The sequence below is a fragment of the Nelumbo nucifera genome, chromosome 4 (assembly GCF_055504915.1).
Source record: "Nelumbo nucifera cultivar China Antique chromosome 4, China Antique-T2T, whole genome shotgun sequence".
Lineage (NCBI taxonomy): Eukaryota > Viridiplantae > Streptophyta > Magnoliopsida > Proteales > Nelumbonaceae > Nelumbo > Nelumbo nucifera.
The window spans coordinates 68,460,764-68,532,852 of record NC_142652.1 but is presented as its reverse complement, the minus strand read 5'-3'; the positions used below and the strand labels follow the sequence as shown (position 1 = coordinate 68,532,852).

The 72,089-nt window shown below is 37.4% G+C and overlaps 1 protein-coding gene and 1 long non-coding RNA gene across 8 annotated transcripts; one reads left to right on the top strand and one right to left on the bottom strand.

Annotated features, from left to right (window-relative positions):
* Window positions 1-27,444: 27,444 nt before the first annotated feature.
* On the top strand, window positions 27,445-42,158 carry LOC104586067 (ABC transporter B family member 4-like). 5 transcript variants are annotated; one of them, XM_088904420.1, is made up of 14 exons: window positions 27,445-27,585; window positions 27,859-27,916; window positions 28,725-29,141; window positions 29,459-29,513; window positions 29,602-29,777; window positions 30,009-30,230; window positions 30,366-30,604; window positions 30,789-31,314; window positions 32,484-32,757; window positions 32,947-33,833; window positions 34,329-34,595; window positions 34,748-35,011; window positions 35,158-35,451; window positions 41,601-42,158. In XM_088904420.1, exons 3-14 carry the CDS (start codon window positions 28,797-28,799, stop codon window positions 41,952-41,954), a joined length of 3,903 nt encoding a protein of 1,300 aa, XP_088760546.1. In that variant the 5' UTR covers window positions 27,445-27,585; window positions 27,859-27,916; window positions 28,725-28,796; the 3' UTR covers window positions 41,955-42,158. The 5 variants fall into 5 exon arrangements, with proteins under 5 accessions (XP_088760546.1, XP_088760548.1, XP_088760547.1 ...); XM_088904422.1 differs by lacking the exon at window positions 29,459-29,513 and adding an exon at window positions 29,397-29,458; XM_088904421.1 differs by lacking the exon at window positions 27,445-27,585 and having other exon boundaries at window positions 27,617-27,916.
* Window positions 42,159-60,489: 18,331 nt separating this feature from the next.
* LOC104586052 (uncharacterized) lies at window positions 60,490-65,598 on the bottom strand. Of its 3 annotated transcripts, none has more exons than XR_016085363.1 (4): window positions 65,464-65,598; window positions 65,005-65,285; window positions 60,840-61,049; window positions 60,490-60,654 (listed from the first exon to the last, which is right to left on the bottom strand). It is a non-coding gene; the product is annotated as an uncharacterized LOC104586052 (long non-coding RNA). The 3 variants fall into 3 exon arrangements; XR_016085364.1 differs by having other exon boundaries at window positions 60,840-61,045; XR_733397.2 differs by lacking the exon at window positions 60,840-61,049.
* Window positions 65,599-72,089: the final 6,491 nt, after the last annotated feature.

Genomic DNA, 72,089 nt, shown 5'->3' with positions numbered 1-72,089 from the left:
AATGTAATGAAATACACGTGCTGGTTACGTGTCCTAACAATCAGGGGACCACATACATCAGTATGTATAAGGTCAAGCGTGCCTGTACATCTTTCAGGCTTACCGTTAAATGGTCGTTTTGTCATCTTGCCCTAAAGGCAAGGCTCACAAGTGGGAAGATCTTCTACAGTTAGAAGATCCAAAGGACCATCCTTTACCAACCTTGTGATATGATCAATACTGATATGGCCAAGTTGGTAATGCCATAGGCACGTGGGATTAACTGTATCACGGGTTTTTTTCTTGGGGATATCAGCCGATGTAGTTTCGGTTATGTTAGTTTCTAGAGAAGGATGCAGAACATAGAGACCGTTCTCCAGTTCCCCATATGCAATGAATTTGTTGTTTCTTTTGATAGTAATCGTATTACTAAAGAAGACATAATATCCATCCGCACACAGTTTTGAGACAGAAATCAAATTTTTTCTCAAATTCTGTACATAAAGACAATCTTTAAGTACAATTATTCCTTCTCTAAAAATTAACTCTACAGTTCCTATGGCCGCAGCTACAACACTTGCAGAAGTCCCCAAGTAAAACGTTACTTCTCCATCACTCAGCCTTCTGCTTACCTTGAACCCCTGCAGTGAGTTGCACGCATGAGTTGAAGCCCTAGAGTCAATACACCAGGACATAGAAGCTACCAACAAATTGGTTTTATGACACAAGATTCGAAATTACCTTTCTTGGATTCCAGGTATTGAGGACAATTCCTCTTCCAATGGCCGGTCTGCTTGCAGAAGTGACAGGCATCCGATGCCTTATCTTTCCTCTACTTCTTGGGTTTGGTGGCCTTCTTCTGGGGCTTCCTCTTTGCCCGACTTGCCAACTTCAACAAGCATGGCTTGGGGGTCATCCTTCTTTATCAGTTTTTCGGCCCTCTGCAACATATTGCTGAGTTCCTAAATGCTGACATTTAGCTTATTCATTATAAACGAATTGAAGGACGGAGACAAAGAGTTGAGAATGGCGTCTATCTGGGTCGTATGATCCAGCCCGGATCCAAGAGCCTCAAGCTCATTTATGTAGCCTATCATCCGAAGACAATGGTCATGATCTGCTTCAAGACCTTTTGTTGAGTAGAGCGATTTTGCTCTTCGTACATTGTCTTAAGACTGTCCAATATGTCCTTGGCAAGTTTGATCTGATTGAACTACCTCTGTATCGGATTGTCTAGAGAGGCAATGATATAACACTGGGCGAGGGAGTTTTTCTCCTCCCATTCCTAATAGTCCCTTCTCTGTGCCTCACAAGCTCTATCTCCCGGACGTTCCGGGGTAAGATTCTTAGCCACCTTATCCAGTTTCTTAGATGTCAAGACTAGCATTAGGTTACGGTACCAGTTGCCATAGTTTGGGCCCTTAAGCTTATTGTCGTCAAGAAGCTTTGCAAATTGTCCGTTTGCCATTTTCTAATAAAAGAGCAAACATCAGTCCACAACCTAATTTGATTCATGTTATCTATATAGATATGACTTTTAATCTATGTTCTATTCCCATTTGTTCATCCTTGAGATTTCCCTCCTATATCAATGACGGAGACAACGACTTGTCTCTAAAAATGTGGGAAACCACATAGGGTGCATGGAGCCAACTATTTCAGCTGCAAAACCCCACCACTTTTCTGTGAAGGATCATATCCACTCATCATATGAGCTTTCCCTTTGGCATCTGCCAGACAAGGTTCATAGCCATTTTAGGTTAAACCTTTCTGTTCAGTGAGTGCTTACCCATCATATTCGTGAACACCAAGGTACCGTGAGAGAGTTCCCATTTTCTAGTGAACCCCCTCCCACATCGGTCTATGACGCCCCTATCATCTTATGAAACACTCAGACAAATCCAACAACAAATGGATAGCCCATTTTCTGGTGCATTTCCTCATTACTGAAGGACCCATCTTCATGCTAATGATGGAAGGCCTTTAGAGAGTTCATCATATGAATATCCCTTTCACATGCACTCATATTGCTGGAGGGAACAAGAATTATGCCCTAGTTCAGCTTAGGTTAAACCTGAGTGGCTTCCACTGACTTTCATAAAGCCAGATTTCGGTGGGCCCCCTAATCGACTATGGTTCCGCACGTATCCTCTTCAGGAGGTGTGGGGCCCACCACTGAGGGAGATCATCCAATGATCTTTAGGAACACCATGGCAATGATGTGCATTCAACCATGGTGTGCGCAAGAGCCACTATCGTATCTGCATGGGCCAAGTATTTATGGCCCATGAACGTTGCACATCACACATCCATACATCACATGCAGGGATAAATTGATCCAATCAATTAAATATCTGTAAAGCCCATAATTAAAGTCCATTTTAATCAATAACATTAACAATTAATATTATCTAGGTATATGGGCCGAATTAGGGTAAAGCAGTTCGGCCCATATAGCTTGTCTGCAAGTGTGGGCTTTTAGCAGTTTTAACAATTTAAATCTGGGCCTTACAGGTTGGCTGAATTAAAATTATCAATCCTTAGGCCAATCAGTGGGAAAATAGGGCTGACAAACCCTAGATTCGGTCCAACCAGTTTGGACCAATCTAGTTTGAATGGGTCTAGGGTTTGATCTTTAATTAAAGATTTAATCCAAGAAAAGGATCTGAAATTAAATTCTGATTAAAGAAAAGCAAGAATCAATCAAAGAGGGTTGTTCGCACATTCCATCCTGCAAAACAGAGGTTAGATCACAGTATGCAATTTCATAAACTGCAAATCGCAGATAGCAATTTTCCCATCTGCGAAATCTCCATCTTGTGTCGCCATCTTCGATCCAAGAATAATAAAATAGAAACCCTAAAATTTCTATTAATATTACATCAGATTGAATCCTATACATTCAGTCTAAAAAATAAAAAAAAAATTATTTTACAGACCAAATGTAATAAATAAATCAAGAAACTGCAAATTGCAGATTATCACGAGCCAGAAAAAGATTTCAATCTCCACTTGTATGAACAACCCATAAATCAAGAAAATTATAAAGAACAGTTCCAAATAAAATTCAGATTTATAAAAAATTAATTTCAGATTATTCGCCCTTTATCTGGGAAACAATTTCCTAGAAAAACCCTAATTTGTGCAAATCGGGTAGAACTCTTTTTGCCCATTTGTGCAGGTTCAGATATGGTTTAATTCGGTTCAAGACTTGAACCTGGCTCTGATACCACTGAAGGGATGAGAGATCCATCATATGGATGGCCGAACCCTACAGGAAGGTTGGGCGGAATTTCAAAAATTTCCTCTCCCATCATCTGGGAATCACATTCCCTGTTCTATAAAGTCTGCTTTTTCAAGGATCAATCTTGAACCCTAAATCGAACCAGATCTGAAACCAAAAGCAGGAGAGGGATATACCTGATACAGAGAAACAGTATCTCCCAACGAAGGTGTTCACGCCCAAACAAAGACTCCAATGACCGCTCCTACTGAAGATGACACAGTGAATGTTGGAGCAGAATCAACAGTGTTCGTCCAACGAACCGAACCCTTTGCAAGAATTCGCTGGAGGCTGTGTGCGCAACTTCAAATCAGACTTTCCCAAAGGCTGATATCAAGATCTGATCTTGATCACTCCTACTTGAAGAGGAGATCGAACCGGCAGTTATGGCGGCGGCGGGAAGGAGGCGGCAAGGAGAAAATACTGCAGTCTCACTGGATGGTATGCTATCTCTTTTGTAACTCTTGCTCTGAGATTGAGGTGTATTTTTTGAGGCTGCTGCCCCCTCCTCCTGTTATAATCTTAAAGGGATAAGCTCCTAATCCCATTAGGAGTTGCTGATCCAAATCATATTTGGATCTGAATTCCCTTTAAATGATAAGGGTAGACTCTTATCTTATCTGTAGATTAGATCAACACTCTCCTAATCTTATTAGGAGGTTTTCAGATCTAAATCTTATTTAGATCTAGACTCTCTGAGTGGATAGAGTTAAGACCCTATCCTATCTGCTAATCTAATCTCAGATCCGCCCCTTAATTTAACTGATCAAATCAGCCCAGTTCGAAATGGGCTTTAGGCCCATGAAGTCTTAGTGCTCAGTATGCTTCCAAACAGCTGCCCAGTTGGGCTTCTTTGTATGGCATGGGACCCAAACATTGATCTACACATCAACCACATGGGTTCAACCTAGCCTTTGTTACAAGGGCTGGCCGAATACACTGTTATGGATAGTGCACCCCTTGAACCCATCACATGGGCTCCTAATGGGCCCGACACTTACACTAAGTGGTCCCTGGGCCAAGCCACCTTATAAAAACTCAGGGACTGTGGGCAGATGCAAGATTAGCCCATCAGGTATTACCCTAAATGGTCTTACACTTAACCTCTCAGCCCATAATTATCATACACTACCCAACAAGAGAGGGCCTCTCCCTCGGCTGCAAGGAACACACTCTCTACTTACATGGATCCCGGGAATTAAAACATTTTTGCAAACATTTTGAAACCATAACATATATGTATATCCGTATAAGAAATATATTTTGCAAAACAAATTTCAACGATTGAAATCGGCTGCCAGCAGTCTTGGTTTCCATCAGAGAGAGTGCATCCCCGATCATTACCTTTGTCCGACAAAGAGGTTGATCCTGTCATTATGATCACCCACTCAGATGAATTCTTAGACTGCCCCAACATACCCAGGTTTTGACCCGCTCTAAGGATCTCATTGATTGGCATATCAATGACAACCCAATCCGACACCTAGTGCAGTATCATAATCGAGTCTAGGGGTCAGGTGTAACTTTCTAGTTTTGCCCATCAACCTCCAAGGTCCAGGGCAATATTGGAAGTCTGGTCCTAGTTCAGGGTTTCAAGTAAACCTACACTGCATGTGCCTCGGGTCTCACCCTGGCGGCTGAGACAGGCCACCCCAACATTTGGCAGTACACCAGTGTCAGCCTTGGCAGGATAAATCTCCCCAGACTTATACAACGGCTGTGAACATTATAAACTAACACGGGTCTCATAAGTGTCCAGTTTAAGGGTATTACACAGAAATACACCAATATAACATAAATCAAATATGTACTTTATTCATTTACAATAAATGTCATAATGTACATCAATCTGATTGGAACAAAGGGCATACAACTGTCTAACAGCTCCCATTTGCACTTAGGTCCAATTTGGTATAAGCCGGAGTCCCATATTTTCCACGTATTTCTCAAACACTTTCTATGTCAATGGCTTAGTCAATGGGTCTGCTACATTCTCCCCTGACACTACCCTCTGAATCAGGACGTCCCATCTACCAACAATCTCCCGCAGTACATGGTACTTCCTCTCGATGTGCTTTGATTTCAAGTGGGCTCGTGGCTCCTTAGCCCGAGCAATCGCTCCATTGTTGTCACACAACAACGGGATGGGTGGTGCGCTGGATGGAACTACTCCCAATTCGTGAACGAACTTTTTCATCCACATGGCTTCCTTGGCAGCTTCACTTGCGGCAATGTATTCGGCTTCGGTTGTTGAGTCTGCCGTGGACCCCTATTTGCTGCTTTTCCAGCAAACAACACACAATCCTATCATGAAAACATACCCAGATGTAGACTTTCTATCATCTGGATCCGATTGGAAATCGACATCAATATACCCCTAGATCTGTAGTGACCTACCATCGAATACCAAACAAAACTCTTTTGTCCTTCGAAGGTATTTAAGTATATTTTTCATAGTAGTCCAGTGCTCTTGTCCTGGGTTGGCCTGGAATCTGGTTACCACACTGACTGCCTGAGCAATGTCAGGACGAGTGCACAACATGGCATACATGATGCTCCCTATGGCTGAGGCATAGGGAACGTCCTTCATGCCCTCAATCTCCTCAGAGGTCTTTGAAGACATCATCTTTGAGAGAGTGATTCCATGCCTGTAAGGAACATTTCCCTTCTTGGAGTTCTCCATGCTGTAATTCTTAACAATTTTGTCAATGTAAGCAGATTGGGATAATCCTATTATCCGCTTCAATCTATCTCTATAGAGTCAAAGACCCAGTATATAGGAGGCTTCTCCAAGCTCTTTCATAGAGAATTGCTGTGAAAATCATACTTTCACCGTAGTCAACATTCCTACATCATTCCCAATGAGTAGAATGTTGTCTACATACAGAACCAGGAACGTAACCTTATCCCCACTGGACTTCCGGTAAACAAAGGGCTCATCCAGATTCTGCTCAATGTCAAACTTTTTGACAGTAGAGTCATATCGGATGTTCCAACTCCTAGAAGTTTGCTTAAGTCTTCATATGGATCTATTTAACTTACATACCATGTGTTCCTGACCCGTAACTATGAAACATTGCGGTTGCTGCATATAGATATCTTTAGTAAAATCTTCATTCAGGAACGCAGTTTCGACATCCATTTGCCAAATCTCATAGTCATGGTATGCTGCTATAGCTAGCAGGATCCTAAAGGATTTAAGCATGGCCACGGCAAAAAGGTTTCCTCATAATCGATGCCCTCTTTCTGAGTATACCCTTTCGCCACCAGACGAGCTTTGTTGGTCTCAACCTTACCATCGGGGCCCTTCTTCCTCTTATAGATCCATTTGCAACTAATTGATTTTACCCCGGGGGCGGATCTACTAGAGTCCAGACTCCATTGGTCTCCATTGAGTCCATCTCAGCTCTCATGGCATCTATCCACTTCAAAGAATCTATGTCTAACATAGCTTCCACATAAGTCACGGGATCCTCCTCACTAGTCAAGGCTTCCACCAGGTAACTATCCTGGTCATAACCAAAACGGACTGGTAGCCTGGATACCCGGGTAGATCTTCTAGGTTGGTCAATACCTGAAACCTGTGGGACACCTCCCACTGCTTCTGAGCTCTCCTCATCAAGAACTATTTCCTGACGATGGGTGTCTAGGATATATTCATTCTCCAAGAACGGTGCATTTCGGCTGCAGAACACCTTCTGCTCACTTGGGTCATAGAATAGGTAACCCACAGAGCCTTTTGGGTAGCCTATGAATAGGCAACGACTGGTCTTGGATTCCAACTTGTCCGCACTTGTTCTTTTAACGTGCGCAGGACAACCCCAAATCTTCAAGTGTCTGACATATATGGTAAAATTTATATGCATATATAGCCCTAGTAGATATTGCCAAAGCTAAGCAACCACTAATAAGATCAACTTGGAAGTTATATGCATATATGGTAAAATTTATTATATAATATTTAGATAACAAATTTTATATTATTATATAAAGAAATGTTATATGTTTTTTATACTAGACTAGAATTAAATAAAAATTTTAATTACCATAGTTTTATAATTAACACAGGCAAGCATGTTGGCTTAGACAAATATTATTACACCTAAGACGTGGCTTAGGTGTTGGAAGGGTTAGGATCCATCATATGGACGGCCGAACCTTGCTAGATGGTTGGGCAAATTTTCAAAAATTTCATAATTCTTATGGGAATCGAATTCCCTATGTTTTGAAAAACTACATTTTTCAATATCGGTCTTGCACTGAACCGAACCAGATTTGAAATCAAAGAGGGAGATTTATACCTGATACATATATCATAAACACAGATCCCATGGTGGAAGTTCAAGCCCAAATCAGTCCTAAAACTTGCCTTCATTGAAGATGGCGCAGTGTATAACTGAAGTTGATTCAGCAACACAGTTTTCAACAAAACTACAACCCAACTACTTGGGTCGAACTGGGGAAGTTGAGCCTAAAATTCCTCTGAATTTTCGTGATAGGGTTTCTTGGAAAAACAAAAGAGAAGAAAAGTGAATAAGAGAATGGTCTTCTAGTCTGGTTCGCCCTCTTCTTCTTTTATCTCCTTATGAAACACTCTCCTAATCAAATTAGGAGATTATCCAAATCTAATTTGGATCTAGATGTTATTAAGAGATAAGCCTTATCCTCTTAAGAGAATGGGTGCTTCATACCCATTTCCAAACCCAGATTTGACCTATAGCACATGATGACAGATTACTTAATCTTATTAATTATTCCTTCAAAGGCCCATGACCCAAGATGTCGCATGGCCAACTTAGGCCTGATTTGTATGACGTGGGACCCCACAATAACCTCACATAAATCCACATGGGTTCATCCCAGCCTCTATGAAAAGGCTTAACTGAATTTACTACTAAACACAGTGAAACCCTAAGCACATCACTATGTGCTAAACATGGACCCAACATTTACACTTAAATGATCATTGAATTTAGCAATCCTATGAAGATCCAAGGATAATGGACTTAAGTAAGATAAAACCCATCAAGTAATTAATCCTATAATGGTCTCTTATACTTAACATTTTGGTCCATAATGATCAAACACTACCCGACAGGGAATGACCTATCCCCTAGTTGCAAGGTGCAGTGTCACACTCTCTGCTCGGATGGATCCCAAGAATTAAAACCTTTTGCAAACATTTTTAGATCCTCAGACTGTCTCAACATACCAAGGTTTGGACCCTTGATAGATTTCACTGATTGGCATATCAAAGGCACCCAAATCCAACACTTAGTGTAGTACCATAATCAAGTCTAAGGGTTATGTGTAACCTTCCAATTTTACCCATCAATCTCCAAGGTTTAAGGCATAACTGGAAAATGATTTGGGTTTAGTATTTCATCCAAACACACACTGCATGTGCTTTGGGTCTAACTCTAGCAGTTGAGACAAGCTGCCCCAATTTCTTTGGCAACACGTCAGTGTCAACCTTAGTGGGATAAACTCCCCAAGTCTATCCAACTGCTAGAACATTCTAAACTAACACGAATATAATAAATGTCTAATTTAAAGGGTAATTTCACTGAAACATACCAATATAAACATGAAACAATAATGTTTTCTTAAAGGATAATTTCATAGAAGCATACCAATATCATCATAAAACAATAATGTACCACTACAAGAAAATTCACTTTTAACGACGGTCAAAACTGCCGCTAAAAATATTTAGAATTTCCAATAAAACCTTTACCGACAACTGCCAAACAACCGCTAAAACATGTCACTAGAAGTTCTAGCGGCAATTTTTGCGACTACCGATATAACTCTCAAAACTATCTCTAGAATGAGAGTTTTAGCGGTAGTCGACGATTGACGATAAATAGACAAACGGCTGCCACTATAAGTTCAGTGACTATTTTGGCATGTCTTGTTTTTAGCGACAGTCGATATCACCTTTAGCAGCAGTTCTGACTGCCGCTAAAGGTCTCCAATATAGCATCGAAAATACATATAGCGACAGTAAAAAAAATTTAGCAGTAGTCATGAATGCTGCTAAAGATCCTAATTTAATTTTTCCCACCTGCCAAAATAATCTAGAATTTTGTCCAAAATCCAAATAACATGTATTTGTTTTAAATTATTAAATAAAGTAGCAATTTGTTTTAAATAAGCTATTATATCTTCATTTGAAGTTAAATGCATAAAATCAAAACAACAATTACAAATAAAAGCTAAACATCCATTCTCCATTCAAAACATTTAAGTCACAAATACATAAAATACAAATTTTATCATCCACTCTGAAAAACATATAGTTTCATTTATAACACTTGGTATACAGAAAACTTCTGATTCTCCAAAATTCCAGCAAAGATGAATTCCTATACAAAAGATGAAAACAATTGTAAATAAATCTGAATCAAAACCATAAATAAGAAAATATCAATTATGCAAACAAATTAGAAAAGTATTAACCACAATGATCAAAAACTTATGAAAATTAATTTCTACTAACCAAGGCTTGTAGACAAAAACTTCTTCTCAGTCTTAACTTTTGTGAGATTACCTCTTGGTTTTTGCAGGTGGAGCCCTCTCCAGCTACTGGTACCTTCTCCAAGCTTCAAAGCACCTTAGTTATAGGTGCTTCATGTACTAATTGAGGAAATTAATGAAAAATGGTGAATGCAAATTTGTTTATTTTATTTTCTTTACTGGGTTGACAAAGAATGCTTTTCTACAACATTGTTGAAATTATTTAAGAATGGATGGATGAAATCTGTCTTCTACAGTGATAGTATTATGTCCTTAATTTTCTTGACCTTCATCTTCTACCTTGCATTTCATGTAGAAGGAAATTGTGGACTCCTTTTTTGTAAAATTTCAGCTCTGATTCTTCTGTGAATTCAAATTAATGACACATTCTGAAGACAAGAAGACAAAGGTTCTACCTACTATATCATATCTTATCACCTTAACTTGGTTTATCTCAAAGAATGATAAGATATCAAAACTTGCTATTGACAAAATAAGCAGAACACCCTATCTTACCACCAATAAATTAGATCTGGATGAGGATTTAAAATAGAAGTATTTTCCAATTATCTTGTAGCGCCACATGAACAGCTTTAATATACCATAGGTGGGGGCACACCTTTAATATACAGCCTTACAGGAACTAAAGTAGTTTATCTTTTTGAAAGTCTTATTTCGACATTGCTGGTCTCCGCTTGCATCTATATGCCATTTATATGTTCATGTAAATAACAATGCATAGACTATATGTAAAAACTAAATATATGAGATGCAGGGTATATTACAAAAAGGAATTAACCATAGCTATGAGTTGCTTAATCAAAGAAAAATGTCATGGAGGAGAGAGATAAAAATTGAGATCTAGATGAATACGTTGAAAACAATAATTTTATCTTATTTCTAAATTTTAGGAATGAATATGCAAGGAGTTCCATTATATTCCTAATGCAAGGAAGGAAATTTATTTTAACTAAATCGAAAGACTATGATATATAACATACTTGTAGTATCATGAACCTATCATATTCTACATAAAGGTCTTTTCCTTGTTGCTAAACAAAGGAAAAAAATTTTTAGTGTCTAAATCAATGTTTTTGAACCATCATTGACCCGAACGGTTAGACTGTTTGGCCAAAAAACCGTCCAAGCATCTGATTCCATATCTGCTTCCCATTGGTGCAACCCCTATTTTGCATGCAAGATACGCTGACAATAAATTAGCAATGCCATCCCCCTTGATGGGGGACACTGTCAAATACACAAACACCTGGAAGGAAATGGGTTGCTCCTAAAGATGTGATCGAGAAAACTGTTGAGAGGATGCAAAAGAGAATTATCAAGAACAGGGATTTTGCAGCCCAGTCATGAGCTAGGAAGTAGGCATACACCAATGAGCTTGAAAACAAGGTTTTATGTCTAGAAGAGGAGAATGAAAGGCTTAAAAAAAGAAGGAACTAGAAAAGATATTGCCATGTGCACCACCTCCTGAGCCAAAGTATTAGTTTCGAAGAACAAGCTCAACACCTTTCTGATGTGTTTATATGGACGTTTGATTGAGTTGCATGGGTGGTTTTCATCAATTAAGATGCTAGATTGATACATATGGTACACTACAAAAAGTATTTCAGTTATCTTGATTAAATAACACATGGAGAGTGTTGTGAGTACATTACACTTTTTGCCTAATAGCTATTGTTTTTCTATTTTATATTCATAATGTATATGTGAGCTTAATGTATATGTACGCGTACATGTTAGTAAGGGGCAAGCACTAAGATACCAAAATATGACATGCCTTGTTTAGCATGACTTGACCATACTAAAATTAAATATGACTTTATGCATTTACTACTTAACCATGACCTAACTATAAATTTAAAATTTGTCATTTGTGCACTATATAGTAAAGCAAAAGAAAAGGAAAAATTGATACCGTATCATGAAGTTTCTAATATCTGAACCATTCTTGGAACAATGGGTTTTTTGAGGACAGGAAAAATCCCATTATCCTCTCAATGCATATATGAATGGTAACTAGAAGAGCTAATACTTTTTATTTACCATAATGCACAAGCCAAAAATCATTAACAAACATAAATTGCATTTAAACATACACTGTATATAGCTTATTTTCAATTATTTCTTTTCTAATATTTCTTGTATTCTTTGATGAATCTTTTGTAGCTGCACATGGAAGATTTATGCAAACAAAGTGTTGAACATGGGATCCATCTACAGCTTTTGGAGACAGTTGAACAAAAAACAAAAGCAAGCCAAACAAAGATACCTTCAAGCGTTCTACAATCTCCAATTTAGAAGCTTGGTGAATCGGTTTACTTTAGGTATTAATTAATAATTGACTAAAGAAATAAAGAAGTTTCAATAATTGCTTGTTCTCATTGATATTGACATCATTGTAAGCAAATAATGTACCAATACCAAGTGATGAAGCCCAACAACAGCCAGCTCCTAAGCCAAAATCCCAAGCAACACAAGGCATGTTATCTCCATCATAAAGTAACTAAAGGACACTAGTAGGGATGGCAATTTCATGGGAATTTTCGGGTATCCAATCCGTCCCGACCCTAATAGGATCCGTTTATCAAAACCCTTTAGGGTTTGGGACGGGTTTGGAATTTTAGATAAAAACCCTGTAGGGTTTGGGTTTTGACTTTAGGGTATCCAATACCCGATACCTGGGATGCATAAGCATGAACCTATTATATTATATATCATGCACAAATTTATAAACTTTTGGGATTAAAATCATCATTTGATGTAAATTTGGATTTGATAGATTGCTTATTTCATTTAGTTATAAAATGCTAATTTTAAATATTATTTCTTTTAATTTTTAGTTGGAATTGTTAATCATATACATGTATTGATTGTTTTTATGAACATAAAAGTTAATAAACTCTATTTTATTTCATTAAATAACACAAAAGGCAAGATGACTTAGTGGCTTAAAGTAGTGTTAAGAGATTTGGTGTTATTATTAATTTTTCTGAGTTCAAGTCACACTATAAGCATTAAGAAACTTTTTTCTAGTAGAAAACGTTTGGCCAAGGGGTTTAATGGGTGGGACGGGTTTAATGGATTTGGGAAATTGAAAGGAAAAGTTAGACGGATTTGGAATCAGAGATACATTGATGGGTACAGGAATGGGTAGGACTAGTTGTACGGGCACCCTACCCGTTGCCATTCCTTGACACCAGCCTTGTGTGTATAAAACCACAGTTAATTATTTGTTTCATCTTTTATTTAAATTAGTCTGAAAATATAAAGAACAATGACCCCAATGGAGTTTCAATATTGAACTTCTTATGTTGTTTTTTTTTTTTATAAAATTTTGTACTCACTATTTTACATGGTTGTTTCTTGCTTTGTCTATACAAAATGCTCATCTTCTCAATGATATACCCCAATCAACCCTAGCAATGGTTTTTGGATTTTACCCTGCTTCAACTCAAAAGAGCATTCTTCGTAGGAATGACCATGTCGTAAGAACTAACAACATTTAATTATCAAAACATTTTGGCTAGTTATCAGGACCCAGAAGTTGGGCCATCATGTGAAATGAAATCAAGACCCAGAAGAGCATTCTTCTTGACCTGTCCCATAAGAAAATTGAATTCTCTTTTCTAACAATAATGGACTGGTCTCATTCTCTATTACTTCCTCTATTTCTCTCTCCACCATTGTTTGGCCTTCACAGGCTCCAAGATATTTCAAAACCCAAAAATTTTGTATAAATGGCAATACCTTTAATTACAAGAACTATGAGGTCACTATCACTAAAACTACTACTCTAAACTTCCCATCTCAACTGATCCTTGATCCCTCATTCAACCACAATTCGAATTCCCAAAACAAGAACAGTTCAAGTCCGCATTCCTTTAGATCATCCATCAAAATCAAGGAAATATAGAAAGGAAGATGGAAGAATAAAATTTAAAATAAAATTGAAAACAAAGAAGATGTTGAATATTATAAAAGAAGTATAATACCTGTTTACGGTATGGCCCAATAATGACATAATTTGAGACGTTTCAATTAGTTTCCAAGCTCAATTCTGGTTTTTCTCGGAACCCATAAAGTACAACCCTTTCTTTACATCATCTCTAATCTAAATCTCATCAACAAAGATAGAACTTGCCTTTAACGACCACGACCAATTTGGTCCCAATGTCAGATGACAGTTCCCATAATATCCATACCACACACTCAACGAAACTGCAAGAAACCCTAGCAATGGGTTTTAGGCTTGGTTAATCATTTATTGAAACCCAAGCAATGGAGAGAGAAGAAAACAACATCAGACGTAGTTGCATAATCATCTAAGGTGTAGAACGATGAATAAGAATGAATGGAAGGATTTGAGTGGGAAAGGAAGATTTCAGAGATTAAGAGAGAGAGAGAGAGAGAGCAAAAGAGACAAAGAATGAAAGAAAGAGAAAGAGAGGAGATTACCTATTTGACACTGGCATCGTCGTTGGGTGCCAACCAGTTGTCACAGTGGTGAGAGGTTGACTCTAAGAGAGAGAGAGAGAGAATGATAAGAGCACAGTGTGGATAAAATTAGAAAAGGGATAAACAAGGGGGAAATTCCAATTCGTGCTTTACACAATTGCCCCTATAAACTATTATTTTTTAGCGGCAACCCAACTTCTGCAAAAACCAAATTTGTTGTAGTGTACTTTTATTTATTTACAATAAATATATTTGTACATTAGTCTAATTGGAGTCGCTATCCATTTTTTAGAGTTGGAGTCGCTATCCATTTTTTAGAGGAAATTGTCTCTCATTTTTTGTTTTGACAATATTGATTTAAGTCTTTGATAGTAATTCCGCTTTCCATGGAAAAGGCACACAACCAAGAGATTTCGGGTTCTAAGGATTGGGAGAGGGAAAACAAAGATGGAGAAGAAGAACTCGTGGAAGGGTTTTAGGAGAAGAGAGTGGTTGGTTGTGTTAAAATAGCCACCAAACCCTTTGAATTTATATACATAGTTTCCTAATTGTGAAAGAACTTTAATACTTACATGGCAAGATAAGATAATTAAAACTAATCCTAGATAAGATAGAATAAGATTAAAACTAATCCTAATAGGAAAGCTGATACTAATCAAAGACTTAATTAAATCTAAGTACAACTCAAACTGTCACACGAGTACACCAATGTGGGGTCCACAGTTTCCTACTCTCCCCCTCAAGTTGGGAGTAGATGTTTGTCATTCCCAACTTGCACAGGTCTTCTTCTAACTTCTTTATTGAAATAGCCTTGGTGAGAAGGTCTGCAAGCTACATGTCGGAGGTAATGTAGGGGAGGCATACTTCTTGAGATGTAACCCTTTTTCTAATAAAATGTTGGTCCACTTCAATATGCTTAGTTCTGTTATAAATAATACCCAATTCCTCAAATAATGATCTTAATCATAGAATCTCAACCACACCGTTTGCCATGGATCTATATTCAGCTTCAGTACTAGAACGAGAGACAACATTTTGTTTCTTACTCTTCCAGGAGACTAGAGGGGACTCGGACTGGCCTGCATTGTTAATGTCCGAAATCAACCTATCTCTATCGTCTGTGATAGACTCTCACATCCCAGCACCTTTAACAACCTTCTCCATTACACCATTCTTCACTTAATTGGATTGGTAAAGGAACTTTTGATGAGTTGCTCCCATCCTTACTATTCTCCCCCCGAGGAGAAACCCTTGGATAATAGGGTTTATCCTCAAAGAAGGTGACATCCATTGAAGTGGGTTCATAACAACAATATCCCTTTTAGGTTGGGGCATAATCAAGGAAAATACATTTGGAGGCCTTAGGATCAAATTTAGAATGATGAGGGCTAAAGATTTGAACGAAACAAGTGCACCCAAAGGTTTTGAGTGGAATGGTAAACAATTCTTTATCAGGGTATAAAAGGGTAAATGGAAGTTTCATGTCAAGAATCCATGAGGGAATCCGGTTGATGAGATAAATTACAATAAGAACAGCATCCCCCAAAAAATGTATATATAGGCACATTTGAGATAAACATAATGCCTCTGGCTACCTCTAATATGTGTTTATTTTTTCTTTCAGCAACCCCATTCTACTGTGGTGTATGTGGGTAGGTACTCTGATGGATAATCCCATGTTCAAGCATGTAGGAGGCTAATGGGTTTGCAAAATATTCTTTTGCATTATCAGATCTAAAAATTTTAATTTTAACCCCAAATTGAGTTAAAATCATTTGATGAAAGATCTGGGTTAATGTAGAAACCTCATCTTTAGAATGCATAAGATAAATCCAAGAAAACCGAGTATAATCATCAACAGATAATAGAAAATATTTGTACCCTCCCATGGCTGAGGTATGATAGGGTCCCCAAACATCAGTATGCACAATTTCAAAAGGAATATTGCTTCTCTTATTACTTAATGAATAAGTTGTCCTGCAATGTTTTGCAAATTCACAACTTTCACACTTCAAACTAGACATTTAAATAGATACAAATAAATTAGGAAACAAACTCTTCAAAGCCTGAAAGGATAAATGACCCAGTCTATTATGCCAAAGCATCACCTGATCAATAGACTGAGAAACAAAGGATTTCTTAGTTTCACTATCTTCCTAATGAGCACTTCCTCTAAGTAGGTAGATTCCATTTGTCTCACAACCAGCCCCGATCACCTTTCTTGTCTCTAGATCCTAAAAAACACATCGATCTGAAAAAAAAGATTACTGAAAAATTCTCTGTTTTTGTAATGCTACTAACTGAGAGCAAGTTAGTACTAAGCTTAGGAACATGGAAGACGGAGGATAGGGAAATGACATTAGACAACTTGATGTCTCCTTTGCCAGAAATAGGAACAAGGGATCCATCAACAATGGACACTTTGTCTTTACTAGAAGATAAATGATTGGTAGAGAAAAGTGATGACAAGCCAGTCATATGGTCAGATGCTCTTGAATCTATTATCCAAGAATGTTCTGTATTACCTGGAGCTGAAGCATGATAAGCTGAGGCCCGATTACCTGATTGAGCAAAGGCTGAGGTTGAAGGAGCTGATGGTGAATGAGGAGATGAAACTAAGTTACAAACTTCACTTTCCAATTGTGTCAAAGCAGCTTGGACAACAACTAGGGTGTCTAGAGGAGTTCCTCTTGAGGTTGTTGAGGCTGTACTATCAGTGTTAACAACCATATTGGCATTCCCCTTTTTTTGTTTCTGAGTTTTGCTAAAACCAAATGTGGATATAATTTCCAACAAGTGTCTTTAGTGTGTTTAGGTTTCTTGCAATGTTCACACACTAGGTTTTTTCTTAGCCTCTTTCTTCATATCCTTTTCCTTATCTCCCCCAGACTTGGGTTTAACTGTTGCCAAGGTAGATTCGAAAGGCTGTTGCTGCAACATAACATTTCTCTTACTCTCCTCACTGTGCACTAGGGAATAGCCTTGAGACGGAGTCGCACCCTCTATTGTCAACAACTGTTGTCTTATAATATCATACTCAGAATTTAGACTAGCTAGGAACTCAAATACTCTGTTAGTTTCAATTTGGCTTCTGTAAGTTTGTGCATCTCTTTGATTTTCCCATTCTATTGTCTCAAGATGGTCAATTTCATGCCACAGAGATTTTAGGGTTGAAAAATAAACAGAGACCTGTTTCTCTCCTTGTCTAAGATTTCTAACTTCCAATTTCAGCTCATAATCCCTAGCAACATTAAGGGGCTGTGAGTAGGTTTCCTTCACAACATCACATATTTCTTTAGCTATTTTTGCCCATAAGTAATTTCAGCTGATGTGTGGTTGCATGGAATTGCACAGCCATGTCATTACCAAATAATTTTCCTGAATCCACCTAGCATACGTGGGATCCTCCTTAGTTGGTTCATTCACATCCCCCAACAAGTAGTTCAGCTTTTCTCTTCCCCTAATGGCCATCATGGCTGATTGAGACCACTCTAAGTAGTTTGAACCATCAAACTTTACAATTGTAATTTGGAAGGTGTTTTCAGACATGCTAAATGAACCAATCCAAAAAAAAACCCTCCCCTTGGCTTTTAAACACCATTAATAATTAGTAAAAAGACTTCCTAATTATTGTACCAGTCGGACACTGGGTCTGCAGCAGGTAATAGTAGTAAAAAAATGTGACAGTTAGCCTATTGAGACTGATAGCAAAAAATAACAGTTATGTTGTAACTATCCTATTGAAACAACTCTTCCAGAGAGCAAAGAAGTCAAGGGAGACAAGTCCTGAATCAATAACAGCCCTGAAACTTGAGGGTTTTCTCTTAAACCCTGAAAGGAACTACAGAAATCTTTTAGATTTTTTTCGTACCTCTTATCTAGGTATTCTTACTACTGATCTTGAGAAAGGTTGAAAAACTTACCAGAAAATTCTGAAAAGCTCTGATCTTGAACTAGAAATCTTCTGAAATTCTGATTGCAACCTTTAGTACTGATCGAACAGGAATCCTTTGAAATTCTGATTGCCAACTCTAGTACTGATCAAGGGTTGATCTTGATCCTTTTCTCTTCTTATGATTCTTCCTGGTTATCAAGGATACAATCCAATCATTGGACTAATGTTGTAGATTGCCTCCAAGAATCAGCCAAAGCGAGCTTTCTCTACTCTTCCAGCCCTAGTCAGCTCTCATGTGGTCAGCTAGATCAAACTCTTCTAGACTCCTTGAACAAAGCTCTGATACCAAGTAGTCGTACAAGACTATAGATTTGAACAGAAAATAAAAGAAAAATAAGAAGAGAAGAGAGATGGAGAACTTGTGGAAGGGTTTTAGGAGAAGATAGTGGTTGGTTGTGTTAAATGAAGGGATGAAAGATCCATCATATAGATGGCCGAACCCTACAGGTAGATTGGGCGAAATTTCAAAAATTTCTCTCTCCCCATCTGGGAATCACATTCCCTGTTTTAGAAAATCTGCATTTTCAATGATCAATCTTGAACCAAGAACCGAACCAAATCTGAAACCAAAAGGTAGGAGAGAGATATACCTGATACAGAGTAGCAGTAACTCCCAATGAAGGTGTTCACGCCCAAAGAAATCTCCAAAGACTACTCCCACTGAAGATGACACAGTGTAGGGTAGTAGAATCAGCAGTGTTCTTCCCTATAACTGAATCCTTGAGCAAGAATTCGATGGAGGCTGTGAGCACGACTTCAGATCCGCCTTTCTCCAAAGACTGATATCAAGAACCTTTCTTGATCGCACCTACGGTGGAGATCAAACTGGCAATGGCGACGGCAGGAGGAGGGCGCAGTCTCACTCTATTTGTCTTCTCTCTTTCAGTGATCTGAGATCTGTTGTGTTGATGTGTTGTCTAGAGGTTCGCCCCCTCTTCATTTTATAGTTTTAAAGAGAGCTCCTAATCTCATTGGGAGTTTCCTAATCCAAATCCTTATTTCAATCTGGACTCTCTTTAAGAGATAAGGATAAACCCTTATCTTATTTGCATATTAGATCAGCCCTCCTAATCTCATTAGGAGCTTTCCAGATCCAAATCTCTATTTGGATCTAGACTCTCTGAATGGATAGGGATAACTCCCTATCCTATCTACTGATCCAAATCTAGATCCGCCCCTTTCTTTAACTAATCAAATTAGACCAGTTCGAATTGGGCTTTAGGCCTATTAAGTCTATGTTCTCACTAACCTTCCAAACTGCTGTCCAGTTGGGTTTCCTTGTATGGCGTGGGATCCAAACATTGATCTACACATCAGCCACATGGGTTCAGCCTACCCTCCAATACAAGGTCTGGCCGAATTCACTGTTATGGGCAGTGAACCCCTGAGTCCATCACCATGGGCTCTTAATGGGCCCAATACTTACATTAAGTGGGCATTGGGCCAAGCCACCTTATAAAAACCCAGGGACTGTGGGCAGATGCAAGATTAGCCCATCAGGTATTACCCTCAATGGTCCTACACTTAACCTCTCAGCCCATAATGATCAAACATTGCCTGACAAGAGATGACCTCTCTCTTGGCTGCAAGGAACAATGTTGCACTCTCTACTCACATGGATCCCGGGAATTAAAACCTTTTGCGAACATTTTGAAACCATAATATATATGTAGATCTTTATATAAACATATTTTGCAAAAACAAATTTCAACGATTGAAATCAGTTGCCGGCAGCTTTGGTTTCCATAAGAGAGAGTGCATCCCCGATCATTACCTTTGTCCAACAAAGGATTTGATCCTGTCACTATGATCACCCACTTAGATGAATTCTCAGACTGTCCCAACATACTCAGGTTTTGACCCCCTCTAAGGATCTCACTTATTGGCATATCAAAGACAGCCCAATCCGACACCTAGTGCAGTATTATAATCGAGTCTAGGGGTCAGGTGTAACTTTCCAGTTTTGCCCATCAATCTCCAAGGTCCAGGGCAATACTGGAAATCTAGTCCGGTTCAGGGTTTCAAGTAAACCTACACTACATGTACCTCGGGTCTCACCCTGGCAGCTGAGACAGGCTACCCCAACCAACTTGGCGGCACATCAGTGTTAGCCTTGGCAGGATAAATCTCCTAGACTTATCCAACGACTGTGAACATTCTAAACTAACTCGAGTCTCATATGTGTCCAGTTTAAGGGTATTACACAGAAACACACCATAATAACATGAATCAAATATGTACTTTATTCATTTACAATAAATGTCATAAAGTACATCATTTTGATTGGAGCTAAGGGCATACACTGTTTAACATTAAAACAGCCACCCCACCCTTTGAATTTATATACATAGTTTCCTAATTGTGAAAGAACTTTAATTCTTACATGGGAAGATAAGATAATTAAAACTAATCCTAGATAAGATAGAATAGGATTAAAACTAATCCTACTAGGAAAGCCGATCCTAATCAAAGACTTAATTAAATCTAAGTACAACTCAGGCTGTCACACGAGTACACTAATGTGGGGTCCACACACTAATGTGAGATCCACAATTTCTTACAGTAAGAAAGTAGGGAATGAAAAAAAAAACATATTGAAAGATAAATTGTTGAAATAAGGACCAATTCAATATGAGATTAATCCTGAAGTGACAAGGAAAGAGCCAATCTAAAAGTATAGATGTTAACTATAATTCTTGGGAAACAAATATGATTAGTGACTGGATCCTAGGAGAAAATAGTAGAGTAATTTAAGGCAAATTTGATACTAGGGGTTGAAACGGTCTGATTTAATTTCCTACAAGCTATTAATTTCTGGAACTCCTATTCAACCTTCTGTATATGTAATTTATTAATAGAATTTCTGTCCATATATGTTCAACTTAGCCCTTAAAGGTATTCACTTGGAATATGGATTTAAATCTGTTTCATCACTACCATCTAGGACTCCTTCAAAGATCTCTCTAAGAACCCTTGTTAGATCAGTTAGTAAGTGTAGATGCTTAAGATATAGCTTTATGGTTCACGATAATAAAACCATATAATCAATAACAAGATTGAGGAATAATATATTGCTTAGTTGAAAGTAAGGAACCACGCAATGAAACAAGAATAATAAAGAAGTCAGGGTATTAATCGTCCAAAAGCATTTGTAATTCTGATTTCTGGATTCTGACATAGGGCGAGATAAAAACCAAGGACCAGGGAAGAGGAGGGGAAATGAAAAACGAGAAGTCCCTACAATCGCAAAAGAGCAAATGGAAAAAATAAAATAAAATGAAAGTGAAGATACGAAGTACGTGAGCAGCAGCAGCTCCAGCATCAACAGAGAGGAAGAAGAAAAAGAAGTGTAATCAGTGAAAAGGAAGAAAACGATGAGAGAGTCACTTGTGATGGATACTAACGAATGAAGCCCTACATCAATGCCACCCCATAATGGCAGCTTAAAATCATCCTCACCACCACTTCCCTTGGTGATTTCTCTCAACTGTCTCGAGGACAGCAGCTTCGAATAGAAAACCCTCGTTGACATTGTCACCATTGAACACGTTAGTTTCAGCTGCCTTGCCGACGATTGGATCGAGGTCGCAGCTGTCATTCTCCTCCACTCCCTTGCCTTCCTCCTACACGCTACACAATGCCACCTCCAGCCATGGCAACTCATTCTCTGCCTTGGTTCCCAGACCGCTCCATCAACTCCGGCCTCGCCTCACCCATTCCGTATTCCCCCTGTAACAAAGGTGAAACACCGCATCAGTCCAGGAAGTTATTATGGATGCTTTGCAAGTGAAAGAAAGAACAAAGACAGAGAGAGACGGGAAGAGAGAGAGAAAGAGAGAGAGAGAGAGAGAGGGTTTCAAAGCGAAGAAAGGGTGAAGCCCCTCTTCATCAATCTACTACTCTAAGGAGTTTTGGTCAAGTTCTTCTCGATGGGAAGCTCATTTGGTTGATTGTTCTTACGCTCAAACCTTTGCCAAATCAATTTGTAGACAAAAAAAAATCCTTTCCATAGATGAAGAAGCCCCATGCGTTTGAAAACAACCAATGTAACTATTCGTTCCCTTCTAACTCCTATTTTTCAAGTGTAGGGTTTCATTGGTCTACAGGTTTTGCTTCCTCACCTAACTTCACACTTTCTACGAGTCATCTCATTCGTTTACTGCTAAATCAGGGAGTGAGAGAGGAAAAGAGAGACGAAGAGAGGAGGAAGATGGACAACGAGAATGGGAAGATGAATAGGGAGAGTGAGAAGAAGGGTCGAAGAAAAAAGACCAAAAGAGAGAAGTGGTCAGAGGAGAGAGAGATAGAGTATTGACACTTGTCTCTCATGCAATGAAAAAATATATATTTTTTCACTGAGATTGTTCACACGTGCAAGTCATTGATCCAAAGAAAACTACAGTACTAGAACAATAAGATTCCAAATAGCGAAAGGGGAAGGGAAAAGCACCCCTTTCGCTTTAATACATACATACATATATATATATATATATGTAAGATTCGAATTAGTTGAATGCTTTAATTGTTCAGCAAGTTGTGGAACCAAAAATAATGCTCCATGTTGATGATAAAATACATGGGGTTTACAATAGCAGTCTGTTTGAGGATGTATACAGCCTCAGGGATGACAACCCGGATTTCCTCATTAAGGCGATAGACTTCTTATCTCAATCAGAGAATAGGGCAATAGCATTTTATGCCCTCAGGCCTCAATTGAGGAAAGCATGGCTAAATATGAATCTTGCATCCGAATACTAGATTGGATGTTGACTTATCATTAGACATTGATAGACACTTGAACTAATTAGATATCCATTGCACCATTTTGTTACTGACTTTTTTCTGTGATGCATTGGATATTTGCTTTGAGATACTATATAAACATATACATAATGATTGAGATACTATATAAACTTTTTTGCGACTTATTATTCACAAGTTTGGTGAATGTATGATATGAGTCACAAGTTCATTAGCAAGTGTCTGGTGAAACCAAACATCTTGCAACTTGATGGATGATATATTTGCAGGTTTAGTTACATGTTTTATATGCATTGGATTTAATCCACTACAATTTGTGACTGTGATTTTTCTCCTCCTATGGTGGTGCTTGATTGTGAATGTATGATATGGGTCATAGGTTCATTAGCAAGTATTTGGTGAAACCAAACATCTTGCAACTTGATGGATTGATTGTCAATGTATGATATGAGTCACATGTTAATTAACAAGTGTTTGGTGAAACCAAACATCTTGCAACCTGATGGATTGATGGATGATATAATTTCAACTTTATGGATTGATTGTGAATGTATGATATGGGTCAAAGGTTAATAGCAAGTGTTTGGTGAAACCAAACATCTTGCAACTTGATTGATTGATGGATGATATAATTGTAGGTTTAGTTATAAGTTTAGATGCATTGGATTTAATCCACTACAATTTATGATTGTGTTTTTTCTCTTCCTATGGTGGTACTTGATTGTGAATGTATGATATGGGTTACAGGTTAATTAGCAAGTGTTTGATGAAACCAAACATCTTTTAACTTGATGGATTGATGGATGGTATATTTGCAGGTTTGATGAGATATATATTTACATCTTTATAGGTACTCATATGGCAAAATATTACGTTGTGTTCAAAGGTCGTCGACCAGGAATCTATTTCACGTGGGCAGAGTGTAATGCCCAAGTGCATAGGTCTAGCAGAGAAATTTTTTTGCTCCTATAGCACTTACGAAGAGGCGATATTCCAATTGCAGCAGTACTAGTGCAATATGTATCCAATATGTCCCATGACACCCTACCAACATGACATGAATCATATATATATATATATATAGGATTGGGGTGCTCTCTCCATGCAGGAAATGGAATCTACTCGTGTGAGTAGATTCCCATGTGAGAGCAACCCATTTCCTATTAATTATATAAATATATAATTATCTAATTATACAAATATATAACATATAATAGTAATTATATATATATATATATATAATTATATAAGTTTATAATAGTTATTATAAATATTGTTACTAGATTTCGAATGGTTTTGATCATTTTTTTTAATTTTTTGTCAGAATGGTCCGGTCATTCGAACAATAGTTATTATATATAATTATAAATATTGTTTATATAATTATCTAACTATATAAATATATAATAGTTATTATAAATATTGTTAATAACTACATGTCGAACCGTTCGAACCGTTTTTTATTTTTTTGTCAAAACGGGCTGACTGTTTGGTTCGAGCTATCGAACCATTCGACCCGGTAATCAGACCCCTAACTGGTTCGTCTCTGGATCAGTTTTAAAAATGATGATGTTATGTCATTTGAGCGTGTGACTCATATGACCCGAAAATGGAACCGTTCTGGGCACTAGTTTTTGGGTCGACAGTTCGACCGTCTGGTAAAAACAAACGGCCCATTCTAACAACAAAAATTAAAAAAAATAAAAAATGACTAGAAAATCATTGAACAGGTCAATGGGTTGATGGTTCAACCACTTGGGTCAATGGGTCATTGACCGATTCAACGGTTTTTGGCCAGGGACTGGGATTGGAGTAAAACAAAACTGGTTGCTTGGACGGTTCCCAATTAAAAAAAATAAAAAACGGATGGCCAATTTCTAACAACAAAAATTAAAAGCAAAATGATTGAGTGAGTGAGGTCCATTAAACAGTACCATACGTGTTATGTAATTCGAGCATGTGACTCATACGGTCTAAAAGCAGAATCGTTTTGGCCACCGATTTTTGATTCGACGGTTCGAATGGATGGCCCGTTTTGACAACAAAATTAAAAAATAAAAAATGACCAAGAACCATTGAACAGGTTAATGGTTCGACCACCTGGGTAAATGGAATCCACTCATACGAGTAAATTTGCACGTGAGAGTAACCCATTTCCTATTAATTATAAAAATATTGTTAGATAATTAGATATATATATATAATTATCTAATTATATAAATATATAATAGTTATTAAAAATATTGATAATAACTAGATATCGAACCGTTTGAACTGGTAATCGGACCCCAAACCGGTTCGGTCTCTGGGTCGGTTTTAAAAACCATGATGTTATGTCATTCGAGCATGTGAGTCATACGACCCAAAAATGGAACCGTTATGGCCACCGATTTTCGGGTCAACAATTCGGCCATCCAGTTTGAACGGGCGGCCTGTTCTGACAACAAAAATTAAAAATAAAAATAAAAAAGGCCAAAAACCATTGAATGGGTCAACGGGTTGATAGTTCGACCACTTGGGTCAATGGGTCATTGACCGATTCAACGGTTTTTGGCCAAGGACTGGGATTGGGGTAAAATGGAACTGATTGCCTGGACAGTTCCCAATTAAAAAAAAGTAAAAAAACAGACGACCCGCTCTAACAACAAAATTTACAAGCAAAAAATTGAGTGTGTGAGGTCCATTAAGCAGTACCATATGCGTTATGTCATTCGAGTGTGTGACTCATATGGCCTGAAAATAGAATCGTTCTATACACTGGTTTTCGGTTCGACGGTTTGATTGTTCGGTTTGAACGGATGACCCGTTCTGACAACAAAAATTAAAAAAGATAAAAAACAACCAAAAACCCTTGAAACGGGTCAATGGTTCGATCGCCTAGGTAAATGGAATCTACTCATGCAAGTAGATTCCCATGTGAGAGCAACCCATTTCCTATTAATTATATAAATATTGTTAAATAATTAGATATATATAATTATCTAATTATATAAATATATAATAGTTATTGTAAATATTGTTAATAACGAGATATCGAACTGTTCGAACCGGTAACTGGACCCTAGACCGGTTCAATCTCCGGGTTGGTTTTAAAAACCATGATGTTATGTCATTCGAGCATGTGGCTCATACGACCCGAAAATGGAACCGTTTTGGCCACTGTTTTTCGGGTTGACGATTCAACTATCCAGTTTGAACGAATGACCTGTTCTGACAACAAAAATTAAAAAAATAAAAAAAATGGCTAAAAACCATTGAACGGGTCAAATGGTTGATTGTTTGACCACTTCGGTCAATGAGTTGTTGACCGATTCAATGGTTTTTGGCTAGGGACCAGGATTGGGGTAAAATGGAACTGGTTGCCTGGACAGTTTCCAATTAAAAAATAAAAAAACAAACAACCCATTCTGACAATAAAAATTGCAGGCAAATAATTGAGTGTGTGAGGTCCATTAAGCAGTACCATACGTGTTATGTCATTCGAGCGTGTGACTCATATGACCTGAAAACGGAATCATTTTGGCCATTTGTTTTCGGTTCAACGGTTTGACTGTTCGTTTCCAACAAATGGCCCGTTTTGACAACAAAAATTTTAAAAATAAAAAAAAGACCAAAAACCATTAAATGGGTTAATGGGTTGACCGCCCAAGTCAATGGGTCGTTGACTAATTCAACGATTTTTGGCCAGGGACCAAGATTAAGATAAAATGAATCCGGTTGCCTAGATGGTTCCCAATTAAAAAATAAAAAACGGCCAAAAATCATTTTACGAGTCAATGGGTTGATGAATCAACCGCTCGGGTCAATAAATCATTAACCAATTCAATAATTTTTGACCAAAAAACAAGTCAACATGTCAACGGATCGCTTGTTTCATTTCAGCCCCGACGAAGTAGGGCCCCTCCCCTAGTTCTCTCTATTATTATACAATTGTAATATCCGGTGGATAGGATCGTTGTGGACAAGACATCCAAGGCAAATGACGTCACCATAAAAAAGTGAGATCCATTGTAGATAAGGTGTCAGGAAGGTATTTTGTTGTCATCCGGATTCAATTTGCGCACTTCACGTGGTAATTTGGGACAAAGAGTGGATGGCCCGATAGAGGGCGCCTCATAGGAATGTGAATTACAATGGCGCCTCATGGACATTCGAACCGTGTATTGCCATTGGGAGATGATCCCAATACACGGTTGGGATGTGAATTACAATATTATTGGATCATTTTTCTCGTGGGCTGGTGGATTGTGCATTAATGTATTTGTGCTGTGAATATAAATTCATTGATTGTGGATATATAAGGGTCCGTTTGGTTTACAGTCGGAATTAAAATCAAAGTCTTCTGAAATTAGAATCAGAATAGTCTATTTTCATAATCTGTTTGACTCAGAAAAGAATGAAAATGGGAATTAAAATCACCAGGAAGGAATGATTATTTTCCACTTAATGTGTGCTCTCAACGCTTTTATTATTAAGTACTTATAAAAAAAGGGTACTTGTTTGAAGTGAAATCAAACAGGCAGCTGCCATAGATCAGGCTCTGGCTCAGTATCATCAAGGCCAAAATTGGCATTCTCTGATAGAACTCTTCAACCAATCGGAGCTGTGTCACCAGGTAAGTGCTTCGGTTCTAATGCCAGGCAGACCTGTTTGGCATAATCACAATCTCATTGAAAATATGGTCATTGTTCAGAAGGTTCTGCCACCAATCCACCATTGGTCATGAACGATGCTATTCCACAGTTTCCACCGCTTTTGCTTACTTGAAATCTTCTGAAACTTCGTAACCAAGTAAACAATTAGAGAGGGAAAAATCGATAATGAAATAAAAAATCAACAAGAATTGCCTTATGCTAGGAACTGATCCTTTGACTAACAATGCTTGTAGAGTTACACTTGCGGATTTGGGTAGTGCACAACATCCTCTGAACCCTTTTGATCTTCAGGTGAGTACATTTCTTGTTCTGGATTGTCAAACTCAGGTAGTTTCTAATGTATCTCTTTCACTAATTTTCTTTCTTTATGTTTTACTCATGGGTTATCATCTTTTCTTACTTTGCTTTGGTCGAAGTTGCAGGAATTCATTTCTAATCTGAAAATATTATGGCTGCATTTGGCATTCCTTATTTTAAGGACTTATCTTCTTTTTGCTGTTAAAGACTCAGTGTTCATGGGAGCATTTTAACTGAAAAAAGGAGATAAGTCCTTAAAACGAGTAATGCCAAATTCAGCATAAGTGTTCAATCTTTTTGGTCTTTCTCAATAGCCATTTTTCTTATTATATATATTTGTTTTTCAATATGCGTCTCAGCAACTACTTTATTTGTGTTGAAAAGATCCTTGGTTCAATCGTTTTTCTTTTTATTCTCTTTGATTTGCGTCGCAGTTAATGAAACTTTTGATATTCAAATAATTTTCCTTGTTCTGTTTATGTGGGTTATAAATTTTGTGATTTTATCTCCTGTTCCTGATTGCCCGATTTTATGTTTTACTTTAAAAGTGATAATCAGTTTACTGGAGTCCGAGTAGAAACAGGTATCTTTTTCTTTTTCGTTTTCTTCTTTTTTTTTTTTTTCATTTCCTTATTCTTCTGCTTTCAGTAGTATTGATGTTGATATAAGTAAATAGGAAAATAATCAGTTAAATCCAAATGGAGAATGAATAGCTTTGACGAAACATTGCCTTTTCTTTTTCAATTATTTACATTTCAACAAGAAAGGGTCATTCACTTCATTGCTTCTTTTTGTCTTGCAGCTCTGCTTTTAACTCAAAGTGGATCAACTTTTGTGACAAATAATAGCATAGAAAATCTTAGAAGCTGGAAACATGGAAGAGAAAAACAGCCTGAATGGTAATATAAACTCCAACCAGGCCACTGCATCAACGAGCCATTCACCTGTAACAGAGACAGATGAAAAAACAGGCCAAGGAAAGACCAATAGCCACCATGATTTGGAAAAGAGCAAAGGAAGAGATGAGGCCACTAACACCGTTCCCTATTACAAGCTCTTCTCTTTTGCAGACTCCAAGGATGTTGTATTGATGATCATTGGTAGCATTGGAGCTATTGGAAATGGGGCCTCCTTGCCTCTTATGGCTGCGCTTTTAGGGGAAATGGTTGATTCTTTTGGAGAAAATACAAACAATCATATAGTCGATGTAGTTTCCAAGGTCTATATTGGCAACATGTGCTTATTGATTCCTATTACACGTTAATACAAACAAGGTCTTTAATGCATCTTCATTTTAAAATTTGAGAGTGAAGAGGTGGAAACTATGAAACCGGAAATTAGATCTTGGGTAGTATAGTAACTTTCATGGCATAAAGATTCTTAAGTCCATCTGTATTATATGATTATATCCCTTTTGCTCAGTGTCTGAATTATTAATATATAGTTAGCAAAACCCTTGTACTTTGTCTTGCAGTTGGTGGAAATGTCAAACTAGAAACAAGCTTAACCAGTCGTAATTTCCTGTCACATCTTCAGGTATCATTGAAATTTGTTTATTTGGCAGTGGGGAGTGGTGTTGCATCATTCTTACGTAAGTTATGTCACTACAGAAGTTCACTGTTAATGGGCAAACAGTTTGACAATTGGTCACTTGGAATTCTATGTTTGTTTTCTGTCAGAGGTGGCTTGTTGGATGGTCACAGGGGAGAGACAGGCGGCACGGATAAGGAACCTATACTTGAAAACTATATTAAGCCAAGATATAGGTTTCTTTGATAAGGAAACAAACACTGGAGAAGTTGTTGGAAGGATGTCAGGTGATACTGTCTTCATTCAAGATGCCATGGGTGAGAAGGTACCTGCTTCTACCACTTCAAACACATCAACCATCATCATTGGCTTAATTCATGCTTCACACAAAGGATTAGGCACTGTTTAAATTGAGGCATAAATGGGATGAAGGACACATTTTGCTCCAATTTGCAAATTCTCCAATCCTGCTCTTTGGATATATTGTGTAATGAGCACATCATTTAAAATCTGCATGTTTGGGAGAGTGGTTTTTGATTTTATCCTTCTTTTCCAGGTTGGAAAATTTATACAGATGACATCAACATTCATTGGAGGCTTTATAGTGGCTTTCATTAAAGGGTGGCTCCTCACCCTTGTCATGTTGTCCTCTCTTCCTGCTGTTGTGATCTCTGGTGCAATGATGTCCAGTGTTATATCTAAGATGGCATCCCGTGGACAAAATGCTTACTCTGAAGCATCGATTGTAGTAGAGCAGACAGTTGGCTCTATCAGGACCGTATGTAACCTTACCAAAACTACAAAACATATGCCTATGCTTTATCTACTTTTGTTAGAGTTTAGTTTCTGTACGTGTTATATTTTGGATTTTTCTTTGGTAGGATGAAACTTGAAAGATACTGTTCCTTTATAGGTTGCATCATTTACTGGAGAGAAGCAAGCTATAATGAAGTACAACAAGTCTTTATTGAGTGCTTACAACTCTGGCATTCATGAAAGTTTAGCTGCTGGGATAGGTTTTGGTGTGTTTATGTTTATAATGTTCTGCAGTTATGCTCTTGCTATATGGTATGGGGGAAAGCTGATACTTGACAAAGGATATACAGGTGGTGATGTCATTATAGTAATTTTTGCTGTTTTGGCTGGTGCAATGTAAGTTACAAGTTTTTTCTTCCTTTTTCCTGACCTTTTTTCCCTAATTAATCCTTGTGGTTGTATGAATATGCCGTATTTTCACACGTCTATATGTCTGCTCCATGCTTAATATCATTGTTGGTTAGTACAATTTGATATATATGTACTTGTTAACTCTTCTGCTTGTTTCTAAATTCTTCAGGACTCTAGGTCAGACATCTCCATGCCTGGCTGCATTTGCTGCTGGACAAGCTGCTGCATTTAAGATGTTTGAGACAATTAATAGAAAGCCAGACATAGATGCTTTTGATGGTAATGGGCATACATTAGACGATATTCGTGGAGACATTGAGTTAAGGAATGTTTTCTTCAGTTATCCAGCTAGACCAGATGAACAAATATTCAATGGATTCTCTCTTTCAATCCCTAGTGGCACAACTGCAGCTTTGGTTGGACAGAGTGGAAGTGGAAAGTCCACAGTGATCAGTTTGATTGAGAGATTTTATGATCCACAGGTTGGTGAAGTTCTTATTGATGGTATAAATCTGAAGGAGTTTCAGTTGAGATGGATCAGAAAGAAAATCGGACTTGTTAGCCAGGAACCGGTGCTGTTTGCCTCTAGCATTAAAGACAATATTGCCTATGGGAAAGATGATGCGACTATGGAAGAAATCAAATCCGCAGCTGAGCTTGCTAATGCTGCAAAATTCATAGATAAACTGCCTCAGGTTCTTATTTCTTCTTTTCTGATTTACATACTTTTGATTGCTCCTTGGTATTGTTTCATGTTTTTGTCCTATACATTATTCCCTAGAAAAACTCCACCAGTGGGAGCTTGTCTTACATCAAGGAGGGTTGTGTCAGGTTGGCAGCCAGCACTAAAACTTTTTTCAAACTCTTTCAACATTATTCCCCAGTAGATCCATCCTTAAAACTGTTTTATTATTTACATCAAACACTGAAAAAAATTAAAGGATTAATACAGTCTCAGTTGAGTTAGGATAATGTGCAATGTAAGTTATCCTCTTATAAATGCAAAAATAAAAAACAAAATCTCAGATGAATCAGGATTACTTGAAAAAGTAAGCTATCCTCTTACTGTAATAGATTAAAAATTGAAGAGTCAACCAAACTTTATCTGGAAAAGCAGAGAATTAAAATCATATCTTATGAAAGGATTTGAGTTTGAAAATATTTTCTTCCCACTTAATTTTCTACTCATTCTCTGAAGTAGAAGAATTCACAACTCTTTCCCTTTACAGCAAGAGTTTTCTTAGGCTCGTATCAAAATCCAAAAAGGGTTCGGTTCTCTAGTCCTAAACTACTCCTAGTTGAGCATTTACATACTAATGTAATTATTAGTATATGTAAATACTTATAAATTTGTCCAGTTTGTCATGATCATGTCTAGTACAAGTATGTTACATTTCTTTCTTGAAGCTTTTAAAAAAAATTGGTTGTGCACATCTATCCGTCCCCAGACCCCACATTGGCAGGAGCCTCATGCACTGGGCTGCCTTTTAGGGATATGTTTTCAGTCAAGTTTCTATTAATCAAAGATTATGCTTGGCTTATGATAAAGGGAAGAGGATGTTGAAAACTCAGAAATTTTTGACTTTGGAATCTAACTGGAACTTTTCCTGTAGATATTTTTTGGTACTCTAATTGCATAAACATGGGTTTATATGACAAAGTTAGGTCAGTTTATGCAGATGACTTATGTCTCAAGCTATGAAAGATTTGTGCTTATAACTTTATGTGCATATCCATCCAGTTGTGTGTATGTGGGTCAGAATTCTAGAATTTTCATTCATTTTTGAATCTTGGTAACTAATTTAAGAAAAAGGAATTTGCTTCTCATCTTCCACATCATATATTTTGCATCTATTGTATTTAGGGACTAGACACCTTGGTTGGTGAGCATGGAACTCAGCTGTCTGGGGGGCAGAAACAAAGAGTTGCTATAGCTAGAGCAATCTTAAAAGACCCACGGATTTTACTTCTAGATGAAGCTACAAGTGCACTTGATGCAGAATCTGAGCGGATTGTGCAAGGGGCACTCGACAGGGTGATGGTCAATCGGACTACTGTCATTGTTGCCCATCGCTTGAGTACAGTGAGGAATGCTGATATGATAGCTGTTATTCATCAAGGAAAAATCATTGAAAAAGGTAAAAATTTTGGGTTAATAGTTGGAAAATACTTGGTAAATCTCCCATATTAGTGGAACAATGTCAAAGATTCAGGCTTTACTGTACTATCTTAATCTTATTAATGACTAGTTTGTTGACTTGTTTTCTATGCAACTGAAAAGAAGATACCTATATATACTAAGTTGCAATATTTTTTCTATTAACCAGGCTCACACTCAGAGCTACTCAAGGATCATGATGGGGCGTACTACCAACTTATACGCTTGCAAGAAATGAACAAAGAGTCAGAACAGCAAACCATAAATGACCAGGGAAAGCCAGACTTAACCACGGATTTTGGCAGGCACTCAACCCAAAACATGTCCTTTCTACGTTCTTCAAGTCATGGATCATCTGGGGCTGGAAACAGTAGCCACCATTCATCAGTCTCATTAGGCATACCTACCGGACTCAACATCCCAGAAAACACAACAGGAGAACCTGAAAGCCTGCCTGAAGCATCATCACAACAGCCTCAAGAAGTCCCACTCCGCCGACTTGCCTATCTCAACAAGCCAGAGATCCCAGTGATGCTACTTGGTGTTATATCTGCTGCTATTGATGGTTCAATATTTCCAGTTTTTGGAATACTAATCTCCAGTATAATCAAAACATTCTATGATCCCCCAAGTAAGCTTCGGAAGGACTCACAGTTTTGGGCTTTGATGTTTGTTGTCCTTGGGGGAGTATCGTTGGTGGCAGCTCCTGCAAGGACATATTTCTTTTCCGTGGCAGGTTGTAGGTTAATAAAACGGATTCGATCAATGTGCTTTGAAAAGGTAGTTCACATGGAGGTTGGTTGGTTTGATGATCCTGCCCACTCAAGTGGTGCAATTGGTGCAAGACTCTCTGCAGATGCAGCAACTGTACGCAGACTGGTTGGTGATGCACTGGCTTTGCTTGTTCAAAACACTGCAACAGCAATAGCTGGGTTGGCTATCGCTTTCCAAGCAAGCTGGCAATTGGCTCTTATAATCCTTGTTTTGCTACCTTTGGTAGGAATTAGCGGATGGGCTGAAATGAAGTTTATGGAAGGATTCAGTGCAGATGCAAAGGTTCATACTTGAAACTCATGAATGTCCATTCTATGCATCATTTTTGAAAGAAAAAGGGAGACTAAACATAGTTATAAAGTTTATATACACAGTACCAGGAGTTTGCTAAACGAAGTTCGAGTCTGAGAGTGGCCACTTTGGGGGGTGAAGAGAGAGAGAGAGAGAGAGAGAGAAACCAACATTGGGTAATGGTCTTTTTAATGAGCCTATTATGGGTCTTTGAGTGGCTACACATTTTATACACACTCTTATAGCTTTATTTTTTTCCCACAGATCATATTCCATGTTCCCGAACTATTTACAGATTTCCATTTTTGTTAGTTGTTCATTGTTGATTTTAGACACTTACCTATCCCCCAAAAATTGAATACCTTTTTAGCATTTAAACCGAAAAAAATAATACTCTGGTGACACCTGAAAGTTAGTTCTATGATAATCTATATTCCCTCAACCAAGTTAGCTTTCTGACTAAGATGTTAATTTGAATTCGTGTAGATGATGTATGAGGAAGCAAGTCAAGTGGCTAATGATGCAGTTGGAAGCATAAGAACAGTTGCTTCTTTCTGTGCGGAAGAGAAGGTGATGCAGCTATACAAAAAGAAATGTGAAGGCCCTTTGAGGACAGGGATGCGCCAAGGACTAATTAATGGAGTTGGTTTTGGGTTATCTATTTTCTTGCTATATTGTGTTTATGCGACCAGTTTCTATGCTGGAGCTCGTCTTGTTGAGGATGGAAAGATAACATTCTCCAAGGTTTTCCGTGTAAGTAGTCATGTCATCTCATTCAAGTTCTTTTAGTGAAGATATTTTTGAGATATTCACAAAGTCATGTTTCACAGATAGAATAAATGAAATATTTTAATATATTTTGGATAATTTGAACACAATGAATTGCATTTTGTGGTCCTTGTCAGGTCTTCTTTGCGCTTACCATGACAGCTATAGGAATTTCTCAATCCAGCTCTTTCACACCTGATGCCAGTAAAGCCAAGACTTCTACTGCTTCAATATTTGCAATTCTTGATCGGAAGTCAAAGATAGACCCAAGTGATGAGTCTGGTATGACATTAGAAAGTGTGAAGGGAGAAATTGAGTTTCAGCATGTCAGCTTTAAATATCCCACTAGGCCTGATATTCAGATTTTCCGAGACCTTTGCTTGGCAATTCATTCTGGCAAGGTAACACTACTTTTGACATGTTATGTTTCATGTGTAACAATTTTGAACTGGAGGTCATAATCAAAGCCACTGCACCGTTGAAATCAATTTGCACCATTTATAAGTTCTATTTACAAAACTAATAGTTCAGAAATCTCAATTTTCAGACAGTTGCTTTGGTTGGAGAAAGTGGGAGTGGGAAATCGACAGTAATATCCCTGTTGCAGAGATTCTATGATCCTGATTCAGGTCAAATTACTTTAGATGGAACTGAAATTCAGAAGTTTCAGTTGAAGTGGCTGAGGCAGCAGATGGGCTTAGTTAGCCAAGAACCTGTATTGTTCAATGACACAATCCATGCTAACATTGGCTATGGAAAGGAAGGAAATGCATCAGAAGCAGAGATTTTAGCTGCAGCAGAGTTGGCAAATGCCCACAGGTTCATTTGTGCATTGCAACAGGTTGGAGCACTATAACCTAATTGTGTTAAATCATCTATTTTTTATTTATTTCTGCAAACACTTGTCTAATTTGCTCATTAGGTCATAGGGCTGCACACATAGAGCCAAAATCTTTTCTCTTGAAAAACTGGAGCAATGATTAGGCCTAGAGTTTTCTCATTAGGTCAAACCATGATCTGTCCATTGTTTGATTTGTTGGAGACGAAAACCATCTACTCATGAAATAAAATAAAAGAAAAAAACTTGGTGTACAAAGGTTACTGTTGAGCAAGAGACCAAGAAGAAGAAGAAAAGAAGAAGGAGAAAAGAAGAAGAAAGGAGAAGGGGAAGAAGAATAAGAGGCAACTGAGTTAAGGCCTCAACAAAACTTAGCTTCAGTCGAGTGAAGCTTTCTATTTATACTGTTCTGGCCGTACATAACAATATGTCTACAAAATTACGAAAATACCCCTGCGGGTACTAAGTCTGTGTACAGTACATATAATACACCTGTTAACACTCCCCCTCAAGTTGGGGCATAGATATCAATTATGCCCAACTTGTCACAGAGACCTTGATGTCTGGAATAGTTTAGCCCTTTTGTAAATAAGTCTGCAAGTTGGTCTTTAGAGCTGATGTATGGAGTGCATACTTCGCCTGTGATGATTTTCTCTCTGATAAAATGCTTGTCAACTTCAATGTGCTTTGTTCTATCATGTAGTACCGGGTTGGCAACAATACTGATAGCTGCCTTGTTGTCACAGAGTAGAGTCATGGGTTTACCAACTGGAAAACCCAATTCTCCCAATAGATTCTTTATCCACATACCTTCGGCTACTCCGTGTGCCATTGCACGGTACTCAGCTTCAGCACTGGATCTAGCTACCACGGTTTGCTTTTTACTCCTCCAAGTAACAAGGTTCCCTCCTACAAAGGTGCAGTAACCACTAGTAGACCTTCTGTCACTTTGAGAACCAGCCTAATCCACATCTGTGTAAATTTCAACCCTCAAGTGTCCATGTTTCTGGAATAATAAACCAGCACCCGGGAACTTCTTAAGATACCGTAGTACTCTCTCTGCTGCTTCAAGATGGGTGGACCTAGGTGCATGCATGAACTGACTAAGGACACCAACAGCATATGCTATGTCTGGACGAGTCATAGAGAGGTACAACAATCTCCTTACAAGCCTCTGAAATTGCTTCACATCCTTAAGTGGTTCACCTTGACTGTCACTTAACTTATGATTGGGATCAATGGGAGAGTCAGCTGGTTTAACCCCAATCTTTCCAGTGCCCTTAAGCAAATCTAGGACACATTTCCTTTGAGAGATGAAGATACCCCTTTTTGATCGGGCAACCTCAATCCCAAGGAAGTATTTGGCGGGACCTAGATCTTTCACCTCGAACTAAGTGGCAAGGAAGCCCTTCAAACTTTGAATTTCATCCTTCCAGTCACCAGTAACAATTATGTCATCCACGTATACTATTAGGGCAGCCATTTTACCTTCTACTCTTTTTACAAACAGTGTGTGATCTGACTGACATTGCTTGTATCCCCTTTTCTGGACTGCAGTATGAAATCTGCTGAACCAAGCCCTTGGTGATTGTTTCAGCCCATATAAAGACTTCTTCAACTTGCACACCTTTTGTTCACTTCCTTGAGCCAAAAAATCGGGGGGTTGAACCATATAAACTTCCTCTTCAAGGTCACCAATTCAGATTGGCAGCAAGAGAGAAAATGACTCTAATAGAGTTCATTTTGGCAACAGGTGCAAAGGTTTCTGCATAATCAACCCCATATACTTGAGTGAAACCCTTTGCCACTAAACGAGCTTTATACCTCTCCACGGTTCCATCAGTCCCATGCTTAACGGTGAACACCCATTTACATCCAACTGGATCATTTCCCTTAGGGAGATCAACAAGTTCCCATGTGCCATTCTTATGAAGAGCATCAATTTCTTCCTTCATGGCCTTCATCCATTCTGGTACTGAGAGAGCTTCTGCCACATTCTTGGGAATAGAGATACTGTCAATGGAGGTAAGAAAAGCACGAAATGAAGGTGAGATGTTCTCATAGGAAACAAAGTTGGAAATGGGGTGTTTAGTGGTGCACGACCTAACACCTTTCCTATGGGCAATGGGAAGGTCAAGATCATTAGCAACAAGGAGGTTGGGAGTCAAGTTACCTGAGTGAGTATGTTCCTCCCCCAAGGAAGATGATGGTATTTGAGGTACAGCTTCTGGATTCTCCTAAGCTCTTGAACCTGATTGGCCTTTACAACGACGAGAAAAAACATGGAAAAGTGGAGGATCAGAAGGAGGAAGGGGAGAAGGAATAGGAAGAGGAGGAAGTTGAACCAGTTTCTCCTCATACCTACACTCCCCCTGAGGAGAAACAGGAAAGAAGGGCTCATCCTCAAAGAAAGTAACATCCATGGAGACATAGAATTTCCGTGAAACAGGATCAAAGCAACGATACCCTTTCTGAGAGAATGAGTAGCCAAGAAATATGCACGGGATAGCACGAGAGTCCAATTTTCCCCGGGTGGGGGAAAGGTTTTGGACAAAGCACCGACAACCAAAAACACGAGGAGGAATAGAAAGAAGAGGGGCCTTAGGAAAGAGAAACTGATGTGGAGCTTTGTACTCTAACCAACGAGAGGGCATTCGGTTAATGAGGTATGTAGAACAAAGGACAGCCTCAAGCCAAAAATGTTTGGGAACATTCATGTGGAGTAGTAAACCCCGTGCCACTTCAAGAAGGTGACGGTTCTTCCGTTCAGCCACACCATTTTGTTGTGGCGTGCGGGCACAAGAGCTCCGGTGAAGTGAGCCATGTGAAGCAAAGAACTCCGTGAGGTCACTATGAGAAAACTCTTTTGCATTGTCTGATTGAAATATTTGAATTTCGGTCTGAAATTGGGTGAAGACCATCCGCTGAAAGTCTTGGATAATTTTTGGTACTTCCTCACGGGTTTGCATTGGATATACCCAAGTGTATCTGGAATAATCGTCAATGAAGGTAATAAAGTACTTGTAGCCACTCTCAGAAGGTAAAGTAACAGGGCCCCACACATTCGAATGCACAATGTGAAAAGGAAACTACTAATTGAAAACAAATTCATAGGAAATTTTGAAACATGAAGAATATTAGAAAGAGTAAGGCCAAGGGGAAGAGAGAGAGTTCCTTGACCAGCTATGGGAGAGTATGATCCATCAGCTAGTCTCACTTTATCTCTTCCGGAAAGAGGGTGATAAGTTTGGAAGAAAGAGGACATACTAGTCGTGTTTTGACGCTCCAGAATCAATGATCCATGGAGAGTCAAGGTCGTGAGAAGCAACATGGAAAGTTGTGGCAGGATTACCTGATGTGGATGCAAAATAGGTGGTGGGAGGAGCATCCATCTGGCGAATTGTTCTACCATAAAGCTCCAAATGGTCATGGAAGGAGTTGACAATATCCTCCCTTGGGTCGGATCCAGAGTAGTTATGTTGGCCATGTGGTGGTTGAGTCACAGTGGAGGTGGAGGGTTGATTCTCCCGAGTAACCATATTGGCCATGTGGTGTTTCTTGGTACCTTGCTGCTCGGGTCTTCTAATACCATCTGAGCCTTGCTTCTTAGGTAAATTCTGAGCCCACTTTGGTTTCCCATGGAGATCCCAACAAGTATCTTTGGTGTGCCGGGGCTTCTGACAATTAGTGCACCACAATTTTTCCTTATCTTCTGCTTTCTTCTGGAGATCCCCTCTCTTGAAAGAAGGTCCACCACTAGTAGAGGGACCCCCCTTTGCCGCCAACACAATTGCATCCCCTCCGGTGCTGTTCATCAAGTTCCTTCTGCTCTCTTCAGACTGGACAAGAGCATAGACCTCCTGAATTGAAGGAAGATCCTTAGAACTTAGAATTTGTACTTTGATGGGTTCATAGATAGGATTGAGACCATGTAAAAAGGCAAACACCCTTTGCTGTGAGACAAGTTTCTTATACAATTTTGCATCTTCCTCACACTTCCACTCAATGTTCTGGTAATGGTCCAGCTCCTTCCAAACAGTTGTCAGGTCAGAGTAATAAACTGATAAACTCCTCTCCCCCTGTTTACAAGTAGATGAAGCTGCTTGCAGTTGATAAATTTTGGCATAGTGTCGAAGTTCAGAATATGTGGACTTTGCCTGATCCCATATCTCATTTGCAGTTTCAGCCCACATGAAGTTCTTCCTTATTTGCGGTTGCATGGAGATCAAAAGCCATGACATAACCATACTGTTCTCCTGATCCCATTTATCATGTTCTGCATTTCCAGAAGGTGGTTTTTTGATTCTTCCATTTATGTAACCTACTTTTCCCCTTGCAGTTATGTATAGTTTGATCCCCCTTGACCACTCTAGGTAGTTTAACCCGTCAAGAGGAACAACAGCCATAGGGAAGAATAGATCACTGTTCCCACTCATTCCATTCAGCATTGTGGAGATTCCGGATGTAGCTGAATCTTCACTACTCATGATTCTCAGTTCAGAAATACACAAAACCAAAGCACAGTCTTACAGAGCTGCAACAGTCCACAACTAGACACTTGCTGATTTTCGGCCCCACAAAGAACCAAGCACAAACACTGCAACTGCAGTACTAGGGTTTATCACCTACACTGTGTAGGAGTCCACAGAACAATATACGAACTGCACATGCAGTGTAACCAGGTCTGAAAGACCTACAGTTCACAACTTTGATACAACTTCTCAGCCCCAAAAAAAACACAGTAGGAGCAGCAATACAAGTGGTGATTCACCACACCTAATCAGCTGATATCCACTTTCCAAGGCAGCCAAACAGTCACTCAAGTTCTAGGGTTCATCAACAGCCCCTTAGAGTGCAGACTAGGGCAACATACAATCGGAGGAAGGGGAACAGTCCCTACTCAGATTCTGGAACATTAACAGTCGTGCAAGAAGCCATAAACAGGGAAAAAAAAAGTTCAGTACCAGCAATAGGCAGTACAGTCATGAACTCGAACTTCCCCTCAGGTCAGAGCCTTCCTTCGAACATCTGGGATGGATTTCTACAGTCCTCTTAGCCAAAGCAACCCAGTTACCAGCAAAAATACATGTAGCCGAACCCTTTTTCTATGCTAGGAAGTTGAACAGTCAGCATACTTGTAGCAGAGCCCTACTCGGCAGTGGAGACTAACCGCAGCACTAGAAAAACTTCCTCTTCCTTGTCTTCAAGCATCAGTACTATAGCTCATTCGCAGCAGAGGAGAGAGACCTCAGCTAGTTGTTTTCTAGGCCTGGACGAACCTGCTCTGATACCATGTTGAGCAGGAGACCAAGAAGAAGAAGAAAAGAAGGAGAAAAGAAGAAAGAAGAAGGAGAAGAGGAAGAAGAATAAGAGGCAACTGAGTTAAGGCCTCAACAAAACTTAGCTTCAGTCGAGTGAAGCTTTCTATTTATACTGTTCTGGCCGTACATAACAATATGTCTACAGAATTACGAAAATACCCCTGCGGGTACTAAGTCTGTGTACAATACATATAATACACCTGTTAACAGTTACTAAATCTAATTAGGTCTTACCAGGATAAGAGCTATCTGAACAATCTGTTTGAAGGAAAATTAAGGTAATCATGTTGGAGTTGTTGATCAGGGTGACTATTGCATTTTCTTCTCTTTAAACATGGTATGAGAGGACTTCTTGTTATAATGAAAGTTTTAAAAGGTTATAATAAATGGTTATTCAAGATTAATCACTTCATCAAAGAAAATTTTCACATAAAAGTTGGCCAGCAAAGATTTAACCAAACAAGCTAAGGGGGATAACCATTTACCTTATTAGTTTCAGACATGAGTGGCAATATTTTAGACTTCCAAATGCCATACTGTATAGTCTTAGTTCTTGAACAAATTAAAGGACCCATATGTAGGTTTGGGGACTCATTTTTCCACATGTTTCAAGCAGTAGGCCACTATTGGATGGGTCCTATCTTGCAGATAAACTCAGCCAGTAAAATAAATGCTAATAGACAGCTGAATTACCTCGGCAACTTTATTTTTGGTGGTCAATGGTCTATAGAACGTTTTTTAATAAGCATGGCCTATTGATCCAGTCAGGTCAACTGCTCATGTTTTTAACTTCCTACTTTGCTTGTATTTTCAATATGGGAAAAATTGCAGGGATATGAAACAATGGTAGGCGAGAGAGGGGTCCAATTATCAGGTGGACAGAAGCAACGGGTGGCAATTGCACGTGCTATAGTGAAGTCACCAAAGATTTTACTACTAGATGAAGCGACAAGTGCACTCGATTCTGAGTCAGAACGAGTGGTGCAGGATGCATTGGACCGAGTCATGGTAGAGCGCACTACAGTTGTGGTGGCCCATCGGTTATCCACAATTAAAGGTGCTGATCTAATTGCAGTAGTGAAGAATGGGGTCGTTGTAGAGAAAGGAAAACATGAGGCCTTGATCAGTATCAAGGATGGTTTTTATGCTTCCTTAGTAGCACTGCATTTGAGTGCTTCATCTTAGCAAGATAAATGTATTCTCCTCTTATTGTGGTAATTGGTTTGCTTGCTCTTATCTTTTTGTTTATGGATCTCTTGCTTTGCTGATTATTCTTGTTTCCATCCTTCTGATATCAACTGAGGTTATTCATCATCTCTTCTTAGGCTAGAAGTGTTCGATTGGAACTCCTTGGTCAAGCATTTGAATGTTTTTTTCAGACACAGTAAATTGAACTTCAAATAGTGAATAGCGTTTGAATGCCAACAACCATCCTCCCTGATTTCTAAATATGGAAAAGGTTTTCATGTCACGATGGCTTTATTTTACCCCTAGATCTTTTGCTATATATCAATAATGCTCCTGCATTTAAGGGGATTAATTTTCAAATTTCAATTTGGAATGGCATTCAGCTCCTAGTAGTCAGAGAGTACTACTGACTCTGGCTCTGGCTGAACTCCTGTACAAGCAGTACAAAATCAGAGATGCAACTTGGGCGGGCTTGAATGGGCAATGGGCCCGGCCTGAAGGTCCAACCCAAAGAATGTAAAAAGTTAAGTTGCCAACTCGGGTCAACCCGAGTTGCAATAAACATGAAGCCACTATTCTAAGTTAGGGTTAATTACTTATATACCCTGTATATTTGAGAAACTACTTTTATATATATATATACCCTAAACTTTCAAAACCAACTTAAATATGCCTTATTGGCTTGCCCCACATAACACAAATAGGGCCACCGTTAGGAACTGCTAATACATTTCTCTAAACTCTTTCATAATACCCATAATGCCCCTGAATGTTCAAAATATTGGGGATTGTCTTCCTCACTTGAAACCACAAAGGTTTTCTATGTTGAAGTAAGAGGTTTCCTACGTGTTTTTCACTTTGAAAGTTACAACAGAAAACAATGTTCTTCTACATGCAAATAGAATCCTGAGTTTTTTGTAATGCGTATAGGTGAGTTTTCAAACCTTACCTGGATCAGTACTCAACCATAATCAATTTTGCAAGTGTTCAATGTGTTTTATCCTTTTTGTTGTATTAAATATTTATTTTTATGTTTTTTGTGTATTTTATGTGTTTATACTGCTGGAATGTGTGCCTTTTTGCAACTGAAACTTAGTGTGGATAATTTTTTTTTTTTTTCTGTGAAAAGAAACGTGGGGTTCTTGTTTGTGCACCAAGTGCTCGGCAAAATTCCCATGTAGCTCCGCTCAGGCCTTGTGTGCCCAAACACGCCTAGCCTACCAAGCACACCCTGAACGTGCTCATGCAAGGGGTCTATTGCATGAGGGATTTTTTTGAGTGGGGGAGACCTGAACTACTGTTCTACTTGTTTGGTTTATGAAGCACTTGTATCCTTGCTTTTCTCAACCTACACATCAAACCTTAAACGAATTAGATGAACGGGAGTAGAATACACTATAAGTACCTGAATGTTGCAATCCTTCATTGTTCTCATAATGTCATATAAAAGACCCTTTTGATCAACACAATTTGAATCAAGGTATGAGCTGGGCTGAAGGAGCTTTCTATTGTAACACAAGCCTTTTTGAGTTTAGTCAATCTGCACTAAGATCTTGAGAGCGAGTTTCCTTCACTGACAACTCACTATTAAACAATTCTTCAGAAACTTCTGATGAAATAGAAGGGACAATATGCTGCATTTCATATTTAGATCCTATCAGCTGGAGCTCACATTTGACACAGGACTCTTCAAGAATGGCATTGAGCCATTCACATGTGTCATCCTCTTGCTTTTTTGTGTGTGATGGCTCCTTGAAATGATACAATCACAAAGAGTAAATTACCAACTATTGGCTCTGATGTGCACTCCTGAATCTTAAGGTTGTGTTTGTATAGGTTTCCCTAACTTTTCCTTCCTTTCCATACTTTTTCTCTCAAACCAAATACAGCCTAAAAATATCTTTGCTATCATCTTTAAGAATTCAACAACCCAAAAAGTTAAGAAAGACCAAAATTAATAAATTTAATAGTTCGGAATGACTGTCATTGAAAACCTTTATCTATGTTATACTTTCCTAAAATCTTTCTTCCCAATCCTTTCCTATTATTTCTCCTCCAAACCCCCTCACAAAAGTAATACTACAACAACAATTATGGAATGTTGATAGTATATTGATACATTTTATGCAAACCATTGCATAAATTAGCTTAATGATTTTTTAAGTAAATTACTGCAGAATTATTGTACTACTTATGACCATAACCATGCATAATATAAGGATTTTATGTCGGTGTGGTTGGGTGATTGTATTCTTCTTGAGTCTCGACATGGCAAATCAGAGAACAATGGATGAAATTTGTTTTGCATGCCCATATAAGGTAAGAAGTAATGTGTTGATCATTATTTTAATTGAATAATCAAGTTGTGTTTATATATAAATAATATGCTTTTTTTGTTTTTTATTGCATATGAATAGTCCAGAGGTTGTAATTATTTCTTGTGGCAAGATGAGTTGGAGTTTTGTCCCTATGGAGTTAGTGTTTGTAAAGTATTTCCATCAAAGCGAGATGACTCATATGGAACGCTTTTAGGTTCACCCGTATGATATTTTTTCATAAAAAGGTAGCTGCACATTATGTTAAACATGTTACCTAATTACTTACTTGGCATGTATTTCTACATATAGGAACAAGATGTGTGCAACTTCTTTGTTTGGATGTCAATGCGTGTGGAGTGTAGTACTAAAAACAAAATTCAAGTAAATGGATGATCTCAGGGGAAGAATCAAGTAGCAAGCAATGGACCCCTAAAGAGACTCTAATAACATGTTGAGACAATACTACAAATTGAGAAGGATGCATTAAATAGGATGTTTGATCTTTGTGAGAAAATTTAAGTATGCATTAAAGATGATTAGTAGTGGGTCAAACTTATGCAGTTATAATAATTTGGACATTTAATGTATAATGGGCATGGAACAAAACATTTGTGCTAATATGCAAAACTTTTGGCACCAAATAGAAAAGTCACAACTTTGTTTTTTGTATATTACATGAGAACAATTTCTTGTTGTACGGGACATTTGGATAAGTGAATGAAAATTTTGTGATTTATGAGTTAGAAATCCAAGTACAAAGAGAGAATAATGATTTAAGGTTCAGATACTTTCTTAGTTTATGAAAATCAAGAAAAGTTATTGAACCCATATATAACCAAATTAGAACAAAATTTAACCACTTTGCCCATCAGTGTCATAATATATAACATAAGGATTAATAATCAAAAAACGAAAAGTGATGGTCACTTGATCCTTGCAACTTATGATATATGACTAATAACAATTCTCAATTTTTGAAAACCAAGAAAAGTTATTTAAACCATAGCTGGATAAATTAAATTAAACTTTAACCCATTTGGTTATTGATGTCAAAAAATGCATTATAATGGTTAGTAACTTAAGTATGGATAGTGAAATGGTGACTTGACTCATACATCTTGTGTTTTAGGGATAAAAAATTTTCCTAATTTTTTTTTGAATGATAATAAATTTATTAATTCAGAAGCAGATTTAGAGTGAGTTCATACAACATCCCAGGGAGAGGCGCGAGCTGCAACCCCTCCTTGAATCTTACAAGTAAACTAGGAAAGAAAAGCAAGAATCACAACTGAGCCCAAAACAATTCTTCCCTATTTACCCCTTGCTTAGCTAACACATCTGACAAAGTATTTGTTGATATCCCCACAAACTGTACAGTAACCAACATATTCCTTGTCAACCAACTAAATTTCTTCATTTCATTCTTGTAACGCCACATAGCCTCTTCAGGATTTTTCAACCAACCCACCACCACTTTGGAATCCCCCTCGATTGTTAGGTGTTGCACCCCCAGCTGGTTTGCAAATTGCACCCCTTGTACAACAGCTAAAAGTTCTGGCCTGATGGAGTCCCCAATTCCCAAGGGACCTGAGTAGAGCAACAAAATCTCTCCCTTCTCATTTCTCAAAGCACCCCCCATTCTGGATAATCCTGGATTACCCATGCTACTTCCATCAAAGTTCAACTTCAGTGAGCCTTCGGATGGAGGTGACTAGCTTGTAATTGATTTGTCCTTTAGAGATGAACACCTCGCTACTGCTGACCAATTTCTCCAAAGGTCATTAAAGGAGAATTGATGAAAGATTTCCAAGGTCTTCAGCCAAGGTATTGCCCTATTTAACACATAGTCTTTCAATTCCTGACTGCTCATTTCCTTTTCTTGAAAAATTCTAATATTCCTTTCTTCCCAAAGAATCCAAAGCAAGGCAGCACGAGCATATCTCCACATAATTCTCCCTATTGTTGTAGGCCAATAAAAGGTAGAATGATTGAAGAGCATGTGAACTTCTGCTGGTAGACTCCAACTACTCCCAAACAACGAAAGTAGCCAAGCCCAAAGGTCTGCAGAAAAGGGACAAGATATTAATAGGTGGTAACAATCCTCACCATGAGCTCTACAGAGGATACACCAATTAGGAGAAATACAGAGGAAATGTCTTCTCTTTTATAGGTTATCTAGAGTGTTTACTTTCCCATGGAATATTTCCCAACAAACCTGATTAAGACAACCAAACAAAGCAGAAAAAGATTCAATTTCATCATCCCTAAGTCCTCTATGAAACCCAAAATCCCAAGTAGGATCTAAGGGTGTTCCCAAAGGTGAAACAAATTTTGAGACCACCTCTTTTTTGTACAAAGAAACAAAAAATAGCGAAGGGAACAGATCCTTTAAAGGTGTGACTCCTACCCAAATATCCTCCCAAAAATGAACAGTGTTGCTAGAACAAACTTCATACCTGATAAAATTGAGGAATTGAGGAAGGGCGTTGGGTGAATGGTCTTCCAAGGTGTTGCTAGGTTAGCTTGCCTTGATACACCAGCATCCCATCCATTCTCTGACCTCCCATGAATGCTTCCCACCACCTCATGCCACAATCTCTCTCTTTCCAATGGTCATTGCCACAACCATTTCTCTAACAGAGCTTGATTTTTTCTAGTTACCCTCCCAAGTCTCAAACCCCCCTCTTCTTTACTTCTGCACACAATTTCCCAATTAACCAAGTGATCCTTTTTTTCTTGTCCCGGCTCCTATAAGAAATCTCTCATCAACTTCTCCAGTTTCCTAGCTTCCCTAACTGGTATCCTAAAAACAGACAAAAAATAGGTAAGTAAGTTAGCCAAGGTAGCTCTTATTAGGGTAATTCTCCCTCCTAAAGAGACATAATTCCTCTTCCATGAGGCTAATCTCTTCTCAAACTTTTCTATCACTGGGGTCCAAAATCTACTCTCCCTAGGATTTGCCCCTAAAGGAAGCCCTAAATATGACATAGGCCAAGCAGAGGTGAAACACTCAAGACACTCCGCAATAGCCTCGACCTCCCCTACCTCCAAACTTATACCCACTATGCAGCTCTTTTCCATATTTATTCTCAAATTAGAAATACTTTCAAATCCTTTTATTAGCTCCTTTAGGTTTGCTACCTTTTCGCTAAAACCTCCTTCACAGAAGATCATTAGGTCATCTGCAAACTGAAGGTGGGTGACGGGGACTTGGTGTCTCCCTATTCTCCAACCCCTAATGGCATCTTCACTGTCAGCCTTAGTAATGATCCTACTAATCACATCAGCTACTAAGGTAAAAAGGAAGGGTGAGAGTGGATCCCCTTGCCTAACACCCCTACAAGCTGGAAAAAAGTCCCTCACCATACCATTTACCAGAATAGAGTAGTGACAAGTACTGATACACCAAAAAATCCAACTACACCACTTGTCCCCAAATCCACAGTTTCACATAACCTCTAATAGAAACTTCCAGTCCACCAAATCATAAGCCTTTTCAAGATCCAATTTACAAATGAAACATCTCTTACTAGACCTTTTCATTTCCTCCACACACTCATTCGCAATTAAGATCTGATCTATTATTTTTCGCCCTTGAATGAAAGCCCCCTGGGTTTCACTAATGATAGAAGGGAGGACTGTTTTGATTCTCAACGAGATCACTTTAGCCAGAATTTTATAGATGCTTGTCATTAGACTAATAGGCCTATAATCTTTTGAGTGGTTGGCATCATTCTTCTTAGGTATCAAGGCCAAAAAGGTGGCATTAATTCCAGGGCTTATAATGTGATTGTCTGCAAATTCCTTAAAGACTTCAACTAAATCCTCTTTCAACACCTCCCAACAATCTTGATAAAAACCCATTGTAAAGCCATCTAGACCTGGAGCCTTGGATCTATCCATTAGAAAGACAATTTTCTTAATCTCTTCTTCCTCGAAATCCCTTTCCAGCCACCTTGCCACTTTGTCATCAATTCTTGGCCATTCCACCCCTTCCACGACTGCTCTCTCACTCAAAGGTCTTCTATAAATCGATTTGAAGTGGTCTACAAATTTTCTGGCAATGTCATCTTGGTTGGTAATCACCTCCTCTCCTATCTCTAGCTTGGTCACAAGATTCTTTATTCGTCTCCCATTTGCCAAATCATGGAAAAATCTAGTGTTCCCATCGCCCTCCTTAATCCACTTGTGTCTAGATTTTTGTCTCCAACTGATTTCTTCCCTCAGTAACACCTCTTCCAAATCCTTTTTCAATTGTCTCCTTAACACTTTGTCCTCCTCGGTCAACCCAATTTGAGATCCCTTTACATCCAAGTTTCTATTCGAGAGATTAGGCACAATTTTTGCTCCTCAATTCTACCAAAATGATCTCTATTCCACTCTTTTATTTTGGCTCTCAACCTTTTTAATTTCTTATGAAACTTGATCCCCTTCCATCTTACCCCCCTCTCCTCCTCATCCCACCATTCCTTCACTTTTTTCACAAAATCTGGATGGGTAAGCCACATATTTTCGAATCTAAAAGGTTTGGGTCCTATAGGAAAAAACTCAGTACCTATCTGGATGGGATAGTGATCGGAGGTCACTCTAGCAACCAAGTTTTCCAAACTATTCTCCCAGGCAAGGTTAAATAAGAACCTGTCCAACTTCGAACACAAAGGGGTTTCCTGAAAGTTGGACCAAGTGTAACTAGCTTGCAGTAGATGTATTTCCTTTAGTTCATATTCTTCAATAAAACCATTAAATTTCCTCATGCTTGTTGTAATTACCTATTGGGGTTTCCTAGTTTTTGAAAATCAAGAAAAGTCACTAAACCCATAAGTGGATAAATTAAGTTAAAATTTCATCAATTTTGCTATCAATTCCCAAATATACATCATAATGGTTAGTAACACAAGTATATCAACGAATGATCACTTGACCCCTACATCTTGTGATTGAGGGTTAAGAAAATAAACTAAGAAAAGTTATTGGACCCATATGTGGCCAAATTAAAACAAAATTTAATCACTTTGGTCATCAGTGTCAAATTATGCATCATAAGAATTATTAACCCAAATTTCAAGGGAAAATTGGTCACTTGACTCCTATATCTTGTGATTGATGGTTGAGAACTCTTCTTAGTTTTTGAAAACTAAGAAGAGTCACTAAACCCATAAGTAGATAAATTAAACTAAAATTTCATCAATGCCCAAATATACATCATAATGGGTAGTAACCCAAGTATAACCAAAGAATGACCACTTGACCACTACATTTTGTGATTGAGAGTTGAAAACTTTTCTCAATTTTTAAAAACCAAGAAAAGTTATCAACCCATATGTGGCCAAATTATAACAAAATTTAATCACTTTAGCCATCAGTATCAAATTATGCATCACAAGGATTATTATCCCAAATATTTAGAGAGTAATGGTCACTTGGCCCCTATAGGTATGTAAATGAGTCGGGTTAAATGGTAAACCTAGCTTGACTCGACCCTATAAGGTTGGGTTAGGGTTTTGGATGACCCACCCTGTTGGGTCATGATACCTTGCATATTGAAAGATGATCATCCAATGGTCATGTTTTGCAACAAATTCCGGCCATTAGAGTAGCGAAAATCAATTTTTTTTGTTGAAAACCTAATGTTGAAATCACATTGGAGAAAATTCTGGATTTTCTTGTCTTGGATTGAATGGGTTTTGGACCATGAAAAATCTAATATTTTGGAACAAGATTATGTGCATTACCTGATTTTGAAGTCCACAAATGTAAAATTTGATGTGGTGCTCACACCCAAGCCAAATCCTCCTTAAATCACTGCAACAAGTTGAAAATGGTGCAACTTTGATCTTGTAGTCTTGGATTCTTTCTTCAAAAGTTATAACATCAAATGTCCAACCTTTCTCACGATTTTGGGAAAGATTTTTAACCCAAAACAAACCTAAATGAGTATTGGAAAGAGTGGATAAAAGGCCTGGTCGAATTGGATTCAAAACCTTAGTCAAAATCTCTCATAAAGGTATGGCACAATTCAACAAGTAATGAAAGAATATGATGCATTTGACACCTTTATTTTCCAATCTATTTATAAACTTGGGAGGGATGCATGAGCTTCTCCTAATCTAATTACAACTCCTAATTCCTTTAGGATAAGATTAGAGAGAGTCCATCCATCTTAAGTCGACCATTAGATTGGAATTCATCTAACTAGTCTAATTAGTCAAATAGTAGTCTTATTAGACTTTTGTTGTACATAGTTTGACTGTGACTCTAATGTGAGAGTTCTAATTATCTATTAACACTAATAGTTTTGTAAAAATTCTTATCCAATTGGTAAATTACAAATTTTATGGTGTGGGACCCACAACTCAATGTGAGAGTCAGTATGTTACATGCTTTATGCAAGTTAGTGGGGCCGACTACTTAAATTTCATTAGCCTCATAGGCTAATTCACCCATACTATCTGGGCTTAAATAATGACCATAAAGTGTATAAAGGCTTAAACTACTTGACCTTACCATCTTAAAGGCACGAGTATGTGATAATCAAGTCAATTCAACCCAATTAATCACTTGCAATTAACCTCTTTGCTAAAAATACTTGACACCACATTAAGGAAAGGACTTTTCCCTCTTTATCATTATTACATGGTGTCCAACTTCCAACACCACTTGAATCCTTCATTGAGGATTCAGATAATCCTATTGTCGACAAATGCAAGACTTAAAAGAGGAAGTTGTACAAAGTATTATCTATATCCTGACAACATACCCAGATATTTGACCTCAAAAGTGTCTCACTTGTTGGTATATCAAATACAAACAAGTCTGATACTCGATTCAATATCAATATCAATTCCATGGATTAAGAGCAACACCTAGTTGTTTCACCTATCATAAAGTCTAAGAACATGTTTGGATCGGTCCAATTCAATGTTTTTTATAAACACTCACCTTACACTTTAGGTCACAACTCAAGCAATTGATGCCCACTGCTTTACAAACTTGGGCAATGTGAAAATGACAACCTTGTCGAGATGGACTTCCCTAAATGTATCCACTGGTTGTAAAGATTTAAGTCCATATTAAATTAATTATGTGGTCTCATACATAATATTAATATAAACCAAGGGTATTTTAGTAGAACAACCCAAATGATACATGAAATGAATATTCCTTTATATAATAAATTATGTATAATACATCAATTGCAGTTTAGGGTATATACACTATCTAACACATATACAAAATACTATGTTCGGTAAATTGCCATCTTCTATGGAGCTTTCATAATCGCTTGTTGGTTCATAATCAGATAATCCATTATCATCATCGCATGGTTGCATCATAACACCACAACCATTCTCATTGAACTTAGTAAATTCATGTCCTCCATTCCCTTCCTCTTCCAAGTTGACATCATATTAATGATCATCTTCATACCCTTGTCCATCATCATCACAAGCATTCTTCACATTTTAAAAAGAAAACAATTTCGTGCAAATCCTGTTGAACATGATATCAATGTCATTTTCACAAGTAATTGTCCCCATATATTCATGTAGCTCCCATCCAAATATCTTGTAATTTATAGTCATTACATAACCATTTGGTATGCCACATAACTTTCCAAATTTTTCAACAATGTTTGCATAGGTTACTAATACTTTGTTTACATTGCACACATGATGAACATAACCACCAACATATTCCATTTTGTTATCATGACAACACCATTTGCTCACAAAGTTAACAAAAAATGTAAATATTTCAATACTCATGCCTGAAAAAAAAAAATCAAAGAAAAAACATAATATAAGATGTTAGAATGCAATTTGAACATCTAGCTATATATTATAGAAATTGAAATTTAATAAATTAGAAGATTACAAATATAGGGACCAAGTGCAATTCTCTCTTTATACTTGGGTTACTAACCATTATGATGTATATTTGGGTATTGATGGCAAACTCGATTAAATTTTAGTTTAAATTATTAGTTTTCAAAAATTAAGAAAAGTTCCAAAATCTAAAACACAAGGTGTAGGGGTTAAGTCACCATTTCACTATTCATACTTAGGTTACTATTATTATAATGCATATTTTGACATTGATAAACAAATTGATTAAAGTATAATTTAATTTATTTACCTATGGATTCAATAACTTTTCTTAGTTTTCAAAAACTAAAAAATATTATCAATCCTAAATCACAAGATATAGGGGTATTTGGGGAACTAATTAATACAGTTCTGTATAGTGGGATCCATGTTGAATCTAGACATTTGGGGTACTCTTAGTAATTGGGGTACTAATTAAGCAATCAAGTCCTATATAGGTCCAATTTGGTGTGAAAAGCCAACTACTACTTGCTACCAATGCAAAATAGATTCAACGGAGACCCCTTTTAAGTTGAATGTGTGGAAATCCAATAGGGTACCCTCATTGCAATAGGGCCAGTACTATAACAAGCTTTGCTTGTTGAAAATAGTAGCATTTATTTCATTCTAAACACTCCATAGGATTCCAACCATTGTATACTTCTATATAATCTTTCCCGTTTGTACAAGGAGCAACTATGTTGTTATTGAATACATCCATGGTATCAAGAGGGAGAGAGTATTTCAATATTACCAATATGTAGGCTCAACTATTCAAGAAAGAAAGTGGTGATTGACATTCTCAACATTCTTTAAGTAATGAATGTCTAATTGATGAGAGATTGGAAGATTACCCAAGTTTTCATTCCATAGTGGAGCATCTAACTTGTGTTTGTTTTCTTCAAAATGACTACATAACAAAAAGCTTTAAGCCTTTATTTACATAGGTGTTTGGCATTGTTGGAAACATCACACCATTTTCTGAGAAAAATGGTGTTGGGCATGTGGAGTTTATAAGCACAGTTTTCATAGAAAATGGTGCTTGGAACCGGTGCTACCACATAGGCGTTTTTTGAGAAAACAACACTAGTTTTGTTTGGTACCAGTGTTGGTAGCAACGTTTTCAATATTGATCTTATTATCCAACTTCCAAGATGATGTCACATTAATGCCACGCCATTGCATTGTTGGAAGCAACACACTATTTTCCTAGAAAACACCAAATTTGGCGTTGCTCCAGACCACACTTTCCCGATTTCTAAGGCATGTTCTAGAGCAATGTTTTTTTCTGAGAAAATGGTACCAAACAAGAAAGCATTGCTTCTAGCATTGTTAGCACCCAATTTTTGCTCGGTCCCTTTACCTTACTTCTTTGTACCCCTCTCTTAGATCCCAAAAACCTAGAAACACAACCAGATCAACTTGAGACTTTCCAAAACCCAAAATGCCCTCCTTTAACATAATCCACAAGACAAAACAACCTTGAGATCAACATCAAAATCCGATCAAACATCATCCCCAAACTTGGAAAACTATAACTTAGTTACACGTCAATTTTCATAGATCACTGTTCATCATGCCAACTTCATTTTTAACACCCCTGATCTATGCGATATTGAAATTCTAACTCCTTCAAAATCAAATCCAACATATCCATTACCCCAAGATCACAAGGAAATAATCAACAAGCGAATCCTATAACAAATCTACAATGATTAACCGTAAAAAATGTCGAGATCCCATTTTGATGGCCCTAGATGATTACCAAGATCGACCATTTCTTTCTTAGATCAAAACCATCCACTTGACTCCATTCCCTAATCCATTCCTACCTACCAAATTATAGCTCAAAATTCCCCTATTTGACCCTCCATTAAGCCTAGATCCTATCTTAACAAATTTCTTTAATTAAAGCTTACCATCTGTCATCCCAACTTCATATGATTAATCATACCTTATCACTGTGTTTGAAGACCCAAAAAACCCCAGCACATTAGATTTCATGACTTAACACTTCCATTTGATCGTTGAAAAAGTAAGATTCCATTTTGGGCCCTCTTGTTGATTGGAAAACCATAAGCTAAAACCATGATTTGAACTAAACCTATTAACTTACACCTGTGATCAAAGATCCACCACTTCCATTAGATTCAGATTGTTCAAAAGTGCCAATCCACCAAATTTCATTCCAAAATTACCTTGTTTGACCATTTATCAAATAAAGTTTCTATTCCAGCAAGTCTTATTGACCTGAACTTATCAGCCATAGATCCCAATCATCTCGACTCTATTTGTCTGATCAGACCTCAACATTGTTTTCAAAGACCTAAAAAACCCCAACACACCAAATTTCACATCCTAATTCACCCATTTAACCGTTAAACTAGAAAGATACCATTTCAACGCACCAGATTAAATTGCCACATCATCTGTCCCAACCAGGAACCTTAAAAGGGTGATAGCGGATGTCAGACCCATTCTTGACCCATTAGAACACTTTGACCAATGAAACAAAGCATAATAAACCCAAAAAGCTCAAAATATCAAACACAACCCTACTTAAGAACAAGAAAAGACAAAATAACTTTTAAAAGTTCATCAAATTTACGTTTATTGCCACTGTCAGCCCCAAATACGGGGCTGCAACTTTTGGCACGCCCTAAGCTCCCATTGGACGCACAAAACCCATGAAAACCACCCCCAAATCGAAGAAAATGTTTCACCAAATAGGAAAGCTTGACTGGGCACCTATTTCTTTAAAGAATCTTTACCTATTTGTGAAAAAATCTTTGTGGAATCCCAAGCACTCTAGCTAAGCGAATTTAGACTTGACCCCCTCCCATTCTCTATAAATACTAATCTAATTCGAGATCAAGAGGGGGAGAAGAGAGGAAACCTAAGAGAGGCCCCTAGAGAGGGAAAAAAAGAGAGGAGGAGGGCAGTTTTCCAACTTCTGTAACACCTCATTCTACTTAAAATCCTGAAATCCCTAAAGCCAAGATCAAGCCTCATCCCTTGCTTTCCAGACTTAACACCAGAAACGCTCAACCCAGCTCCCGCCTTGCTCAAGTTCTGTTTGAAGACTTGTTAGTTGCTAGAAAGTTCGTTTCAAGGTCGTACACAAGAGGTAAGCCTCTCATCCCCCATCTCTTTGCTTTTAGTTTAGTTTCAAATTGCTTGAAGTCCTAAAATCCTATGAAACCTGCATTCCCATCTTCCTCCCGATTGAGAAAAAGTGGTAGAGAAGCGAGGGTCTTAGGGAAAATAGTACCTAAGACCCGATAACATCACCTCAAATCAATTCTAGGCGAAGTTGTGAACGTTTTTACTAGATTTCAGAAGCTTTGAGCAATCTTGTTAGTTCGTGTTTTACTAGAATTTGAGCTTGAATTACTCTTGTAGTGGGCTGATATAGTAGATTAGAGAGAATGATGCCTAACACCTTCCCTCTCCCAATCTTTTGGACCAAAAACCTTTTGGTTCGGTGCCTTACCCAGGGAGGATGGAGTCCCTATCAAGGACTTAAATCGAATCTGTTCAAACCCGAAAATGAGGGCCCATTTCCTCTAAAAAAATGGGTGGCAACTCCAACTCCTTGAGCCGGCCATGAGCTTCTCGGAGCTCATAAGCATTGTTTTCTCTTATGTGGCACCTACATGGCACCATTTTCTCAAAAAATGGCACCAATGCCAAACACCGCCTACATGAGTAAGACTAGGTGGGATTGCCGATCCACCCAATGCACCCAACCCTACCCTGCCAACTACCCACTTAGCACACCCAGTCTAGTCCTATCTACCACCCACCCAACAAGCCCAACCTAGCTCTACCATGCATGCCCACCCACCCACCTAGCGAGCCTAATACCGCCCTACCATGCAACATGCCCATTCCCACGTAAAAGTGTTGCCGAAAACATAGGAGTCTGTCAAGACACCCTGTCTTTTTGAAAATCTTTAAGAGAAAATGTTTTTAATATAAAAAAGGGTAAATTACAAAGACCCCCTATACTATGGTGTCAGTGACAAAGACCCCCCTGAACTTTTACTTAACCTGAAACTATGAAATTTGTAATTCGACAAGTTCAAGAGCAAAGTTTATTTGATTTCAAATACCAAATGTCCTTTCCATCCCCCGAGACCTTAACTATCTCCATGAATGATAATGAATACTCGAAAACCACGACTAAATTCGATGCATAATGATCGCCCATCAAATATTCTTTTACGAAATTGGCACACCTCTCTAGGATCTGCTTCCAGAGCTCCACTCCATTGGTCTTGATTGAGAATTTGCAATTGTCGCATAATAGTCCATCGTCTACTCGAATCTTGTGGTCACCAACGATTGGGTCTACTTTAGTCAATTTTTGGATTTTTGACAGGATTTTGAGGTGTGGTCACTATTGAGGATTCGTTGTTCTCATTGGAAGACGATGAGCGGTGGCCAAAAAATGGAAGAAAAGAAAGATGGAAAGGAAAAGGGGAAAATAGGGAAGGGGAAAGAGAGAGAGAGAGAGAGAGGATGATGGAAGGTTAGCTATCGCCGTTGGTTTGAGTAGAGAAGATAGTGATCTTCACCTAAAAGGGTATTTTGGGTATAGTTCACAATTAAATCAAACATGTGAAATGATGTGTAAACAGTCTGTAACGGAGACTTAACGGGAAGGGAGTTGTGCAACAATTGTCAAAAATAGTAGGGATACTTTAAGTACTGAAATAGTAGGGGTATAGATAGTCAATTTCTTAAACCTTAGGGGTAGTTTAAGAAATTTGCCCTTCTTTTTTATTTTATTAGATAACTTTGTATTAATGCTTTTTTTTTAATTAATTAGTTAATATTATTGTTAAAATTAATAATTTTTATGAGTTGAGGCATTTATTGTGCATAATGCCCATACTACACAAGAGACATATATAAAATAGAGAACCCATTAAAAATGATATAAAAATAAAAAATTAATGAAAATTTAAAATATAAAATATGTTTTATCACTTACACGAGGAAGACAAGCTAAATAGGTCTATATTGACCCATTTTTGAAAACAGTTCCGATTCATCTAGAAACCCGTAATATATACACAACATACAACAACAACAACATTTATCTAACAACTATTAAAAGTTAAGAAATAAATAAAAATCAGTAGTTCATAAATTGAAAAACTAAAGTACAATTTAATTCTATTTAAATATACTTAATATATAATAAGATAATTAAAATTAATAATAAAAAGTAAAAAACTATGAAAAGTAATAAAATAAATCATTTACATTCCATATAAAAATTAATTAAAATAATGTCATAAATACTCCTTAGGGATTACCATTTATGACTTAGCCCAACCTTGGGCTTAAGCCCAACACATAATGTGGGCAATACGGCTGTAAAATTAATAAAAAAATACTAAAAAGTTAATAAAAAGTATTAAATTGTAGTAGCATTTTCTAGCAACTATTAAAAATTAAGAAATTAATATAAATTTGTATTGATAGGATGATTAAAATTAATAATAAAAAGTAACAAATCGTTTACAACTTTGCCTATCCCGATTAGATCAATAAATTTCTATACTCAAGCAACTATTTTTGTTTTGAGTTTGGTCTAGTTGCACTAAGCCCACATATAATGTGGGTAGTAGGGCTATAAACGGATCATATTCAAATCAAATCCAGCTACATCCACATCAACATCTGATTATAAAATTTCTAGATCTGCACCAACATCTGATTATTATTATGTTGGATTTTGAATTTTAACATATAAATGCATATATGTATAATTATATAAAATATCTATGTTTATACAATAATTATACTACATATACAAAATAATAATTTTTTATTAGATATAGATTTTAATCAAATTAGATGGGGCTAAATTCACATCAAATCGAATTATTAACTAAATGCAAGTTCTAACATCCAAATTTGGGATAGTCGGATTCAAAGTCTAATTTGGTATTGAAACATTCAAAGTCCAATGATGGCCCGAGTAGATATTGCCCAAGCTAAGGAACCACTAATAAGATCAACTTGGAAGTTATATGCGTATATGGTAAAATTTATTATATAATATTTAGATAACAAATTTTATATTAATATATATAGAAATGTTATATGTTTTTTATACTAGACTAGAATTAAATAAAAATATTAATTTATAAAAGAAACCATAGTTTTATAATTAACACAAGCAAGCATGTAGGTCTAGACAAATATTATTACACCTAAGGCGTGGCGTAGGTGTTGGAAGGGTTAGGATTCATCATATGGACGGCTGAACCATGCTAGATGGTTGGGCAAATTTTCAAAAATTTCCTAATCATTATGAGAATTGAATTCCCTATGTTTTGAAAAACTACATTTTTTAATATTGGTTTTGCATTGAACCGAACCGGATTTGAAACCAAAGAGGGAGATTTATACCTAATACATATACCATAAACATAGGTCCCAAGGTGGAAGTTCATGCCCAAATCAATCCTAAAACCAGCCTCCACTGAACATGGCATAGTGTATAAGTGAAATTGATTCAGCAACACAGTTTTCAACAAAACTACAACCCAATTGCTTGGATCGAACTGGGGAAGGTGAGCCTAAAATTCCTCTGAATTTTCGTTATAGGGTTTATTGGAAAACAAAAGAGAAGAAAAGAGAACAAGAGAGAGTGGTCTTCTAGTCTAGTCCGCCCTCTTCTGCTTTTATCCTTATGGAACACTCTCCTAATCAAATTAGGAGATTATCCAAATCTAATTTGGATCTAGACGCTATTAAGAGATAAGCTTTACCCTCTTAAGAGAATGGGTGCTTCATACCCATTTCCAAACCCATATTTGACCTATAGCACATGATGACATATTACTTAATCTTATTAATTATTCCTTTAAAGGCCCATGACCCAATACGTCGCATGGCCAACTTAGGCCTGATTTGTATGGCGTGGGACCCCACAATGACCTCACATAAGTCCACATGGGTTCATCCCAGCCTCTATGAAAAGGCTTAGCTGAATTTACTACTAAACGTAGTGAAACCCTAAGCACATCACTATGGGCTCAATATGGGCACAACATGGGCACAACATTTACACCTAAATGATCATTGAATTCAGCAATCCTATGAAGATCCAAGGATAATGGACTTAAGTAAGATAAAACCCATCAAGTAATCAGCCCTATAATGGTCTCTTACACTTAAAATTTTGGTCCATAATGATCAAACACTACCTGACAGGGAATGACCTCTCCCCTAGCTGCAAGGTGCAGTGTCACACTCTCTGCTCGGATGGATCCCAGGAATTAAAACATTTTGCAAACATTTTTAGATCCTCAGACTGCCTCAACATACCCAGGTTTGGACCCTTGATGGATTTCACTAATTGGCATATCAAAGACACCCAAATCCAACACTTAGTGTAGTACCATAATCAAGTCTAAGGGTTATGTGTAACTTTCCAGATTTACCCATCAATCTCCAAAGTCTAAGGCATAATTAGAAAATGGTTTGGGTTTAGTATTTCATTCAAACACACACTGCATGTGCTTTGGATCTAACCCTAGCAGTTGAGACAAGCTGCCACAACTTCTTTGGCAGCACATCAGTGTCAACCTTAGCGGGATAAACTCCCCAAGTCTATCCAACGACTGAGAACATTCTAAACTAACACGAATCTCATAAGTGTCTAATTTAAAGGGTAATTTCACTGAAACATACCAATATCAACATAAAACAATAATGTTTTCTTAAAGGATAATTTCATAAAAGCATACCAATATCAACATAAAACAATAATGTACCACTACAAGAAAATTCACTTTTAGCGACGGTCAAAATTGCCGCTAAAAGTCTTTAGAATTACCGATAGAACCTTTACCGACAACTGCCAAACAGCCGCTAAAACATGTCACTAGAAGTTCTAGCGGCAATTTTTGCGACTACCGATATAACTCTCAAAACTATCTCTAGAATGAGAGTTTTAGCGGTAGTTGACGATTGATGGTAAATAGACAAACGACTGCCACTATAAGTTCAATGACTATTTTGGCATATATTGTTTTTAGCGACAGTCGATATCACCTTTAGCATCAGTTCTGACTACCGCTAAAGGTTTCCAATATGGCGTCGAAAATACATATAGCGGCAGTAAAAAAAAAAAAAATTAGCAGTAGTCATGAATGCTGTTAAAGATCCTAATTTAATTTTTCCCACCTGCCAAAATAATCTAGAATTTTGTCCAAAATCCAAATAACATGTATTTGTTTTAAATTATTAAATAAAGTAGCAATTTCTTTCAAATAAGCTATTATATCTTCATTTGAAGTTAAATGCAAAAAATCAAAACATCAATTACAAATAAAATATAAACATCCATTCTCCATTCAAAACATTTAAGTCACAAATACATAAAATACAACTTTTATCATCCATTCTCAAAAACATATAGTTTCATTTATAACACTTGGTATACAAAAAACTTCTTCTGATTCTCAAAATTCCAACAAAGATGAATTCCTGTACAAAAGATGAAAACAATTGTAAATAAATCTGAATCAAAATCATAAATAAGAAAATATCAATTATGCAAACAAATTAGAAAAGTATTAACCACAATGATCAAAAACTTATGAAAATTAATTCCTGCTAACCAAGGCTTGTAGACAAAAACTTCTTCTCAGTCTTAACTTTTGTGAGATTACCTCTTGGTTTTTGCAGGTGGAGCCCTCTCCAGCTACTGGTACCTTCTCCAAGCTTCAAAGCACCTCAATTGTTTATTTCATTTTCTTTACTGGGTTGACAAAGAATGCTTTTCTACAACATTGTTGAAATTATTTAAGAATGGATTGATGAAATCTGTCTTTTACAGTGATAGTATTATGTCCTTAATTTTCTTGACCTCCATCTTCTACCTTGCATTTCATGTAGAAGGAAATTGTGAACTCCTTTTTTGTAAAATTTTAGCTCTGATTCTTCTGTGAATTCAAATTAATGGCACAGTCTGAAGACAAGAAGACAAAGGTTCTACCTACTATATCATATCTTATCACCATAACTTGGTTTATCTCAAAGAATGATAAGATATCAAAACTTGCAATTGACAAAATAAGCAGAACACCCTATCTTACCACCAATAGATTAGATCTGGATGAGGATTTAAGCTAGAAGTATTTTCCAATTATCTTGTAGCGCCACATGAACACAGGTGGAGACACACCAGGAGCATACCATAGGTAGGTCCAAGAGAAATTGCTAATAAACTCTAATACCATAGGTGGGGACACACCTTTAATATACAGCCTTACAGGAACTAAAGTAGTTTATCTTTTTGAAAGTCTTATTCTTAGTGAATTCTTGCTTCATCACCTCCATTAATACAAATTTTACCATTTCTCAAAAGAAATATATATATGCAAGAAATTCCATTTCGACATTGCTGGACTCCGCTTGCATCTATATGCCATTTATATGTTCATGTAAATAACAATGCATACTATATGTAAAAACTAAATATATGAGATGCAGGGTATATTACAAAAAGGAATTAACCATAGCTATGAGTTGCTTAGTCAAAGAGAAATGTCATGGAGGAGAGAGATAAAAATTTAAACCTGGATGAATACATTGAACCAAATAACTTTATCTTATTTCTATATTTTAGGAATGAATATGCAAGGAGTTCCATTATATTCCTAATGCAAGGAAGGAAATCTATTTTAACTGAATCGAAAGACTGTGATATATGACATACTTGTAGTAACATGGACCTATCATATTCTACATAAAGGCCTTTCTCCTTGTTGCTGAACAAAGGAAACAAAAATTAGTGTCTAAACCAATATTTTTGAACCATCATTGACCTGGACGGTCAGACCGTTCGGCCGAAAAACCGTCCAAGCAACCGGTTCCATATCCGCTTCCCAGTGCAACCCCTATTTTGCATGCAAGATACCCTGACAATAAATTAGCAATGCCATCCCCCTTGATGGGGACACTGTCAAATACACAAACACCTGGAAGGAAATGGGTTGCTCCTAAAGATGTGATCGAGAAAACTGTTGAGAGGATGCAAAAGAGAATGATCAAGAACAGGGAGTTTGTCATGAACTAGGAAGCAGGCATACACCAATGAGCTTGAGAACAAGGTTTCATGTCTAGAAGAGAAGAATGAAAGGCTTAAAAAATAGAAGGAACTAGAAAAGATATTGCCATGTGCACCACCTCCTGAGCCAAAGTATCAGTTTCGAAGAACAAGCTCAACACCTTTTCGATGTGTTTATATGGACGTTTGATTGAGTTGCATGGGTGGTTTTCATCAATTAAGATGCTAGGTTGATACATATGGTACACTACAAAAAGTATTTCAGTATGTTGATTCCATAACACATGGAGTGTGCTGTGAGTACATTACACTTTTTGCCTAATAGCTATTGTTTTTCTATTTTATATTCATAATGTATATGTGAGCTTAATGTATATGTACACGTACATGTTAGTATAGGGAATACACTAAGATACCAAAATATGACATGCCTTGTCTAGCATGACTTGACCATACTAAAATTAAATATGACTTTATGCATTTACTACTTAACCATGACCTAACTACAAATTTAAAAATTGTCATTTGTGCACTATATAGTAAAGCACAAGAAAAGGAAAAATTGATACCATATCATGAAGTTTCTAATATCTGAACCATTCTTGGAACAATGGGTTTTCGGAGGACAGGAAAAATCCCATTATCTTCTCAATGCATATATGAATGGTAACTAGAAGAGCTAATACTTTTTATTTACCATAATGCACAAGACAAAAATCATTAACAAACATAAATTGCATTTAAACATACACTGTTTATAGCTTATTTTCAATTATTTCTTTTCTGATATTTCTTGTATGCTTTGATGAATCTTTTGTAGCTGCACATGGAAGATTTATGCAAACAAAGTGTTGAACATGGGATCCATCTACAACTTCTGGAGACAGTTGAACAAAAAACAAAAGCAAGCCAAACAAAGATACCTTCAAGTGTTCTACAATCTCCAATTTAGAAGCTTGGTGAATCGGTTTACTTTAGGTATTAATTAATAATTGGCTAAAAAAATAAAGAAGTTTCAATAATTGCTTGTTTTCATTGATATTGACATCATTGTAGGCAAATAATGTACTAATACCAAGTGATGAAGCCCAACAACAGCCAGCTCCTAAGCCAAAATCCCAGGCAACACAAGGCATGTTATCTCCATCATAAAGTAACTAAAGGACACTAGTAGGGATGGCAATTTCGTGGGAATTTTCGGGTATCCAACCCGTCCCAATCCTAATAGAACCTGTTTATCAAAACCCTTTAGGGTTTGGGATGGGTTTGGAATTTTAGATAAAAACCCTATAGGGTTTGGGACGGGTTTGGGTTTTGACTTTAGGGTATCCAATACCCGATACCCGGGATGCATAAACATGAACCTATTATATTATATATCATGCACAAATTTATAAATTTTAAGTACTAAGATAATTATTCTATTATTAATATTTTATTTGTATAAATTTTTTGGGATTAAAATCATCATTTGATGTAAATTTGGATTGGATAGATTGCTTATTTCATTTAGTTATAAAATGCTAATTTTAAATATTATTTCTTTTAATTTTTAGTTGGAATTGTTAATCATATACATGTATTGATTGTTTTGATGAACACAAAAGTTAAAAAAATCTATTTTATTTCATTATATAACACAAAAGGCGAGATGGCTTAGTGGCTTAAAGTAGTGTTAAGAGATTTGGTGTTATCATTAATTGATTCGGGTTCAAGTCACACTATAAGCATTAAGAAACTTTTTTTAGTAGAAAACATTTGGTCAAGGGGTTTAACGGGTGGGAGGGGTTTAATGGGTTTGGGAAATTGAAAGGAAAAGTTAGACGGGTTTGGAATCAGGGATACATAGACGGGTTAAGGAATGGGTAGGACAAATTGTACGAGCACCCTACCCGTTGCCATTCCTAGACACCAGCCTTGTGTGTATAAAATCACAGTTAATTATTTGTTTCATCTTTTATTTGAAATTAGTCTGAAAATATAAAGAACAATGACCCCAATGGAGTTTCAATATTGAACTTCTTATGTTGTTTTTTTTTATAAAATTTTGTATTCACTATTTTACATGGTTGTTTCTTGCTTTGTCTATACCAAATGCTCATCTTCTCAACTACAAAGGTAATGATAATCCCCTATCAACTCTACCCTACATTGCTTCATTCTCTCTCAATGATAATCCCCAATCAACCCTAGCAATGGTGTTTGGATTTTACCCTGCTTCAACTCAGAAGAGCACTCTTCTCAGGAATGACCATGTCGTAAGAACTAACAACATTTAATTATCAAAACATTTTGGCTGGTTATCAGGACCCAGAAGTTGGGCCATCATGTGAAATGAAATCAAGACCCAGAAGAGCATTTTTCTTCACCTGTCCCATAAGAAAATTGAATTCTCTTCTCTAACAATAATGGACTGGTCTCATTCTCTATTACTTCCTCTATTTCTCTCTCTACCATTGTTTGGCCTTCACACGCTCCAAGATATTTCAAAACCCAAAAATTTAGTATAAATGGCAATACCTTCAATTACAAGAACTATAAGGTCACTATCAGTAAAACTACTACTCTAAACTTCCCATCTCAACTGATCCTTGATCCCTCATTCAACCACAATTCGAATTCCCAAAACAAGAACAATTCAAGTCCACATTTCTTTAGATCATCTATCAAAATCAGGGAAATATAAAAAGGAAGATGGAAGAATAAAATTTAAAATAAAATTGAAAACAGAGAAGATGTTGAATATTATAAAAGAAGTATAATACCTGTTTATGGTATGGTCCAATAATGACATAATTTGAGATGTTTCAATTAGTTTGCAAGCTCAATTCTGGTTTTTCTCGGAACCCATAAAGTACAACCCCTTTCTTTACATCATCTCTAATCTAAATCTCATCAACAAAGATAGAACTTGCCTTTAACAACCACGACCAATTTGGTCCCAATGTCAAATGATAGTTCCCATAATATCCATACCACAAACTCAACGAAACTGCAAGAAACCCTAGCAACGGATTTTAGGCTTGGATAATCATTTATTGAAACCCTAGCAATGAAGAGAGAAAGAAAACAGCATCAGACGTAGTTGCATAATCATCTAAGGTGCAAAACGATGAAGAAGAATGAATGGAAGGATTTGAGTGGGAAAGGAAGATTTCAGAGATTGAGATTGAGAGAGAGAGAGAGAGACAAAGAATGAAAGAAAGAGAAAGAGAGGAGATTACCTATTTGACACTGGCGTCGTCGTTGGGTGCCGACCAGTTGTCACAGTGGTGAGAGGTTGATTCTAAGAGAGAAAGAGAATGATAGGAGCACGGTGTGGATAAAATTAGAAAAGGGATAGACAAGGGGGAAATTCCAATTCGTGCTTTACACAATTGCCCCTATAAACTATTATTTTTTAGCGGCAACCCACCTTTAGTCACTTTTAAAACTGCCGCTAAAAGCAAATTTGTTGCAGTGTACTTTTATTTATTTACAATAAATATATTTGTACATCAGTCTAATTGGAGATAAGGGCATATAATATTGTGAGCTCCGGGAAATTCATGACCGGCTCAAAGAGTTGGAGTCGCTATCAATTTTTTAGAGGAAATGGACTCTCATTTTTTGGTTTGAAAATATCGATTTAAGTCTTCGATAGTGACTCTGTTTTCCATGGAAAAGGCACACAACCAAGATATTTTGGGTTCTAAGGATTGGAAGAGGGAAGGTATTAGAAACTCTTCTCTCCAAGCTATTGTCGCAGCCCAACACGGGAGTTGTCCAGGCTCAGTTTCTTTCAAAGAAAATAGAAATGGTTGCAAAAATTTCTTAAATCTGGAGGAACATGCTTTCAACATCTCCTAAGACCGATTTTGAGGTGATTTTATCGGGTCTTAGGTACTGATTTCCCTAAGACCCTCGCCTCTCTGCCTTTACTCACAGTCAAGAAGAAATTGCAAGCAATGGTTCTCCAACATTTCAGAACCTCAAGCAACCCAGAAAAACTAAAAAAGACGTACCTTTCGTATGTGCCTTTACGAGAGTTTTTCAGTAGCTAGAAATGAGGTAGAATGAAGTTTGAATGGGTTCTTGAGCTAGGGAGTGCTTTTGGTTGCAGCAACTTCTACTTGAAAATGGACGAGGCGAATTTGGAATCTGGGGTTTAGATTATTTCCTAGTTTCAGGTGAACAAGAGGTAGTATGGGTTGGGAGAAAGCTCCCTTCTCTCTCTTTTTTCTCTCTCTAGGGGACTCCCTCAGGTTTTCTCTCTTCTGTCCCTTCCTCAGGTTTCCTTTCTAGTCCCTTCCCCAAGCTTGAGCTGGGCCTTTATTTATAGAGAAAATGGAAGGAGATGGGTCTGAAATTCGCTCAGCTATAGTGTTTGTGACTGAGTAGAGTTTTTTCACTGAAATAGGCAAAGATTCTTCAAAGAAATAGGTGTACAGTCAAGATTTCTTGTTTGGTGAAAAATTTTCTTCGATTTGGAGGTGGTTTTCATGGGGTTTGTGCGTCCAATGGGAGCTTGGGGCGTGTCAGACGTTGCAGTCTCGTATTTGGGGCTGTTAGCGGTAAAAAATGTAAATTTGATGAACTTTTAAAAGTTATTTTGTCTTTTCTTGGTCTTAAATATGGGTCTGTTTAGTATTTTGAGCTTTTTGGGTCTGTTAGGCTTTGTTTGATTGGCCCAGGTGTTCTAATGGGTTAAGAATGGGTTTGACATCAGTCATCACTCTTTTAAGGCTTTAGGTTGGGCCACATGACATGGCAATTTAATCTGGTGCATCGAAATTGTATATTTCTAATTTAACGGTCAAATGAATGAGTCTGGTCATGAAATTTGGTGTCCTAGGACTTTTTGGGTCTTTGAACACAGTGGTGAGGTCTGATTGGACAAATGGGGTCGAGATGATGGAGATCTATGGTTGACAAGTTCGGATTTATGAGATTTACTGAAATAGAATCTTTATTTGATGAAGGGTCATATTGAGGAATTTTGGGATGAAATTCGGTGGGTTGGCACTTTTGATCATCCTAAATCTAATGGAAGTGATGGATCTTTGATCAAGGGTGCAGATTGATTGATTTAGTTCAGATCATGGTCTTAGCTTATGGTTTTCCAATCAACGAGAGGGTTCGAAATGGAATCTTACTTTTTCATGGTTAAATGGAGGTGTTTGGTCATGAGATTTGACATGCTAGGGTTTTCTGGGTCTCTAAACATAGTGGTAAGGTCTGATTTGTCATGTGAAGTTGGGATGATGGATGGTAGGCTCTAATTAATGAGATTTGCTGGAATAAGATCTAGGCTTGATGGGGGGTTAAACGAGGAAATTTTGAGCTACAATTTGGTAGGTAGGCCTGGATTAGGGTGAGGAGTCAAATGGATGATTCTGATCTGAGAAATGTATGGTCGATCTTGGTTATCATTAAGGCCATCCGAATGGGATCTTGATGTTTTTGTGGTTAGTTGTTGAAGATTCATGGTGGGATTCGCTATTTGATTATTTCCTAGTGATTTTCGGGTGATGGATATGTTGGATTTGATTTTGGAGGAGTTTGAATTTGGATATCGCATAGATCGAAGCCATTAGAAAGGAAGATGGCGTGATGAATGGTGGATCTTTAGAGTTTAGTCATGAAAATTGATGTGTAACTAAGTTATAGTTTTTCAAGACTAAGGATGATGTTTGATCAAGGTTCTTGTTTGTCCTATGGATTGTGTCAAAGGAGGGTTTTTTTGGGTTTGGAAAGTCTCAAGTTGATCTGGTTGTGTTTCAAGTTTTTGGAGTGCAAAAGGGGAGTACACAGAGGTAAGGTGAAGAGACCGAGCAAAAATTGGGTGCTAACAAATGTCTAACACTAGGCTAGGCGAAACAACCTTAAAACTACTAATACACTATCAAAATTTTCAATGGGCTACAGAATGGGTGTAGCCCATCTTTCATTACTCTTTTGGCTTCAATATTATCAAAAATAGTTAAAAAAACCCAAAAATAATGCATACATGGGTTGCACTCGGTTTGGTTTAGTCCAATTATGAATGTTACGATGCATGCAACTTGGGTGAGTTGAGTCAAGATGAAGATCAATCCAAGCCTAATCCAAAGTCTTAAACCTTAAGTTTGGGCTTAGAGTAATTTAATTATGACTAAAATAGTTAACTATAGAATAATTTAATTATAACTATAGCCTAATTTTATATATTCGTTGATCTTTAAATTTTAAATATTTAAGTGATATTTAATTATTTACAAAGATTGAAACATTTAATCATTAATAAATTAAAATAAATAAAATAGAGCACTAAAAAATAATATGGGAAAAATAGTTATTTTATTAAGTAATTAGCAATAATTTATTGTGCTTATTAAAAATATTAATATAATTAATCCAAATTATTAAATTAGTAAAATGATTTTGTAACAAACTTTTAAAATAAAGATTTAATTGATTATATCACTTTCCTTGATAAATCCCATGCATTTCATAGGTCCCCATTAGTAATTTATGGAAAAAATAAAGTATCAAAAAGATTCTCATGGGCATGGAAAGGTATCTTAATTGTCGAGATGTTTTATATAAAAAGGAATATGTAAGAATAGTGGTACACGACTACAGATTTGAACAAAAAAGAAAAGAAAAATTAGAAGAGAAGAGAGATGAAACCCTTTGAATTTATATACATAGTTTCCTAATTGTGAAAGAACTTTAATGCTTAAATGGCAAGATAAGATAATTAAAACTAATCTTAGATAAGATAGAATAGGATTAAAACTAATCCTACTAGGAAATCTGATCCTAATCAAAGACTTAATTAAATCTAAGTACAACTCAAGCTGTCACACGAGTTCACTAATGTGAGGTCTACAGTTTCCTACACTCCCCCTCAAGTTGGGAGTAGATGTTTGTGATTCCCAACTTGCATAGGTCTTCTTCTAACTTCTTTCTTGAAATAGCCTTGGTGAGAAGGTCTGCAAGCTGCATGTCGGAGGTGATGTAGGGGAGACATACTTCTTGAGATGTAACCCTTTCTCTAATAAAATGTTGGTTCACTTCAATATGCTTAGTTCTGTCATGTTGTATTGGATTATGGGCTATATTAGTGGTATCTTGGTTATCACAGTACAACATTAGGGGTTTCTCATAAACAATACCCAATTCCTCAAGTAATGATCTTAACCATAGAATCTCAACCACACTGTTTTCCATGGACCTATATTCAGATTCAACACTAGAACGAGAGATAATATTTTGCTTCTTACTCTTCCAGGAGACCAGATTACCTCTTACAAAGGCACAGTATCCAGAGGTAGATCTTTGATCATCCACACACCCAACCCAATCAGCACCTGTATAGACTTCTATCTTCATGTGGTCATTTTTCTTGAACAAAATGCCTCTACCTAGGGACATCTTCAAATATGCTAATATCCTTTCAACTACAAGGAGATAAGTAGTTTTGGGAGAGTGCATATACTGACTTACTACACTGACTGCATAACTGATGTCAGGTCGTGTGAGGCAAAGATAGAGAAGTTTTCCAACTAACCGTTGGAACATAGCTTTATCTTCAATAGGTGTGTCTGCAGGCTTAACTCCCAACTTTCCTATTTCTTCTAGCAGGTCAATGGCATACTTTCGTTGAGAGACAAAAATCCCATGCTTGGATCTAGCTACCTCAATGCCCAAGAAGTATCGTAGTTCCCCTAGATTTTTCACCTCAAACTCTTGATGAAGAAGTTGCTTAAGAGACTCAATTTCACCAGTATTTCTCACTATTACTACAATATCATCCACATACATAGTAAGCAAAGTTACGAAAGAATCCAATCTCTTAATAAATAAGGTGTGGTCTGACTGGGCCAACACATATCCAAACATATCAAGGCTCGTCTGAATCTATCAAACAAAGCTATGGGGATTGTTTTAGTCCATATAAAGCTTTGTTCAACCATCAAACCTTTTTTTCTATCTCCGTACCAAAAAAACCAGGAGGCAACTGCATGTAAACTTCTTCCTGTAAGTCTCCGTTGAGAAAGACATTTTTAACATCCATTTGATACAACGGCCAAGAGTAACTAGCCACAAGAGATAGTAAGACTCTGTAGTGGTCATCTTTGCTACTGGTGCAAAATTTTCTAGGTAGTCAATACCATATGTCTGAGTAAATCCTTTTGCAACTAACCGGGCCTTATACCTTTCAACGAAACTATTAGCCTTATGTTTCACAGTCATGAGGGCATCCATTTCTGCTTTTATTGCATCTTTCCACTCTGGTACTTCTAATGCTTCCTGTATTGTTCTGGGAATGGGAATATCATCAATGGATGCAAGAAAAGACTTATAAGAGAGAGACAAATGATCATAGGACAAGAATTGAGAAATGTTGTGAGCTGTGGATGTGGTGCAGCGACGCTTGCCCTTACGAACTACTATGGGAAGGTCAAGATCATCTAATGAAGGTGAAGGCTCCATGGTGGGATGTCTCTCATTTGTAGTATCTGTGGTACCTGGATCTACAAATGGAGCCGAGGCTACTGTGGTACTGAGATCTAGATCTATAGAGGGGACTCGGACTGGCCTGCACTGTTGATGTCTAAAATCAACCTATCTCCATCGTCTGTGATAGACTCTCATATCCCTGCACCTTTGACAACCTTCCCCATTACACCATTCTTCACTTAATGGGATTGGTAAAGGAACTTCTAATGAGTTGCTCACATCCTCACTATTCTCCCCCTAAGGAGAAACCCTTGGATAATAGGGTTTATCCTCAAAGAATGTGACATCCATTGAAACAAATCCTTTTCTAGAAGTGGGTTCATAACAGCAATATCCCTTTTGAGTTTGGGCATAATCAAGGAAAATACATTTTGAGGCCTTAGGATCAAATTTAGAATGATGAGGGCCAAGGATTTGAACGAAGCAAGTGCACCCAAAGGTTTTGAGTGGAATAGTAAACAATTCTTTATCAGGGTATAAAAGGGTAAATGGAGGTTTCATGTCGATAATCCGTGAGGGAATCCGATTGATGAGATAAACTACAATAAGAACAGCATCCCCCCAGAAATGTATATATAGGCACATTTGAGATAAACATAATGCCTCTAGCTACCTCTAATATGTGTGTGTCTATTTTTTCTTTCAGCAACCCCATTCTGTTGTGGTGTATGCGGGTCGGTACTCTGATGGATAATCCCATGTTCAAGCATGTAGGAGGCTAATGGGTTTGTAAAATATTCTTTTGCATTATCATATCTAAAAATTTTAATTTTAACCCCAAATTGGGTTAAAATCATTTGATGAAAGATCTGGGTTAATGTAGGAACCTCATCTTTAGAATGCATAAGATAAACCCAAAAAAACCGAGTATAATTATCAACAAATAACAGAAAATATTTGTACCCTCCCATGGCTGAGGTATGATAGGGTCCCTAAACATTAGTATGCACAATTTCAAAGGGAATATTGATTCTCTTATTACTTAATGAATAAGTTGTCCTGCAATGTTTTGCAAACTCACAACTTTCACACTTCAAACTAGACATCTAAATAGATACAAATAAATTAGGAAACAAACTCTTCAAAGCCTGAAAGGATAAATGACCCAGCCTATTATGCCAAAGCATCACCTGATCAATACACTGAGAAACAAAAGATTTCTTAGTTTCACTATCTTCCTAACGAGCACTTCCTCCAAGTAGGTAGATTCCATTTGTCTCACAACCAGTCCCGATCACCTTCCTTGTCTCTAGATCCTAAAAAACACAACGATCCGGAAAAAAGATTATTGAAAAATTTTGTGTTTTTGTAATGCTACTAACTGAGAGCAAGTTAGTATTAAGCTTAAGAACATGCTAGACGG

Excerpts from the sequence above, each read along its gene's own strand:
- LOC104586067 (XM_088904420.1), top strand. The coding sequence starts at position 28,797 with ATGGAAGAGAAAAACAGCCTGAATGGTAATATAAACTCCAACCAGGCC. Across the intron at positions 35,012-35,157 it reads TGGCAATTCATTCTGGCAAG|ACAGTTGCTTTGGTTGGAGA; the intron begins GTAACACTACTT and ends CTCAATTTTCAG. Across the intron at positions 35,452-41,600 it reads TCATTTGTGCATTGCAACAG|GGATATGAAACAATGGTAGG; the intron begins GTTGGAGCACTA and ends GAAAAATTGCAG.